This window comes from Camarhynchus parvulus, chromosome 9 (assembly GCF_901933205.1).
Source record: "Camarhynchus parvulus chromosome 9, STF_HiC, whole genome shotgun sequence".
NCBI classification, from domain to species: Eukaryota; Metazoa; Chordata; class Aves; order Passeriformes; family Thraupidae; genus Camarhynchus; species Camarhynchus parvulus.
In genome coordinates this window covers 13,261,038-13,328,163 of record NC_044579.1, presented here as the reverse complement: position 1 = coordinate 13,328,163, position 67,126 = coordinate 13,261,038, and the positions used below count along the sequence as shown (strand labels likewise).

Sequence of the window (67,126 nt, the reverse complement as noted above, 5' to 3'; positions counted from 1 at the left end):
CACAGAAGAGGCAAACTTTGAATAGCAGCACAGTTCTGATGAATGTTATCCACTCTGTGTTCAAGACAACTCACCTGTCTACTGTTCATAGAGAGACTGAAATAAATTGGGAACTTCCAACAGAACCTCAAGACAACTCTTTTCAAAATATTTTGAAATTTAATTATTTTTTACCACATCACTCAACAGAATCCAGGAGGATGGCTACTTTGAATTCAGAGATTGCAATTTGTACTTATTTAGTTTGGATGCTCAAGAAGATGAAGTCTCTAACTAAAATAATTCTGATGACTTGTCAAGATTGGCAAAACCTGACATTGGCAGTACATTTGGTTCTGGCTCTGGGAGGGTAGTTTCAGGGGTGATCTGGCTCTTCGCATCCAAACAATCCTAAGCCTGTGGTGTTCAAGGCAACATACAGATTGATTCCGCATTAGGGAACATAATGGAAAGAAATTCCTTTCTATTTAAAGAAAACTAAACAAACTTTATGTATTGGAAGGCAGCAATATCCTCCAGAGTGGGGAGAAAATTGTGATGGATAAACAGCAGAAGTCCCAGGTAGCCCTGCAGTACCCCAGCACTCTGAATGACTGCTCATAAAGTTTCAGGCAGAATTTAGAAAGTGGCCAAATGGCACATAAACTGAATATCAGGTGTTGACATACCTGGGTCTCTGTCTTCTTCTGCTTTTTCCTCTTCCCCAGTCTTTTTTCACTCCATCAAGAGGATATATGTAGTATAAAATGCTGTAGCCAAAATCACTTTTGTGGAGTTTAGAAGATTGAAAATTACAGTACTCAATCTAACAGTACCCTCAGACAAACTGTGCAGGCAGCCTCTGTTCCAGGGTACCTCAAGGAGGAGGGACACTTGGTAGGCACAGAGCACACATCCCCAGGAGGCTCCTACTAAATGGCCAGGAAAAAGCCAAATTGTTGTCATGGCAAAGAAAAGGGGTTGACACAAGTTCCTTTTCCTTGTATCCCTGTACCAATGTAAGGCTATGCTGGCCTTTGAGACATTTACACAGTAACAATGTTCTTTGATAAAGCCAGAATGAAATAAGGAAAAACCTCTAGCCCCTGTATCTAACTCTGGCAGGCAGCTATCTACCAAATTATCACCTCTGCAAAACCCTTACACAAAGGAAAGTCTTATTAATGTGGCTGTCCCATTGTGCTTACATTCTGCCTGCTACAATTTAGAATTTAGCTGAAAATGTGACTGCAGAACTCACTGTGGCTCAGCTATAATGCTCCCCACATGTAGTGAGAATACTGATTATTACTTGCATTCAGGTTCCAAGAGTGGCATTTGTACATGTGGTTCAGGAAATACTGAGGTCAGTAATGCTGCTTTTGTTACTCTGCTTGGAAAAGCTACATAAACATTTGTGTTAACCCACTAAATTCTTCCTAACCAGAGATATGTGATACAAATTATAAACAAAATAAATACCTTTATATCAGCTATTATCATATTATTTCCCTTTCATGTATCCTCATTTTCAAGATGCTTCTTGACAGAAGTCTTTCAAAGATAAAAAGGACTTAGTAAACATCTTTCCTCAGCAGGAACACTAAGTAATCTTAGCAGATTATTATGAATTAGGTTTTACTATGGGTATCAGTTTGGTAACTATGGTATTGTTTGGCTCCAGAGAGGGGTCAGACACATTGTGCACAGCATTGTAGTGACAGCCTGCAAAAGCCTACTGAGCACCACCTGGGCTAGCAGGGGGCTAGCAGTTTGAATGATGATGTTGAGACTGTTCCTAAATATTTACTGAGCCATCAGGACTCCAAAAATCACTGTATAAAGCTATTGTGAGGTATTATTATTGCCACAGGCTATTCATATTACCCAATTTAAAGGGTCACCCCCTCAAGAGGTAATAGTGATAACATCCCAGCTTTCCAGTCTAAAGAATAGAAATCACTTGCTTCCAAAACAAAATATAATCTTTAAATTGGATCCTGCTCAAATAGCTACCAAAGCCAGAGAGAGCTCTATGACAGAATTTCCAACACCTATTGAAGACAATGTAAAGGCAGAAAAAAAATCCCCTCTAAATCACAGATATTCAGGAAAACTTATACCCTGCTAAAGTCAGGCTTCTGCAAAATCTCAGTGGCAGACTCCTTCTGTTCCTGATACCTCATGTGTCTTCTTCCAAATGAGTATCAGAGAGAATGAAGTTTCTTCTTGTTTTAGTAAGACCAGGCCATTTAATCCTGCTCTTCATGTCTTCCTTCTGCTGTTCATGAGCAGCCCAGATTGCTGTTTATCAATATACATTTGTCCTGTTGAGTTATTACAAATAAGTCTCCAGTTCTCAAACATAACTCTAGCTTTTTATTCCCCCTATGCCCTAGGACTGTAATTGAGACAGCTGATGATGTATGTAGCTGAATATAAACTTCCATAAACAGAGGCTGTGAGCTGGAACTCAGCTGCACGTAGACCATCCACACACTCTTTCCACTCTGACTCTTTCTCCCTGCATCCACTTGGGGAAGTTGCTTTGGCTGTGACTCCCCTGTGGCTGATTCCACGTCACACCAATGACCAACTGGAGTGAGGAAAAAGCTACTGGCTAAATGTCCACAGTTCTCAGTCAGCACACCAGGAATCCCAGGTGAGATGCACTCCTTTTCTGAAAGGGATCTGCACTCTCCAGGCAGCCTTCAAAGCCTTGCAGCTCTGTTTGTGGAGCCTGTGCTCTTCACCTCCCCAAAGACAAGGGACTTGCTGCAGCAACCAAAACTTTACTGGCTGTGTTTGTTTTTCATATAGTGCAGACAGGGGATAATAGGCAGGAATTTTCTTTACAATCACCGTTTATATCATTTACTCTTGTTCTTTTCATCCCAGAGAAAGCCTAACCTTTTCCCATGGAATTTCTTTAAAGTGAGTCACAGAAGTCAACTGCTGCCCAGGCACTCACAGGAAAGGAGGATTTACATTTCATGTGTGTTTTTAGGAACACTCTTCTGTCACACCATTCATCTCCAAGACTAAATTAGGTCATTCTTTTGCTTTTCCCCTCTTTGTATTGTAGAGGAAAACAGACGTGATTTATCAGCCTGTCATTATGGAGGAGGCTTCATCCTGAATTTGTCCATTCACTTCTAACTCCAGGCAAACTTCAGCCTGTGATTCCCATCATTTTGGGGCTCCATAACCAGAGAGCATGACTGGGCAAAAACTTGGATGCTTTGGTGATTAAATATTTATAAAACACCTAATTTAGATGGTGGGTGGATGAGAGCAAGGAAGCAACACTTCTCTGTGACGCGGTCTCCCCACAACCCACTGGAAAATATTTGGCAGTAAGCAAAGATGCAGAAAGCAGGTACCAGCAAATGTGCTTTGTTTCTCCATGTGTGCTGTGCCTGAGGTGCCTGCTGATGGCAGGTCCCTGGGGGACAGCAGGTGACCTCAGCCCCCCTGCACAGCCCTAGTGCTGTAGGGGACCCTGTGCCTTTCCAGTGGTGATGAGGAAGAGAATGCTACTCTTAAGGATTTAAATGCTTTCCAGACTTCTACAGATTTTAAATTTATTGAATGAATTATTAATCTTGCACCAAAACACCTTTGGGAGCTGCATATGTAAACTTTCAAACCAAAGTAATTTTTTGCATTTGGGATCTGTTCTATCAATAGCATGGAACTGATGGGAGTTGGAGGAAACTCAGTTACTGCTCCACAGTCCCAGAAATCTCCAACAAACAGGGCACTGTCTAACTAAATCTAATATAATCATTAATTATATCATTATTTAGAGAATCCCATCACATACAAAAACTTTAAACACAAAATTGCTAGATTAAGAGGAGCATCCTCATTGTTCTACTTGGCTGCTTTTTTTCTTTATTTTTGGGAGAAAAAAAAGAAATATAGTTCTTATGTTTTAACATGAGAAGAGACACTTGATCAGGTGTTCTGACCAGAATGTCACACTCACTGCATTTCTCTGTCATGCACTCATATTACAGCCAAACATGAACATGTGTTAGATTAAAACATTTTGGTCCTCAGCAGAGTAAACTGTTGATGCCATGCTGACAGCCTGTTAGCAGCCATCAGCTATTGCTAGAATTGCTGTGGGAGTTTGCAGGAAGGCATTTGCAAAATGCTTTATCAATACAGATTTACCTCAGCAGCAGAAGGACACACAGCATCACTTGTTGCAGCCTGGGTGGAAAATGCCTTATTCTTCCTCCTAGCCAAAGAAAGAAAAAGAAAGAAAAAGCACCTGAGTCAAAAAGAATTGCAGGGAGACAGCTCGGGAGCTGTCTGGGGTGGATGCTAACAGTCTCAGGGAAGGAATGAAGCTTCAGAAATTGCAACAGTTTTCCAATTTTTACCTGTAATCAGGCAGCACACCTCCAAAGAAAGCTTTTCTTTCCAAAGAAAGCTCTCATCATGCTCTTTTATCCAGTCACTCCAGACTGCAGCTTGATTATTCAGCTGAGATTTCAAGCTCTGATATTTTTAGCACCATTTTCTTGCTTTTTGCCTTTGTCAGCAGGTATATTTGCATTTTTAAGTAGTCAAATTCTAATAATAAATGTAGATTAGTGAAAAATCCCCCAATCTGTACCTAGATACAAATACTGCTCTGGCTGGATCTGAGCTGGGATGCAGAGATTTATCAGTGGTGTTAGGTGCCCTCTGGACCACGTAGCTCCTTGCCTTTGACTTTTCCCATCTTGGCTCAAAGGATTTTGAAGTCAAATGTGTTTTGTAGATGTTTACACCTCATTACCTCTTTCTGAAAAGATAAAAACTTCACTTGTGCACACTTCTCTCTGCAAATTGGGTTTGAGTTCCTCTGATAGTGAGAACTTTTGCTAAATTTCACCACATAATTACTGAAGTGCAAATCCCCCAGAAAAATAATTTGCTGAAAGATTTCATATTTGCAGCTTAAGAGATGCTGATTAGTTGGTGTTTTACTCTGGCATCAAATTGTAGTATCTTCCTTAGAGCATGCATAACCACTGATTTTTTTAAAATTTATTTTCATTCCTTTTCATTAATTTTGCACAAATATTTTATTCAGCTATGCATATTGCTTAAAAAATTGAACACCATAAATGGAGCACAAGCACTGTACAAAAATTTAGTTGATTAATTCAACAGATTTTGCCTTCCTCTGTCTTGCTCTCTTCTCTACCACTACCACATTAACTAATTCTCTTTTTCTTTTATTTTCTTTTTTTTTCCTTTTTTTTTTTATGTTCTGCAACACATAGGTAAGTTCTTGTTCATTTCAATGGCTGCCTTTAATTCTTGGTGCAATCTAATATTAGCTTACCACCTCTAATAGCCCTTCCAAAGTTTGTTCAGTGGAAAGGACAGGGCACAGTGAGCCCTTGTCTGTGCTGAAAAACTTCGCTTGTATTTCTTTTCTGTCCCAATCTGGCACCAAGCAGAATACAGGCATAAACAGTGCCGGCAAGCTCAGCCTCAGTCTGCTGAAAGACCTGTATTTTCCACGAGCCACAAATTCTGCTCTCAGAAAAACTAGATTACAAAACAGTGTGCCTCAGTCCCTGCATACAGTCATATGCAGTGGGATAAAAAAAAAAAACGTTTTATACCAGTTAAAAAGCAAGATTGGCTGCAGGAGAAAAGGAAGGCAGGAGTTAGGTGTTGATGTGCAGGTCTTTGCCAGAAATACACACTCTTGCAGTATGAGGATTCATTTTGTTCAAATTCCTGAGAGCAAGTGTTGCTCTGCGTGGTTATGTGCGGCTGCAGAGAGCCACAGTAAGAGCAGGAGACTGAACTTGAGCTGAAATATTGCCTGAGCTTGGGAAAGATCATAAAGAACTGAAGGAACAACTTGCAGCATGTAGAGACTGCTGGAGGGAGCTCCTCAGTGATGTACATGACAGCTCAGTTGTACAGCAGGGTGTAACTAAACAGAAAGCAGACCCGCACAAAGAAACGCTCGTGCAAGGTCAGATACCCTGGGAGGTTGGGTTGTTCAAATTGTGCCAAAAAAATCCCCACATTCAGGAGAAACTGTACACTTCCACAAGAGCAGGATTACACTTCAGAGCAGGAACGTGCAGCCAGGACCTCAATTAGAAAACACTGCTGTACTGATGAGCTGGTCATACACAATACCAGCAAAACGCTGCTGTAAACCCCAAGGTCAAGGCAGCCCCAAAGTCTTGAGTGTCTTCAGGGCCAAAACATATGACTGGGTCATTTAAATTAGCAAGTTACCTTTTGTTTATACTTCTATTTTTATGAATAGCTTTAATTATAGCCTTCAGCACAAGCCTCAGTTAGCCTGGGAGTTTCCATGCAGCATTTGCTGCCCACAGCTCTCTCCTGGGGTTGTTGCCAGCTCAGTGAAGCACCACGGTGCCAGCCCTGCCTCCCAGCCCCACAGGCAGTGCCATGGCAGCGCTGCAGCGGCTGCACATTTACCTTTGAACTGCACCTTTGTCCATGCGGTGATGTGCAGTTGCATGGGAATTTTCCTGAGGCTGAACATCTCCATGGCACTCCCTCTGCAGCACGTGAACCAAGGAACTGGAGGCTCCTGATCAGTGGTACCTGCACTGCACTAGCCCCCTGCAACTTTTTCTTTTTTTTTTTTTGGCATGCATATGCCCTTGGGACTAAGGGTGGTTGTGCATCAGGGCCAGTGGGAGCTGTGAGGTCCTGGCACACAGCTCTGTGCTTGTGCTCAGCCTCCCACCAGTGTCTGCCTGCTCCTTGGAAAAGGCAAGCAACAAAGGAGAAATATTGACTGCCTCAGATGCTACCAGCTGCCCTGGTTCAATAACTAGGCCAGCTAAAGGTTAAACCAGCTGAGGCATAAGCAGCAAGTTTAAATTTAACAAAATAAATAATAAGAGAGAGAGAGAGAAAAACAAAACCAAAACCGGGGGGGCTGGCAGTCCACACCACAGCCATTCACACTGAACCATCTCATGTCTAGGGGGCTAAATGCAACTTAGACATAAATCAGTGACTTCAAACCAGCAATGAAATCAGCCTGTTTCCTTGATGCACCCTGCTGTGATATATTAATAACTTTTTGCTTTCTGTAGTAAATTCTGTCAGAAATCATACTCCAATTCCAAATTATATCATTTACCAAGCCTAATGCAACTTTAAGGACATTACACAGTATTTTGTCTAAGTATTTTAAATCAATCATGGTTTAACATGCATATTTTTTAATTTTCCTAGTGGTGTGTAATTGCATTTGAAGCTTAGGATTTTGCTGCTTTGGTGAGAAAGACACATCTAGCTTTCCACACTCATGTAGGGAATACATACTTTGGAGATAGTGTAATGTGAAATTCCTCCACTGAGAAAATCAGAATGACATCTAACAAAACTGCCTGTAGATCTCAGAGCCAGGTTAAAGCAGTGGAAAGATAATTTCTGTGCTAACACTGCCACCCATCGAAAAATAAGAGGAACAGTCATTGTACGTCCCTGTTTTCCTCTCTTCTTCCTCTTTGGTATGCTGCAGTGTTTTTATGGATATTTTCTCCTCATTGCTGTCTTTAATAATGTAATGTTATCAGGTAAAAATTGTAGGTAAACTAAACCTAAGTGGTAGGTCAGATACAGCTATAAACCAGAAGATAAATTCTCTCCAGAACAAAACCAGTAACGTACAGAAGTCTCCCTGTGAATGGCGACAGGGAGCTACTGAACCCCAGCACAAAAACATGGCATGTATAACCATACACATCATGAAAGTGCATGTAGAGCCCTGACCCAACAGAATTCCACCAGCTGGGCTCTTCCCTCCACCCTGGGAGAGCTGCACTTTGCTAGAGGGAGAATCTCCTTCTGACCTCTTGCTATTTTCTCTGCAGCTCTGATACCTTTTCTATCTCCTGCCTCACTGATGTAAGATCAAACCACATGATTGCTTTTTACTTAACATGGCTCTTTACCTTGTGGTGGAATTGTAGTTTCCCCTTGATGCAACCCACAGTTGTTTCCTTGCCCTGGTTGTGGGAGGTTTCCTTATCTTCAAGTATCTCTGGTTTCACAGCTTCTTCCCTGAATCCTGCTTTCACCATTTCCTCTTGCAAATTATTAACATCCATATCATACATTGGCCATTAGCAGTGAAACACTTGAACCATGCAATTTTACAGCAAATTCCCTCGCACAAAGATTTGATTTTCTTTATTATCTCTTGCATTTCCCAAGAGTTACCCCTGCACCTGCAGGAGAGGGAGTTAATTTAGCTCAGGAAACCAGCAGCTCTCTCCTTCCCTAACTCACCTTTTGCTGTGCAGTCCAGCTCCCACTCTCAGCTTCTGGTCAAAGTTATTCTTGTTAGTGAAGCCAGCACGAGGTACATGAGGGATGTAAAGGCTGTCCTTGGGGCAACAAAAAGACCTAAGGAGACCTTTTTATGAACTTTGCAAATATGAACTAAAATGATTTTAAAAGGCAAACTGTTATACTTTAATACTTTAAAACAATGCTCCTTCTCTTTTCCAATTAGCAAGGTTATTAGCAAAAACCCAATCTGGCTTATGACTAAAGTAGTAAATCACTTTTTTTAAACACTTATAACTTTGTTTTCTGGAAAGTGGAATTAATTATGCTTTTCTATTGAGCAACATCATATAAATTATGGTTTTGTGTACTATATGAACCCCAGGGTTTTATTAAGCAACTGCATTTCCTGTGCAACTAGAGATGAAAAACTTACCAGGATGGCACAGATGGAAAGGTCATTAACAGAGGTAGAAAAATCCATCTGCAAATCTCACTCTGTAAAGGGTTTTATGTAACAGCTCAATCTTACTGAGATGCTATTGGATAACAGGCAGCATGCTGGAAATCTTCTAATGCTTTACACAGCCTGGATTTATGGACAGAGGGTTAAATCATTGTATTGCTTATTGTCTGAAGGATGAAGAGTTGAGAGGTCTGGACTGGTGATTTATTAAATATGGATCTGTTATGATTCTTTCAAAATGAAAAGAAAAAAAAAAGACAGCTCAAAGAACGATTTATTCTTCATTTAACAGAGTTTCAGAAATGAGCAAGTCTCCACAAGTTCTTGAAAAATGTAAAGAAAACCATTTTTCAATTAAATAGCAACAGAAAAAAAATGAGATGCTAAAGGCAATAAGATACTGTTTGGGTAACTAGAGAGTTAGCCCTGGACAGCTTTAGTTAGGACTTCCCATGCAATATTTTTACCTTCATGAAAGAGTGTGAACTGTTTCACAAGACAAAGGTTTATGAGCTGTGTAACCAGTGTCAGTTATCCAGTTCCCCAGCTGATGGGAAGTTCCTCCAAGTCCAATGTTCTCTCTGTTGTTTTACGATCTGAGGTTGCAGAACTTCTTTCCAGTTCTTACCACAATTCTGGCAAATCTAAGATGCTTAGCTGCCACTTCTTACTCCTTAGCTGGATTCACTTATTCTCTCAGGTTATCTAAATACATGGTGAAGGAATAAACTACAGCAATCTGACCACTAAACTTGAGCAGAACAAAATCAAAAAAATCTAAATGGGCAACAGGAAAACTTACACAACTTCACTGTTGGATTTCACTGTATTTGAGAAACCTGTGTGTAAGCACAGATATCCTTGTTTTGATTAGGCTTCATACAATTGTTACTGTTTGCAACTGGAATTCTCCTTAAGATACAATAATTACTACATTGTTTTCCTACACATCTTGATGTGAAGTTGATCATTCTTAATGATTTGCATTCTCCCATTCTTCCCTTACTGCCCTACAGAGATGTACATTAATTTTTCTATGTAATTTTGTATGCAAGGTAATTGGAACAATGCTGCTTCCAGGACTTAGGGTGAATAACTAAGAAAAAAAATATGAATTAAAAATTTTTAATTACTTGGAGGAATGAAAACAATCTCCTGGTTATGTCATATCAGGCCAACCTCCTAACACCTCACTTAAATTTGCATACCCTCCCCAGCTTATTGTCAGCAGATGAATTTATAATACAAGATCCTTTCCACCAAAGGCAAAGGTCTACTTGCAAAATATTATTCCATCCATTCCTCAAACAGCCATGGACCTCACTCTAATGCAAATGTAAATTTAAATCCTATGCAGCACCCGCCATGGAAGCAAATAGGTATTTTCAAATACTCCCAAACAATGTTTATAAAAATATTTGAATAACTGCTGAAGTGCAGGGATCAAATATGCTTGAGCCTGGGACTTCAGAGCTACAGACAGAAATGAAGCTGTGTGCCACCCCTTGCAGGAAAAATAATAATGATGGATTAGCCACGTGAATCCCTAGAGGACAGGTCTGGTTTCTAATGCATGTACCTTCTACTCCCAACTCAAGTAACCAGAAACTTTTAGCAAATTTTAGCAAGATTGGATTTCTGGTACCTCATTAACAGATGGCCAATAAAACACAAAGTATTTTTTTTCATTTATAACAATTAAGTTATAGTATTAAGTTAATTCCCTAAGAATAGTGCTGATGAATCAAAAATGCACCTCCAGCAACTCCATATACAAGGAAATTTAGCAGCAGAAGCTAATTTAACAAGGAATAATATACAATTTAAAGACTTTCAGAACAGTCTGGACTGTTGTCCCAGATTTGCACAATTATTCCAACATCAAAGAGAATTCAGGTACCCAGCAGCAATGGCATTTCTCTTTTCTTTTGCTTTTTGACTGGCCAGAAGCAACCAATAAATTGAAAATACTGAACAGAAGGACTCTTCAGCAGGACTAGAATTCAACTGAAAATACTGGCAAGGACTTCTCCCCAGAGCTGGATGCCCGGAACCATTCTGTGCATGTGCTTGTGTGCAGGGGTAAGAAATTGCAACTCATCCATTGCTTGGACATTTAAATAAAATATTTAAATAATTTAAATAAAGCTAAAAATGCTAAGAAGTTGACCTGCCATTCCAGGTGTCTGCTTTTGAAGTGAAACTGCTCTGTTTATTCAGAACACCTGTTCTGTTTACTCTGTGCCCTCAAAACAACAGACAGACTCACAATCTGTGAAAACCGTGGACTAAATGAGGAGCAAAGAGACTGGAGAAACTGAGAAGGAACTAACAGCTTTTTCCTTGCCTCAGGCCACACTCCTGCACAAGGCAATTATTAAAGGATTATTAAACCAAAGCAGGCACAGAGAGTTTTATTTCCTGTCACCTCTACACTTCTGTTGATGAACATGCAAGGCTTAAGTTTCAGAACAGCCCAAATAAGAAAACTAGGTCATGCTCAGGAGGAGTCATATTTGAGACTATATCCATCACTAGAGGTGGTGGGTGGGCCTTGGCTGGGTGTCAGGTGCCCACCAAGCCAATCCATGCCTCCCCTTCCCAGAGGGACAGGGGACATAAAATATGACACAAAACAACTTGTAGGTTAAGATAAAGCAGTTTACTAAAACAAAAGCAAAAGTTTGTGTGTGCACAAACAAAGAGTAAAAAAAAGAGAAATTTTATTCTGTACTTCCCATTGGAAGGCAATGCCCAGCCACTTCCTGGGAAGCAGGGCTTCAGCATGGAAGTGATTGCTTGGGAGGGCAAACACTGTAAAAACTGAATGCCACACCTTCCTCCTCCTTTTCTTATCTTTGATACCCAAGCTGATGTCATAGAGTGTGGAATGTCCCTTTGGCCAATTTGTGCCAGCTGGCCTGGCTGTGTCCCCGGCCAGGATCTTGCCCACTCCCAGCCTACTCAAGGCAGGTGATGACAGTTTATGAAAAATCCCTTTGCCAGGATCTTTTCTCCTGAGAAGCTGGGGAGCTTCAGCTTCTCCATGTTTTGCTACTTCAGAATGTCATTTGGAGAATTGTTTACCCAGCATGTGAAATTGTTTTTACTTGATGACCAATCAAAGGTCCAGCTTGCTGGGATTCTGGTCAGCCACAGGTTTTTATTATTCATTCCTTTCTAGCTTTCCGATTTTTCCTTTCTTCTCTTTCTTTAGTATAGTTTTAATATATAATTTTCTTTTAATATATATCATAAAATAATAAATCAGCCTTCTGAAACATAGAGTCAAGATTCTCATCTCTTCCCTCGTCCTGGGCACCCTCAAACACCACCACAAGGTGGAATGGTGGAGAGACAGAGCTGCTGCTGGGCCAGCACTGCTCAGCTGCACCAAAACACTGCTGGGCTCTCAGCAGGGCAAAGCACAGCTCTGTGAGGGCTGCTGGGGAAATGAGCTCCAGCTCACACAGACCCAGGACACCAGAGTAATTACATTTTACACTCATTCCAGATAGTTCTGTTCAAATGCATTCCTTTGCTCTGAATGTATATATTTGATAGATGGAAACAACAGAATGTGAATACCAAGGCAAAACTACCAAAGAAGAATACCCAGGAAAATATCAGTGTCTCCTTATTAGGCTTAGGTTATTATTAATATTGAATATAGAAGTAGTCCTCTCTTTTAGGAATCAAAGTATTATTCTAGTAGTTATAAATAACTACTATAATTAGTTACTTTAAAATTACAGAATTCTTGGGGAAAAAAAGGCTGCTACATATTTCTCTAAATTATATTATTGATCTGTGCAGATAAAGGGCCCTTATTTGAATACTACAAATTATTTCACCATATTAAAATTATAATAGACAAGACCATAAAGCTTTTAGCTTACAGAAATGTAACTATAACATGTACATTTCTCATATTCTTACTGGAGGTCTGCAATTCATTGGATAGTTGGGAGATCCATGTTCTTCTTCCTTCCATAGAGAACATCTAGATTTCATTACCAAACTCCTGCTTGCTGATGCTTAATTACCACTATGCTCAAAAAACATGAAGTCCTAAGGGGACAAAAAAAGGGCAAACAAAACAAATAATTACAATTCTTAAATGTGGTTCTTAGTTTCAAGATCCCCTGGCTGCATTGGACCTGATGTACACCTTCCTCTAAGAAACTTGAAAGGGTGAGAAGAAGGGGGAAGCACATTTGCCATGCCCTCACCAGCTGAGTCTCTCAGAATGGGACATCCACAGAGACAGTGAAAGACCAACATGGGAACTTTTAATTTATCACTAGACACAGCTATGCTTCCTTTACTCGGGATTTCTGCCCTGACTTCGTTCAACTTGGCTTATTCCCTCTCATTTTCCCTCAGAATGGAGTCCATCACAATAATGGCTGTCTTTAGTTTACTGGTGGGGGCCCCATTTCTGTGCCTGAAAGCTCAGGTTGCTCCCACTCACTAATGCTGCACTTGGTAACACAGGAACACACACAGCTGAACAAAACCCTGCTCATGCTCAGGGCTGTCAGAGGCTGGAGAGACCTTTCCAAACTCAGGGTGCTTCACATGCCCCTTTCCCAGCCAGCACAGCAGCAGTGCATGTTCTGAATGGTACCTTGATGCAGAACTGTACTGTACACTGGAGCGTGTTCCACACTGTTTTCCAAGAGGACAGTGAGCTGCTCTGCACTATTGACTATTGCTGAGAAGTGCTCTGACAAGGTCAATGAGCTTAGCCTCCACAGTAGTCCCTCCATTTGGAAATTACTGCTTTGAGAGCATCAATCCTGCTCAATTCAGTGCTTCACGTGTTTCCAAAGAGAGCTGGGAGACAGTGGCTGCAGCATTCAGCTGTCCACCAGCCCAGTGGGCTGCTCAGACTTTGGATGGGCGTCTTGGCTATTGCAAATCTGCATTTTTCTGGTTTCACCATCCATACATTTGCTTTCCTCTGTTAATGAGTCTGTAAGAAGTCTTCCCTCTTCCTTTTTTCAGTCCCGCCAAATATGAAACTCTTCTTAAATACAATTAGCACTGCATGTAGTCTAGAATAAGCTTATTGTCTAAAATAATTCTGTGCTGCCTTTTGTGGTCAGCTTTACACACAGAAGTTCACAAGCTGTTGCCCACTTGAAGGAGCTCAAAATTAACTCCTTTACCATCACAATTTAAACATGGAGATGAAAAAAGTTAGTTTATGTTGATGTACTAGTGATCAACTTACGATCAGGAAGCAAGCACCAAGCATGACAGCTTTCATTTTCACATCAAGGTCCATTGGGAATGAGATTCCAAAGTTATCTGTATCTGTAAACATTTCCCGCACAATACCAGTCCACTGCTTAGAAATCCTCCCAACAGGACAAGTCTCATCCAGAGACATCACCTAGAGTTTAATATAAAATTTTAAAAAGCATCATCAAACCTGTCATTCATCATATTCCCAAATCCATTTTGGAATAGATCCATTTAAAAGCTTCAGACTGTTATTTTAATTAATACACTTATTGACTGCAAGGGTTTGTACCAAAAGGCAATCAGACTATCAGAAAGTTGGTCAAAAGTATCAGAGGCATGAACTTGATTCTGAATCTGACTGGGAAGTTCAATTCCTTGATGGTGCTGGGATACACACTCTGCTGGAAGTGGCGTCTTTTAGCCAAGACAGTGAATTAGTTTCTCCTGCCATGCATCAGGAACCGCTCAAGTGAAAATTAAACAAATTACATTCTTCTGCTCAAAAGCAGAGCTTAGCCCTCTGGCAACATTACGTTTTCTAAAGTTAGAGCCAGTCTTCTGGGTCATGTGAAAGATTAGTTTCCAAAATAAAATTATATAAATTTGCTATAGTAAGTATTTGCAACATTATTTTAAACATTAAATTGTAGCCTTGTATATCTTTTACTTAATGTCCACAAAAACAATGTTGCATTAACCAATATTATTTTAAAAGGAAATTTGTAACTCTTCACACATTCAACTCTGTTTTTCAAGCCTAAATTATCTTAACTTACTAGTTCTTTCCATGATTATTAGATGATTAAATAAGGGGTTGAAGGAAGTAATTTTAATAAATACCTGATACAGCTTACTATATTTTCCTTAGAGCCTGACATAACAGATTCAAAAAGATTTTGCGGCTAAATATATCAATTAAGTTATTTCTGTGCAGCCACAGAGAATTCTCAGTGATCACTGAGTGGCTTTAACATGTAATTTCTGGAAGTTTTTCTGGTTTATCTAGAGTAATTTAGGTATCCAGAGAAGTCATTTGATTATACCACCATTAGAAGATGATGTAGAAATTACTCAATATATACAATTCAATTGATAGGTAGTAAGTTGAGCAACAACGTAACACCAAACTACTATCTGAAACCAGACTCATGCAGACAATTCTTACATTGCATACCTCAAAATGGACATCCTCACAACACCGGCACACAACACATGGGCCATTAATTTTCAGAATATCCTTTCTTTTCTCATCTTGAATGGTAAACTTTGGCAGGCAGACATGCCAGTTCTGGACAACATAACCAACTGTTGTTCCTGGAGGCGCCTGGACTTCCAGCTTCACAGGGAAGAGAAAACCTCTAAGTGAGTGATCATGCTTTCACATGCTAGTGAGACAAAACCCACACCAGCACACAAATGAAAAACCACCTATTTTTCCACAACAATCTGGCCTTACAAAGCATTTTGCTGTGAGTGTTTTCAGAAGACCACTCAGATTGCAGACCTCTTATTCAGCTTTTGCCTTCAAGAAAAGAGTAAGAGACTCCTCAGGCTCTGGAGCACACAAACTATGCATCTACAATATAAAGACCAAAGTCCAGTGAAAGAAAGGCAGTGAATATCCCAAAAGCATTCAGTGAAGGCATTATAGGGTGCAGCTACTACAAATGCCTCAGCAGGAGCTCTGAGTAGGCTCAGATTTAGAGTTTCAGAAGTCGTATAATTCCAAAATTATGTTAATATTTAAAAAACCTCATGATCTCCTATGTTGAATGCCACCATAGCTTTCAGAGCTGTAAAATGAAAACTCTAGCTGTTATTCTATGAAAGCTGTTGCCTTACTGTTCCATTCCAAGTGCAGATTTCAGCACCAGCCTCAAGTTCCCCAACGTGCTGCTCAGTCAGATTTTTCATTACCCCAATCAGAGCTGCCCAGTGAGCCCAAGGGCTGCAGCTCACTTCCCTCTTCCCAGACCAAGAACCCCGTGCACAAATCCCACAGATCACTCTTCCCACACCTTACTGGCAAAAACCCTGACTCATTTCACCTCACCTCCTGATTCAAGACAAGGCCACCTTAGAGCTGCACAGGAGGTGCCTGTCTGAGGAGGAGGAGGAGGAGGGCAGAGAGAGGCAGAACTCACCTCCTGCAGGCAGCAGGGGCAGCAGCAGGCACTGCAGCGGAGGGGTCTGTGCAGCCTTATCACCTCGCGGCCCAGGTTATCAATAATCCTCATGGTGAAGGGCCTGGAGGGCCCACAGCAGTTCCTGGTCATGCAGTCAGTGTCCTCTGCTGCAAAGTACACCCTCTGCCCCAGGGCGTTCTTCAGCTCGTATTTGTTGTTTTCTTCAAAGCCAGTCACAACTGAAAAATGAGGAAAAACCTGCTAAATTCCTAGGAGTGTATGGTCAGACAATTCCTGCTCTTTGGGAAGGCAAAGCCTCTCTCCAAGTCTGTCAGAGGCAGCTCCTGGAGAAGGGAAATGATGGAAAGGACCCTCAAGCAGTGAAGAGTGATGAAGAAGTTTAAGGGAAGAAGCCACCATGAGCAAGGACATGGAAAAAAACTGAGATTCCTCAGTGTCCCCCCTGGCCACAGGCATCCAAATAAGCACCACCATTACCAATAACACAGCAGGGAAGGTTTTCAGGGGAGAATTAAATGGATAAGAGTTAAAGAGAGTTGTGAATTTGGAAGTGAAGCCAGAAAAGGACACAAATAAGTTCAGAATAAGAAAGCCACAAAAAACCCTCCCAGTCAAGATTTACAGCAGCACACATCAAAAGCAACAAGAGCCAGGACAGAAATTTTAATTAATTTCTATAACAAATGAGAGCACTCTTGTAAGTTTTAGAAAGAACCAGAAAGAAAAATGCAGCAGCAACGTTAGAGGGTATCTGGGATGTATGGTTCATTTTATTTCTTCTATTTGACAGACATTGATAATACAACTTGGATATTCTTAAAGCACTGAATAAGGGGAGCAGAAGGAAAGCCACTCAGTTTGCTAAAACAGCAGGATTGCCTGTAAAAGGGATCAAAGCCACATGCCGGTCCATGGAATTAGGTGGGATATGACAAGACAGAAAACAAAATCTTTAACTAAGGAAGAGAGTAGAAATCATCGTTAACAAGTAACATTGGAAATGTGTGACTTCACCTATAATTAGCTATATATCAACTATAGCATTTATAACCAAGATTATTCAATTGCATTGCTATGTATCTTTTGAGATATGGAACCTGCTGAAAATCTTCTTCCCTCCTATTTTTCCTTCCTCTCCTCCACTTCTTCAGGACTTCTGCAGGAATTGAGACAGGTAATACAAGAAAGACAAAGGTGGTAATCACCTTAAAAGTAGTGTCAAAGACAGCCTAAACTTCACTGTTCTTGGGATTATTAGATTTAAATACTTTGTACTTACTCTCAAGAACTTCAAGTTGCTGATGAATTAATATCTGGTCAATCTGGTCATGGTTGAAAAATTAAACAGAAGAAACAGTTAACAAGTTACAACAAAGAAAAACTGTAGTTTCAAGAGCCGCGGCTGTTTCATTTCAGAATAAAGACGTATGGATCAATACACTGCGCAGAGGCAGATTATCTCCCAGTTAAGCTATGGAATTGCTCACTCCCCTCCTTGGGCTCTCCTCTGGCAGGTTAGCAAAGAGTGCTCCAGGGCACTGGAGCTGCTGGGGGGAGCTGAACCCAAACTGGTTTGGTGACAAGCACACAGGGCTAACACACCTGTGCTCCTTTCAGGACTCAGAGCCTGAGAGAGCTCTCACATCATGTCCCAGAGACTCCACACAGACAAAAGCAGGAAATGGGGGTATTTTGGAGTAGAAGCCCAGCTACTGCTCAGCTCTAAGGAAAATTCAGGGGAAATCAGCCTCTCCTCACCAGTGCTTCTTTTTTTTTCCATTTTCTTTTTTAGTACTTTACAGAACTGGCAACAATACATCAGCATTAATCTTTCCAGTGCTGAGATGAACTGTATTTTACACTACAAAGACATATTCAGTAATGTGGAAAAATTCTTGTTTTGCTATTAGCATTCTCTATGCTATAAAGTCTGACTGGCAGCTCTACTAACGATATTAAGAGGTGTGAAGAAAGCATCAGATAGAAAATTAAGTGCTTCTAATGGGCTAGAGTTTCCAATATAATAGGCATTTATTCTAAGCACCTTTCCAAAAGACATTACATCTCCCAAAGCGTAACTTCAGAAATGGGAAGGATGTGTGACAGCCCTGTGTCTCTCATCCCTTAGCACCCTACTTGGCAGAAAGGTACTCCATGAACAAGTGCTGCATCTCTAACAGGTATTTCTGCATTCAGACTATACCAAAGGCCTCATTTAGCAGCCCACAAGCAGCAGCCCATGCAGCTGCAACACAGCCAGATGCTTTATTTAGCTATTTCATGGATGCAGGCTGCTTCCCAGAGCAGAGTGCCTCATCTCTGGGGAAGGAGGAAGGGTGCAGGTACCTGTGTGAGGTACTCCAGTCCAGGAGGGCAGTTGGGAATAGAAGGAGGGATAGGCATCCAGATTGTCCCATCCATGGTGGGCTGGCTCTGGACAGGTGGGGGGACGAATCCACCTGGGAAGCCCATGGGCTGTGCCTGGAATCCATAGCTCCCTGCACCTGTGACATTTGGCATGGTAAGAGAGATACGGTTATGAAAGTTAAATGTTGGAAAATAATTGCCCTGTCCATCTTCAAAAGAGTAATGTATTCACTCTTTGGAACTATGGAGATCCTTATACCTTATTTATCTATGTTATGAATACAAAAACTCTCATGAAGGGAGTTACACTGCCATGGGAGGTTCTGATGCCTCACACAAAACCAAATCAAATAAATTAAAAAAAAGCATCATTCTTGAATACAGAAGAAATTTCATTCACATAGAGACGGTCAATTCAAAAAACAGAAATAAATAAATGAAGGTTATTTCTAAGTAGAGAAGAAAGAATACTTTAATTTACATTAAAAGCATTGGCATTTATATGCTGTCAGTTGAGCAAATGACAATTTTAAGACAAAGTTTTCCTGGAACCATACCTTCTACTTTTGTGAAAGGAAATGTCCTTTTAGCAAAGTTTATCTACAGTTTTCAAACCAGATGACTTGTAGACTTTCAGCCCACACTGGTTCAGCACCAAATTTCACAATACATTACAACACATTGACCAGGGCACGTGAAAGCTCAGGCTGTGGCCATGGTGCCTCAGGTGATGTAAGGTGGCCAGATCACCCACCCCAGGGAAGAATCCTCCCTTGGGAATTCAAAATCACTTTTATGTCTGAGCACAGGCTTTGCAAACCAACTACCTGCTGCTATTGTGGGCAAGTGTATGCACATACAATTACTCAAAATAACAATGCCCCTGCAACCTCCATGGCACAAGCAGTGAGTGCTTGCTCCCTGCTAAAGCCAACTGTACTTACAGACCTCAGACTGCCTTGTCCCAGGATGCACAAGCTTTAACTTATGAACAGCACAGTAACTTTGGCCAAACATTTTGCTTTTTACCTCTGACTTATGCTCTGAGCCTGACTGTTAGATATTTATTGTGATTTGGTTCTTCAGAAAGAAATCATGGCCAGAATGAGAGAAGCTGTTCAGGAGTGCTGCATTTTGAAGCGGAGCAGAAAACGAGACAGAAGAGGAGAGAGCATGTGAGGGAAAGTGTAAGGTGTAACCACCTGCAAAGTACAGCAATAGAGTAAGAAACAGGAACTGAATACATGCAGAACTGCAAGAGAAAAACAATTCTTCACTTCTGTATTTCTAGAGGAAAATAAAGTGAAAAACTGAAGTAACATGGTAATTAAAAAGTCTGATTACCAGTAAGAACCTGCTGCACATGAACTGCAATGAGTAACATCCAGCAAACCTGCCTAGCAAACTCACCACTGTGACCACTGAGGAACACCTGACATCTTTAACTCCTACCACTGCTTAGCACATACTAAAATGTAGAACCACAAAGGAAAGAAATGATCTTTCAGCAAAACAGAAGTTAAAAGAAACTCTATAGAATTAATCGCAGAAAAGTAAATTGGAGGTAATCACCCTTTTCCGACCCCATATTCCCCATGCTTATTTCCCAATGGTCTCACAGATCTGTAACCAAGCCACCCACCTTGGTAAGGCCCAGGGACTGGCTGAGGGGAGCCATAGGGCATTCCAGGTGCTGTGGCAGGTGGAGCTCCTGGAGGAATGAAAATACACTCTGAGTAGGGATCATTTCCTCCTGCCCTGGGTGAAAGATCCCCAGCACTGACTCCTTTTCCAGAGTACACATAGAACAAAATCTAGGCAGCTGTTTTCTGTATACCAAAAATACACATCAAGATTGTATTTATGAGCAATGCATGCATCAACAAAACTGAATGGAGTTCTGGTCCTTAAAGCACAGAAGAAAGACAGGTACTGCACAGGATGCCATGAACATGTCACAGAATCACAGAATTGTTCAGCTGGGAAGGCACCTCCTGAGATCATCCAGTCCAAGCAGGTCAGTTCACTCTTCCTGGAGCAAAGATGCTTTTGTTCATTGATATTTAGAAAGAGGCTTGAATTCAAAGCATTGCCAGGAACTGACAGCCTGCCCTCCAGTACAGAACATGGCAGAGAGCCATTCCCCTCTGTGTAAAACCTTTTCTCCCAACTTCTTCAAGTTCAGATTACAGTAATGCCTCACCAGCAGATGAGGAGTGTTATGGATTTAAAAACATATACCATATTCAGTTTTTAATAATAAATAACTTGAATTTCAACATTACCAAATTATTCATTATTTTTGCTTAACTTCAGAAATCAAGATCTGAAAATGTAGGCTCTACATTTAGTAAAATATTCCATTTTAAAATGTAAATAATTTCAGGTTAAAACATTCATACATATTTCATATAATTAGAAAGTAAGCTAATAGCTAAGCTAATATTGCTTGAATGTGCCATCTTCGATGTTAGCAAAAGCTGACATTTTGTTTATATTTTACTCACCTTGCATTGTTGTAGATCTGCTTGTAGCTCTGCAAAAGAACATTTTTGTCTCATGATTTTTAAATATATACTTTCACATAAGAGCTATTCAGAGTTCTCTATTATTGATAAAAGATAATTGTCTCTCTAAGCTGTATGGGAAAGTGAAATTACAAATACAAGCAAAAAATCCCCTTAAATATCTCAGCTCCCTTCTAGGCTATGTCTCAACTACTACTTAAGTCTGAGTTTTCTATGTCTACCGTCATGCTTTGAGTATCCTGAAATCATCCTCAACTCAGAAAAGCATTGGGATGTGCAAGACTCCATTGTGCAGCCATTCAGAAATATCCTGTAATTCATATGAACAATTTACTGCAGTAATTTAAGGGCAGCTGGCTCAGAGTATTGATGCTGACCACAAAACCTGCTCAGGTAAACCCTGGAGCAGCCATGCTACCACCTACTCAGTTCTTCAAGCTATTCCATTTCTCTAGTGGTAATACTAAATAACACAGATCCAGTATTTGCCTTCACAGGATAACAAAGTGGGGCTACCAAGAGAAATAAAAAAAAAAAAAAAAAAACCAACAAAAACCAACCAAACAACACAATCCACAGAAAAAAAAAAAAAAAAAAAAAACCCCAAAAAACCAAAAAAACCCCCAAAACACTCTAACCCAAACCAAACCAAAATAAAATAAAACTACACACAAAAACCCCCCACTTACTCATACCAGCTTAAACCCTGAGAGTTATCTCTTTCTCTGGGGTAATGAGTGAAGCAAGGCAACAGCAGCAACTGCTATTACAGACAGATCCAAGAGAGTCAGGAGATCCAAGCATGGAACTGTAAAAAAGAATGGTACAGGTACTCATTTTTAATAGGATTGAAAGCTTTAAAATAAAAAAAAGAATCCAGTTGTTCTCTAGAAATAATCCAATTCAAGTTAAACCATGAATATAGTTTGTCTGTTATGATTCTTCTAACTACTTCGTTTCAATGAGGATGGTCGGTCAAAGCTGGGAAGTGAAACTGAAAGCAATTCCTTCCTGTTTTTCATTCCCTGAGTAAAAGCAGCTCTCACGGGGCAATGTCTGATGCTTCTGGAATGTCATGCAGATTCAGTTGCTCTTAAACCATTCCTTTTTAATATACTTTTTCTTCTACTTTACTAACTCTTCTTTACTAACAAAACCACCATCCTGTTGTGCATACTTTAATTGGGTTCTGGTCATAGGGTAGATTGGATTATAGTCACTGTATGAATGTAGGAAAATTGCAAATTATAGAAGAATAAAACTAGCAAAAGATCAGTTTAGGCAGTGAAATGTTCCAGCAACATGAACTTCAATGAAATACTGAGAATTACAACTAAACCCCTTGGTAAAGGGAGAGTAGAGAGAGAATCACATGATTTATTTAAAAAAGAAAGGCTTTGTCCAGAAGCCAGAATCTTTCATTGTCCCTACAACCACACACACCAGCCACTGTACAATTTAGGATTTAGAAAAGGTTGATACGTTCTGTAGTAGGAAGCAATAAAGATTTTACAAAGCTCAGCCCTCATTTCATCCCTAGATCCTTTTTTATGAATGCCTATGTTTCTTTCTGGTCACTTTCTCATTTTCATAACTACATAAACCAGCTGCATGTCCTTTAGCCTGAGGCATGCCACTAGATATGCTGCAAGTAATTCAAACGTGTCATAATTATGTTAACTATAGGCCTTCTGCTCTTTATCAGAAAACCAGAATACTAGCATGACAAGTAGATTCATTTCTTCTCCAGCTCACTAAAATGCTGTAAAGAGCACGTTAATGTAATGTAAGCTCCCAAGCACAAACATGCTTAGTTATACAACAAGCCAAGCCCTTTCCAAGATTTCCAAGAGGTTGTAATATTCAAAAAACAGGAAGATGAATAGCCAGGAGGCATGCAATAGTTTTCCTTTTGAGGCTTTTTTTTTTTATGTTGCATTCTATTAGACTGTTCAGCCCCTGGATTTGAACCCTGACCGCTGGAGAAACAGTATGCTTAAAAAATCATCTCATTGATCTAATCAAATGAGTTGGTTTTAATGTTAAGAAAATATTATTCAGAGAAAGAATTACTCTATTTTTTTGTTCTGATGGAGTAGGATACCCTCTCCCCTTACAGCGGCTTTTCTCCTGGGAGCTGCGAGCGCCAGCCCCGGCAGCACACCGCGGTCCCCGCCCGCGGCTCCGGCTCGCCGGGACCAGCGATGCGCCCCATCCCCGGGCACAGGACCGCGGCTGCCTCGCTCGAGGGGCTCTCCGGGACAGCCCGGGCCGCAGCAGCAGCACCTCCCTGAACGCAGTCCGTGCCAGCCAGACCCTCCTCTACACGGATCAGTTCTAACCCAAGCCGCGCTGCCCAGCCGGACACACGCGGGGCTCCCCCTCAGCGGGCCCTGCCCCAGCCCCGCGGGTCTCTGCCCAGCCCCGTGAGGAAAGCCTCGGGATACCTGACGGGAGCGCCGGCAGGGAACCCCGCTCGCTAAGGAGGCTCCGGTGTGCCCGTGTTCCGCTGTGTCCCGCCGTGTCCGTCCCGCGCCGTTCGGGAGCTCCCAGCGCTGCGGGGCGGGGAGCGAGGGCAGGGCGGGCAGCAGTTTCCTGCCCGGGGCCCAGCCCTGCCCAGAAACGCCGGTATTTCAACAGCTTCGCTATTCGTGACATTTACTTTTTCCATGTCTGTCGGCAACAATGCTGATTCGGTCCTTTTACAATTAATTAATTAATTAATTAATTAACTCAATTTCTGCCTTTTAATCAGCGGACATCAGGTCGCATACACGTGGTAACGCCAAGTTCCATGTCTGCTCTGAAAGAAGAACAAATGTTTCTGGAACAATTTTACCTTGCTTATAAGGCCGGAAGTCAGGAGGAAAAACATATTTATGTGGACTTCACAGTTACAGGAAGAAAAATGTACAATACTGAATTGTTTGGGAAACAAAGGACTTGGAGAAAGCTGGCTCACGCCCTGATGAACAGCTCTGATGAACAGATCTTCTGCATCCTCTTCTGTACATTCATGTACATCAGATTGGAGCTGCTGGTGTCTACGTATGCCAAAGGAAAGTTTCTTCAAAGAAAACTGTATTTAATGTAAACCACATAAATTAATCACAGTAATTGGTGCATGCATAAAACCCAAGACTGAGGATTCAATAAGTGCAGGTCACCTAGTACATACTCTATAGTCTTTGTCTTCTGCCTTCCAAAACAAGGTCTCCATTTCAATATTGGATTTTCCATAAACAATATTAAACCAAAAAAAAACCATCCCAAACTATCGTTCTAGCCCTGCACCGATTTCACCTAAACACCAGATTTGACAGGGATTTGGGGATTTTATTTTGCTTGTTTCCTCAGGTACTGAAGAATCTAATCTAAAGCTGACTAGCAGTTTCCCACACATCTGCACTGAGTTCACTAAGAGGATTAATAGCAGACACCAAGAAATAGGTTTTAAACATCTCTTAAGAAATAGGTATAGAATTATTTTGACATGGTTGGAAAATTATAAATACATGGAAGCTTTTGATACTACCCTTCTTTCTTACAGGAATATAGCATAGTTATATTTAGCTTGGTTCAGACTTACACACTGAAATTCAAATTGCATTGCCAAGCAAACATGACTTTTTGACACAGAGATGAACGTTATTTCTTAGATGAGAATATCATTGTCCTACCAGAGAGAACAAAGATAGCAGCATATCTCTTCCTTTCACATATCTATAAGTAGGGAAAAAACTTATTCACCTGCAGTGGCAGAAAAAAGATGCCATGATTCACAAAATAGAAAGTAATTTATCAGTCTTTTCCAGCTCAAATAATGTCTTTTCTTATCTAGATAGGATCATTGATGTAACTGACAGTCAGTGCTTTTCTGTTAGATCAGGGGGTTGAAATGGTCAGTACCTTTTAATTTTGCCCAGCGTGCAGATTTAATCAGCAGGGGAATGCCTAAAACATTAAGAAAGAAAGTTGGAATTGTTTCAGGAGAAATAAGAAAATGGCCATGCTCCTAGTAATTTAGTCTTTTAGGTTTAAGCATGTTTACCTGAAAAGAAACATGCTCTGTTTGTAGATTCTTGACCCTGATTTCTAGGATTTCTGTGTTGCTTATGGCTTGGATATTCAGAACATTACTTTCTACTGCTTTAAGTTCTGATGCTCCTGATGGTGGCTCCTCATCTGATCCTGTGGTGCCCAGCACCAGAAGTGGGACCAGTCCCTGCACCCGCTTCTCATGCAGAGGTCTCCAGTAACCTGGAGTTGGGGTGATGGAAGCAGCTCTCATCTTTCTTGCTAACATCCCCTCACCAGCTTTTCTCTCAGTGCTCAGGCAGGACACCTGTGTGAGGGGACACAGGAGGAAGTTCACTCAGGCTGTACATGAGAGCAAACAGCCTTTGTGCAGCTCAAACTCTGTTTCACTTCATTTAACCTCAGGCATGGCATTGTTTGCACTGCTAAAGGAAATAAAAGTGGTTACCAGGGGGTTTGCCTTCCACACCTCTGGACACAATCCCAACAGAAGGCTCCCTTCTCTAGTGTTTATAATCTGGAAAGCAAACCTGGAACAGCAACAGGCATGGGAGGTGAAGAGAAAGATAAGCTGAGAATAGTTGTCTCTATAGAAAAGACATAGGATGTGAGGTTTGAGGCACAAACTTGAGGGGGCTACCAGGAAATAAATTAAAAGAACAAAAGAAAAAAAAAATGAATAGAGGAGAAAGAAAGAGGGAACAAAGAAAAAGAAGATTCTTCTCAGTGGCAGGCCAGGAAAAGCTCCTGAGCTGCACTGGCTGGGGCTCCAGCCATGGGGTGCAATTTCTTTTTTCTGCTGTTTACCATCCTTCTCTTGTGTACATTTTGGGAAAACCTTTAACTGTAACAATGATAATTCCTTTATCTTTAGCTTAGGCCTGTACTCATGTGTGCAAGTGGTTATCTTAGCCTTAGAAACTGGGCCTCAGCAATGCTGCTGGAAGGTGATTTAAACATGCAGAAGAATTGGCAGAAACGTTTAGCATGTCTGTATGAATTTGGGGAGATTAAATGAGTCTGAATCATTTACACAGGTTTAAACTCTGTTCTCTAGCTGTGATGTGAGGGCTAGGCAGAGAGATCCGCCTCATGCCCGGTGCCGAAAATAAAAGTGATTCCACTTTCTGATACTGAAATTACAGCATTAGTTTTATTCCCAACTTTTGATGACAAAGTGATAATGACCTGATACAATTTTCACAATATTTAGAACTTGCTTGGTAAATTTAGATTTTAAAAGATTGCCTCCAACCTAAATATTCACATTTAAGGAATCTTCTCCAGAACCAGTAAGTTATTTTCCTTTTTTCCATTTATAGTACCTTTTACATCCAAAGTAGTAGTGTTTTGAAAGCAATAATGTAATGTTCCAATAGGCAAAATCTACATTTTAACACTGCATGATGAATCTAGCATGAGCACACCACCAGTGTGACAGACATGGTGTACATGCAGTAAAAGGCAGATTAAATCCAAGCATTTTTAAAAAGCACATAAATTGCTATTCTTGGTATTAGTGTCACTATTACTTTTAATATTTCTTTGATGTGGAACTGGGGAAATGGATTCCATCCTGCTAACATTTGATAGGCATCTGACATCCCCTGAATCTCAGTGCAGCTCTCCTTTTGTCTTCGTAGCTAGGCCTTCACTGATTTAATAAAATATGCATTCATGAAGCCAGAAGAAGCAGCTAACACATCATCTCTGTATTAAAGATTTGCAATTGAGAAATTGCAAACAGGCCTGTTCACTTACTTGATTTCATTTAACAATGTCAAGTCAGTCATCAAGCCTGCAGTCTAAGAAATGAGGGTTAGGTTTTCCTTTGAGAGGGAAACTGGGTGAAAATGGGTTTAGTGTTGTAATGTCTTAGTCAATTCAGCATCCAGATAACATCAGTGGGCAGTTATGAGTTCCAAACCACATAAAGTAGCATCCCTTATATTTTTATGTATCCTGGGGAGCAGCATGTCCCCCTGTGCTGTCACTAACAATCGTAATAATCACTCACAGAGGAAAAGCAATTCCCGCAGAGAGCTGTCAGCCTCACCATCAGTCCTTCCTCAAGATACTCCAACACAAGGGGAAAACAACAACTGAACAACAATGGAAGCAATACCACACACTTGGTTTTGCTACAAATGTTTTTGTGCCACAGCAATTTCTTTCTCAGCCTGAGAAGGGAGCTAAATAAAGTTTTACTGCTGCCAGTCATGCAAGGTTTTGAATGTCAGCGCTGCCGATGAACCAGCATAAGCTGCTTTGCAGTTGGAAAATGGGATATTGGGAGGAAAAGAGCAACTCAACATAAAGAAATAGGCCATTACAGTTTACAGCATTTAGGATTAACTGTGGTACCAACAATTCAAAATGCAGCTTGTGCAAATCCTGTTTTCTGCTAAAGGGATATTGCTACTGCAAACAGGTACTTACAGGGAACATTTTCCTAGGCATGATTTTGTTCCTGAAAAGTATAAATAATACCAGCCTAATTAATGAAATACACCAAAAAATCAAGTCAGGACAATCCCATCCTGGGCAGACATCCAGCTCTGTATGTCAAAGCTGGCACTCTGAACTCCCAGGCTGCTCAGTTATCTTTGTGGTTTCTGGGGGAGAAGGGAAGCCAAGTTCTTTCATTTAAGCACTGTTGCAGACAAAACTGAATCATACAGCAGCAGTGAGATGTTAGTGGTCCTTGAACTCTCCTTCCCTCCCTCCAGTGCCTTTTCTCACAAGCACATACCAAGTGTGGGTGGGATTCACTGGCCAAACTGCTCTAGGGCCAACATTCCTGCACCACTGTGGAACTGGAATGGTATAAAGCAGCTATGGCAGGACACCACAGGCCTTGAGCTGACACTCGCCTTTGAAAAATGAGCATAAAACAAGGAAGCCTGCAAGCAGCAGCCCTCAGGTGCACAGGCAACCTCTGGCTCGAGGGCAGGAGCCCCTCTGCTCCCTTTGCCCATCCTGCTCGCCAGTCACACCTCTCTGAGCACAGCAAAGAATGCAATGCAGCACCCAGCCCAAGCACTTTTATCAACAAGAGGACAAACAGAGCAATGCTGCTACACAGAACCAGGCTGAGGGGAGGATGTTTTTAAAACCAGTGAAGTCCAAGTTAATGTGTCTCATAACAGACTCATCTGATAAAAACGTACTGGGATCTTGAGGCTTCTCTTAATTAAGAAGATAATTAAAAAGTTGTAAATGTAGGACCACTAGATCTGTAAGAGTTTATGAGGTGTATTTACAGCTCAATTAAGAATGAAAATTGAGGAAGCCCAGCACTAGGCACTGCTTCTTACACAGACAGCTGGGGGATTTCAGGAGGTTTGGAAACTGGAGAGGAGAAAATGTAGGAAAAGGAAAATGGAAAATATTTACAACAGATATAAATCCTGTTCACTATTAAGACTTAGTCACCCATGTCAGGTACTGTAAACTCTTTCCTCACACTGATTCCCTGGGATGTGGAATAATCACACATGAAGAAATTGCTAATCAAGGCAGTGGAGCCAATGCTCAGGCCAGAGCCGTTTCCCAGAAATCCTGAGCACAGCTTTCAGGAGGTTCACATTTAGTCCTATTATTTCCTAAATCAAGTTTGCCAGATTTGTTACTCCCAGCCCAGAAGGTTTTTCTCCCTGGTTGCTGTATCATGCAGTATTATAAATTGTATTTGCCATCCAATCTCTGATTCAATTCTTTAGTGTAATTGAGCTGCTGGTTGTTACTGATCAGGTTGTTACAGATGCCCTCTCCTCTCTCCTCCTCTCCCTTTAACCATGTCTCTGCTGGCAGGGCAGCAGCAGCACATCCACACTGCCTGTGCTGATGGGAGGGAGCTCCTGGCCAGGCTGGCGCCTCCCTTCCAGCTGTGACAGCTGTGCTGTGTGCTGCCAGGGGACACACACCTGCAGCCAGCCCTGCCCAGCTGCTCCTGCGCTGCTGCAGGACCCACACTCCCCCTGATTCTGAGAGGTCCCACAGCCTGCACTTGCAGCTCTGCCAGCTGGATGGGATATGGGCAGGCTCTGTGAGTTTCTGGAACCAGGATGTTCCTGAAGCAGGTTTTCAAAACTGAAGTAGAAGTCTGTTTTCACACTGGTACTTACAATTCATGGTTCTCATTCAGTGATCTTTCCCAGAATTTCAGAGCATGTGATTTCTGCCCAATTAGATCCATATTAGCATTAATCAGAGTTCTCTATGGCTTTACAACAAATGTTTTACACCACTTCTAGTTATTCTCTCTGAACTAATAACATAAAATACTTGCTGCTAGAGCTGTCTGCAGTTGCACTGGATCATCTGACAGAAGGCCTTATGACCTGAACCAAACCCTAACATTTGTTTTATCAGGCTTTAACAAAACCTTGTGGTTTTAATGCTTCACTGAGGTGCTGGAACACTAAAACCTACTACATCAACCATGACTGCAGTTAAGATGATATATTTGCCTTATAAATTAGACACTGAACAAAGCTATTTAAAAAATTTACTTTCTGGGACATCATGGGAAAAGAGAGGAATCTTTTTTTTTTTTTTTACTACCTCTACAATGACGTATCTGCTTCAGGAATGGCTCCTACTTCAGTTTATTATAATGGTTTTAGATTAAAAAGTTCACCAAGAAAGCTAATACATATTTGTAGTAATAAATACATATAGTGGTCAGCACATCAATGCTGCACGAGGCATCTCTGCAGATTTTCTTAAACATTTTTTCTCTCTTAATCATCTCTTATCAGTTATATTGCTGAAGTACAAGATAAAAGAACATTATAGCTTGAACAGATCAGCAATGCAGTAAAGAATTATGACTACACCAAGCAGGATCACCAAGCTTACTTTTAACAAAGATCCATAATTCTTTTCCACTGAGAATGGATTTGCAAAGACTGTATTAGACTTCACTTCTGACTGAAAACATTAATTTACTCTTAGAAATATCTTATTATCCTTGTGTCCTCCTCCACCCCCGACTAATTTTTGTTCCCATACTCTTTCCTTAGCTCGTGTTACCCTAATTTTGCAGGGATTTGTTTCCATCAGACTTCTCCTCTTCCCAAGCTCCACAATCATTTACCCTTCCCATCGGACAGGGCCAAGGGTCTTACCCAGGGTGGTGACAGCTCAGCTAAAACCTCGAGTTCAATGGAACCATTCAAACACAGACCTGGCAGGAGAAAACTGCAAAAGTCCACAAGAGTCAAGATAAACCATTTTATGGAGCTGCTTCAAATGAGTGTGTTAGTTGGGCCATGCACGTATCTTTTTTATGCCCCAGCCATAAAACCACACCTCTTTATGACAACAGCAGGTTGTATGGAAGTCCAAAGCATAAACTTATTGGAGGAGGGAAGTTCATCTGTTGATAAAACACAAATATTGAACAGAACACCTGGTCCCACTGGCTCCAATCACTGCAGCTAAAAGCAACCAGTTTCACCTTACAGAAGTTTTTGTGGATCACATGCACGTGCTTTATTTAGGGGCCACGCCTGCTGGCACAGATGATCTTGGCATATCAATTGCTGCTTTTGTGCCCTTATTGAACAAAGTATTTGCCAATGACATACCTGCCTGTTTGCACAAGGGCTCCTCTCCACTGCCCTGCCTAGATTTAATGTCTTTTGTCCTTATTTTGTTGCTCTGAAACTTTCACATCATCTCCTCCCTCACTGTTTGCCATTATTGAGCAAAGCATGGATAAAATGCACATGTTAACCTTTTTCCTCAACCGCAAGGACAGAGCCACCACACACCTTGTGCTTGTAACAGTAAGCTTGTAAGAACTGACTTGGTATCACAATGGTGAATACTAAATGAGCATCCACAGCAGACAAAAGACATTTAATGACCCATCTTGCAGACAGCAGCAAAAGGGAAAAAAAATCTCTTTGATCTTCTATTAGGCTCAGTTAGGAAAGGGAAGTGATCAAACTGTGGGTCTGCCCTGACTTTGCAAGAACAATATCCACCATGTCACGGAGGGTGAAATACACTGTACAGCCTAATTCTTGGTGGTATTTCACTCTTCTGTGAGTTTTTATTTCATTTTGTGTCAGGCCCTTGAGAGTCTGAAAGCGATAAAACCAGAGATAAAACTCTTCCTAATAGGGAACAATTTAATTTATTTACCAAATTGTCCTGGCTAAATTTACCAAATTTACCACTTGTCCTGGCTTCTGCTAAACTTGTTTTTATCTCAACTGTTGCATTTTCAGAGCATTGAAGTGATGCTGCTCTCATATGGTAGGCTTACTTAAGTGAAAACATTTCAGAATCAAACATTTTAAACTGTCCAAATTCTAAGGAGTTTCTTGGTTTAAATACTAATATTTTTTAAAGTTCTTTGAATTTCAAACCATAACATTTGTAAATTAGTCTTATTTTAACGGGTTCCAATCACAGTGTTTGGCAACCCAGTCCTGGGCAATGCCAGAGGCTAAAGAACGCACCCCTTGTGGGTTTTACCCAGGTGTTCTGAGCCTTAATCTACAATTATTTGGAACTAGAGATAGGAAAGAAGTTTAAATAAACAAACTCTACAATGATTTGGTTTGCAATGGACTTAAAGCTCATCTTGTTCCAATCCCCTGCCATGGGCAAGGTCACCTTCCACTGTCCCAGGTTGCTCAGAGCCCCATCCAGCTTGGCCTTGGACACTTCCACAGATGGGGCAGCCACAGCTTCTCTGGGCTACCTGTGACAGGGCTTTACCACCTCACAATAAAGAATTTCTTCCTTGTATCTAATGTAAATCTCCTCTTTTTCCATTTAAAACCATCCCCCTTTGTCTTGTCACTACACACCATTGCCAAAAGTCTCTCTCCAACTTTCACGTGGCAACTCTAGGTACTGAGAGGTGCTGCACGGTCTCACTGGGCCTTTCTCTTCTGCAGGTTGAACAACCCCAACTCTCTCAGCTTATCACAGAAAGCCTTCTGGATTATTAATTATTAACAAATTATTTTTAAAAATCTTTTCTTACTCCTATCCTATACACTCAGCACACTATCCTACACATAATAGCCAAAATATCTCCCCTGGATTTGCAAAGTAAATAGGACTTTTTCTCTTTTAAATAAAACAGTATTTTGACACTTCGGGTTCTTCAGGGAGCCCAGAAGAAATATTAAAAAAAATGCTCAAAACTTTCTCTTGAATTCTAGAAAAGTGTGAAACATACAAGGTATTTCTAGTAGTGATCCTTGTTCTGATCCCAGGCGGCATTTCTTTCCTCAGTTCTTGTTGGTATAAATGGGCATTATTGTGACAGGTGCTTAAAAGACACATGGATAGAAAACTAATACAGTCATTATGCCCAAAATTTACCCAAGGTTCTGCAAGTAATCCATAGATGACTAAGAAAAGACTTTTGATGCAATACTGGACCTTGACACATGCACTGATATTTCCTTTAGGGCCTTGGGCAACGTGGTCTAGTGAAACCTGTCCCTGCTCATGGCAGGGAGGTGGAACTCAGCGACCTTTAAGGTTTCTTCCAATCCAAACCATTCTGTGATTCTATGATCTGGAGGGGGCAGAAAGAGAAAATGCCCATGGTCATTTCTAGATAGAAACAGGTGTTCCACACAGAGCAATGTCTGTAACAGAAGCTTGCAGGATGTTTCGTGGTTTGCTTGTTGCTATGTATGGGTTTTTCTAATACAAAACACCAGAAGTGTAAATAGAGCACTTACCTAATGTGACTGGAACAGAGAAAAACAAGTCCTTCAAATGAGTATCTTAAAGTGGAAAAGCACATCAAGTTAGGGAGTCCTGATGAAATGACTTGCAGGTAATTTTTCCTTCAATACTCACCTTGAGTGAATTAAACTAGGGTTTATGATTCTAACACAGAATGTACTATTCTAATTGCAAAGAAACCAATAAAACTGAGGGCCAGAAGGAGGAAATTTCTTTTTTTTTTTTTTCCCAAACAGCTTCATTTAGACAACTCTATTAGAAAATGTGAATTTTGGATCATTTCCAGGTTTGTCTAATCCAACAAATAACCAGATTGACACAAAAATATTTTTTTAATACAGACAGCAAAGTCTGTCAAGAGAAGTACTTTTGCTTCCACCAAATTATCAGACAACCAAAGAATCTCAGAACTTACAGCAACTCTGTGTCTTCACTCTCACAGGAAGTGTCTGATCTTCCCACGGGCAAACCAACTTCTCCCCATGTGCTGGTGCCACCGGGGTTTGTGGCACTACAGGGGATTTCCCCCCCTCTCCCCCAGCACACAGTGACAGACCATCATGATATGACTTTTGCCCATAGAAACCTTTTACTTTTCTGGGTACAGCACCACACAGCACTCTCCTTTACACATGGCACCTTCTGTTTCTGCAGATGGGGAGTGTCCTGGGGCTGGGGCTTCTCCCCTGCCCACCTGCAGAAGCTGGAGAGATGCTTCAGGAGCAAAAAACTAGGCTGGATACTGACCAGAGGAGCTGACTTTGTGAGAGACTGTATTCTGCCCATGCCCTGACCAGATCTTATAAAATAACTAATAGTTCAGCTGTAAACTGCAGGCAATAAAGATAATCCAGTATTGTGTGGCAAAGGTTTAATATCAGACAGAGAAAATAAAATCCTTCAGTTAAGAGTAGAATTTAATTAGAGGTTAAAGGTATGTTGATCTTCCATCAGCATCCTGGGTGAATAAAGGATGATGTATGAAAAGCTAAATAGTGTCATAATGAGCTGTTGCTGCCATCTACTGAACACAAGGAGTGTAAACTACAGAGATTTACGGTTTGGCTACTGATCAGAAATATTTGCTTGGCTGGATTAAGTAAAATTTCTGCTTCTTTAGAGCAATCACATTTCTTTCTAGATGATATCCAGGACATGAGTTTGCTTTAGAAAAACTTTGTGACCCTTTGGGAGATTCTGAATTCTTTGGGACCCACTCCTAGCCTGTTGGGGAACTGTGAGAAGCGAGCATGTGTAGCTCCCATAACATGAAACACATTGCTATTAACAAGAAAGAGTTATTAGTTAGGTTATTAAGATCTTAGAACGCATTAGCTCTTCTTTAGCAACATCATGCAGAATCCATGAACTCTGCTGAGGACGGATACCTGCCCTGTGTGGCAGCTGTGGTTTAGGGGAGTGATCTCCCAGCTGGAAAAGCACTGGGAAATCAATGCACTGAATTTCCACCAGGATGCTGAAGGGTGGCACAGAGGTCAAGCAGCCTGCTGAGGGAGTCCTAAGCACCAAGCGCTGTCCCAGCCCCAGTGCTTGTTTTATCCAGGGGATGAGCCTGTTCTTGTATGTCCCAGAAGCTGCCCCTGAGTGTAAACAGAGGCATTCAAACATATTCATATACATTAACAGCAAAAAGCCTATTAACACAAAAAAACAGCAACAAAGTTGCTAAGTGTGAGAAATCCAGCGTTATCATCTGGTTGGAATTAATTGAAAATTATACGCACATATTGCTTACCTACAAGGTATATACATGGACACTCACAGCCAAGCTCAGCCCTGTGGGTAAATAAAACCTTATTTTGTGTTGACTTCAATGAGGCTGGACACATTTGCTTAGAGACATCTTTGGCTTGTTAAGGGCCACAAGAGGACTGGAAATTGCAGGTGAAAAGTGGAAGAGGGGTAGGGATCCTGCTGAGCTTAAGGCACTGAATACAGTCGAGTGTTCAGATACGCACAACTCAGTAACAGTGCAAGAGAGCCAAGATTATGGGCTACAACAGCAGTGACTTCTGTCTAAGATGGCAAATGGATTTAAAGAAGAAAAAAAAATAATCTGCTTCTTTTTCTCAGTCTACAGTCAGGCATGTGGGAGCTGCATTTGACAGAACGACACCAGTGCGAGAACAGTGAGAACAGCAAAAAGCATCCTGTATTCCTCTGCAAATCCTGTATTCCTCTGCAAATCCTGTATTCCTCTGCAAATCCTATATTCCTCTGCAAATTCCGGGATTTCCACACGAGGGAGCTTCTGACCCATGAAGCTCGCAGGGCACTTACCCCCGGGAAAGGCGGCAGCAGTGGTTCCCTGAGAGCTCCCAATTCGCGCAGCCTGATTGCACTGCTACGAGTCACAGCGAGAGCCAGAAGTGAAACGGTTAACAGATAATGATGATTGTCAGAGCTTGTTAACCACAATTATTTTCAAGACATATGTAAATCTGTATAAATACCTAAGTGTGGTATATAATCTAAAACATACTGTTTAAATCTATAAGCATTCCTGAGTTAATTTCACTATGGGAACGTTAGTTGCAACTTCCTGACTTCACTGTGTTTGAATTCATATCCATGAACATTAATTTAAAATTAGTCTAAATATTTGTTGAGAAGTAATCACCTGATAAATTTAGCTCTTTTTCATTTTTATGAATTATTCATTATCTCCTCTCTTTCCGTTGATGTGTTGGTTGTTTTCAAGAATTGAATTACTGGTTGACACAAAAAAAAAAAAAACCAACAAAAAAAAACCCCAAAAAAACCCAAATAAAAAAAAAAACCACCAACAACAAAAATTCCAGCATTTCTAGTGATTTGTAAAATGTTCCCCTTAGAAACTCCTGACTGGTGACTATGGAAGCAATTGGGTTTGCCGCCAATATTTTATGCTACTGGTTTGCTTCTTGAAGGGAGATTTTCAGAGGTATAAGCAAGTTCATACACCAAATAATTTGCAACAACGGCAAAAAAATCTGTTTATGTCTTGCATCTATATCATTCCTACAAAGGAAGCTTGTATTAGCAAAAGTTGCTGGAACTGTTTGGGAACACTGATGAGGTGTGGTTGCAGAAATGAATAACCATGTGAAACTGCTGAACTGGGAAAAGCTCCTTCTGCCCAGTCATCATAGAAAATACCTGAGCTTGCCAAAGGAAAAGAATAATTCTATTCCAGGATGGCCTCAGGCAAGTCTGAATGAGAAATTATCAACCACCAGATATTACAAAGAGGAACAAACCTTTTCAGGAAAGCCTTGAGCAGATGGCAGCAAAGATCCTTAACCCTAGCTGGTACAAAGGGAAGTGACTGGAGAGCCTCTAGCACCCAGAGGACCATTGCTCAAACTTCATCTATGGCCTGCCTTCAGTGCAAATAGTGGAAGACCAGATTTTCAGAATAGAACCTACATTCCCAAGTCTAGGGCTGGAAGCCTAATTTCTGGCTGCTACTCATTAAAACAAATTTTGTCACAAAATTAATTTACTAGCAAACGTAACTTCCATTCTTCCAACTCACTGAAACAGATAACATCTTCAACTTCCCATCGGGAATGTCCTTATATTTGTTACTTTCAAATCAGTTTGCTACTATTAATTAAATAACAAATCAGAAAATTACTTCTAAAATTATAAAAAAGCAAAACCCCCAGAACACACCCTCATGTGGTTAGAAACTGGCACCAGCACTTGCAAAACATCAAAGGCTTCTCTAAACTTAGACTTTCATCAGTGATGCTGCAAGCCTTCATCTAATCTTTCATGATTTCCCATGCAGGAACATCAAAAGAGAAAGAAGAGAATAGCACTGTTCCAAAGCAACAGTGCTCTGTGTGAAAAGTATGTGTTTAGCTATAACACATTAAAAATATAAGTGGGAAATTATTATTTACATGAGACATATTTTAATAAATATCATCATTAGCTCCCTGTCTTTTCCTATAAGGAACAAGGATTTTTGCAGTTCAAAATCATGTCCAAAGCTCAAGCGATTTCTGGAAGAAAATGAAAAAGAATTAGAAATGTATAAGCCTTCAAAGCAAGAAGATCAATTTATGTTCGTTTTTACCTACTGAAACACATTCTGCATATTTCATTGTTTCTGTCATCTTGTTATAATCCATCCAAAGAGTTTTCAAAGAACATTAAGTCCTACAAATAAACAAATTATGCATTAGATATGGAAGGCACAAAAATGCAAAAATTACCATCAAAAGTCTTACTTGCAGGCTTTTGTTACATCAAGTATTTATATTAGTCAATCACTTTTCATCACTGCCACTGAGAAACAGTTTTGGAGGGGGGAATCTGAAAATCTCAACTGTCATTTCTATCCTACTAAAAGCAAAATTTCTGAATTGTTGGAATTTTAAAGCAAACACTTTTCAGTGAATAGTTTAGGTAGTATTATAATTTTGGTTTGTAGTCTGTGATGTAAGTATCACAGATGATTTTGAAACCATTTCATTTTAATACAATTATGTTGGCAAAAGAGCTACACAGCAAATATAAATTTTTAATTCTAGAAAACATGCATCTAACTTCATATTTACCCTAGCACTGAGTATTCTCCTTCTCATATAGTTCTTATGGTTATCTTCACAAGAGAATTTTTGTAGGAATTTTCATGCAACCTGAAGGTCTTGCATACAACACTCAACAGAACTGTTGAATTGGTTTGAAATTACCATTAAAAACAACATAATCTTTTTTTTTGGTTCATACACTTGTTCAAACACAATAAGGGGTTTGGGGGAGTTTGGTAGGTTTGAAACGTATGCTGAGATTTGATTCTTCCATACAAAATATTGAACTGCATGTGTAATACTATTTAAACAGTTTAACAAACAAAAATTTAAGAACATTAAAAAAAAAAGCAGACATAAAAATTAAAATGTTTTAGTTATTTTATCTTATAGGTACTAGATTTGGTTTTCCAACACACTCGCATTTTTGAAGTTCTCAGCTGACAGCAAGGGCCCCTCTGGCTCTGGTCTGCACATCTCCATAGGTCTGCCTGTCCACCTTGCACACTTACAATGAGGAAACAAGCACCAATCATGACTGCCTTGATCCTCACGTCGAGATCCACAGGGACCTGGATCCCAAAGTTGGCGGTGTTGGTGAAGACGTTGTTGACAAATCCAGACCAATACTTGGAAATTTTGCCGATCGTTGTCATCTCATCGAGAGCTTTTACCTGCACAAAGGAAAAACAGGAACAGACATAAATGTAAACAAATCAAGCGCACACTGATGACATCTCCACAGAATTAATGACTGTGTCCTGACATGCTGAGTATGCTATAGTTGTCAGGTTCTCCTTTTATTGTTATTGCTGCGATGTTCTATTAGTGTCAAATTTCCCTTTACGAGTGGCACGCAAGAAAGGGTCTCAAGTTTGGAAACATCAGCATCTTTAGAGCGGACAAAAAGTGGGAGAAAGCAATCTTGAAAGTTTATGCCAGTTTTGCCTTTCTTTCACAGAGTTGAGGGGGTTTTTCCTCTCTCTTGTTTTTTATATTTTCCAAGCATTACTGCTGTGGACCACTGTCCTCTCAGGGACAGGCATGTTCTCAATTATGCAGCCATTTGCACGTTTCTTACAGTATACTGAGATTTCAGACAATACCCACTGGAGTCTTCTAATTTAGCTAATGAGTTGATAAATTGATAAACCCGAAAATTCCTTTATGATTCTTAACTAAAGCAAAGCACTTTGTTCATTAGAACATTCTGTTCAGATCTTCTTCAAGTCTCTCCCATTCTCCCTCTCACCTGAGAAATTTATTCAAAGTAGTTAAACTTTTAAATTGTTAACACTTGTACAAAACATACCTCGAAGTCAACATCTTCAAAACAGCCACAGGTTGCACATGGGCCAATTATTTTTAGCACATCTTCTTTACTTTCATTCTGTATGGTGAACTTTGGCAGAAAAGGGTCCCAGTTCTGTACAACATACCCAGCTACTGTACCTGGTGGGGACTGAACTTCTAACTAGCAAACAAAGAAAACAAAAAAATGTTTTAGCTGATTTTATATTAATATATTTTTCCATGATAGTGTATTGCTTATATAATGACAAGATATTTATCTACTGAATACAGTAACATATCATTTTACCAAACATGGAACTGGATATTGCAGAACTGTCTAACAGTGTTGTTAAATACAGTGGACAATATGAAACTCGAAAGCTGCACCAGAAACCAACACCTTACATACAATAGAAGACTTTATAAAAGCTATAAACTGTGAAAAAAAAACTATTGTATTCAGGCAGTATCATACAAGCTTATTTAAAGTAGCTGTACTACCAAAGGACCTTTTCTTTAAAACTGACAAGGATAAGTGCGAAGAAGGTAAGTGGATGAGCTAACCTGTAAACTATTTTCATAGCACAAGAAAGATGTCTGAACAAAGGAGAGTCAAAAAATACAGAGGAGAGACCTGATGCTCTATAGGATCCACATTTTTCATTCCAAGCAGCTTACTTCCATGTTCTGCCATTTCCCAGAGATACATGGCCCTCAAGAGACAGATCTTCAGGGGTTCAGCCTCCTCAGAGATCTGCTTCCAAGTCCCAGACCCAGACCCCAGTGGCCTTCACAGAGTTTCCATCCTCCACCCTCCTGGAGTTCAGTGGGTGATCTCTGCCTGTGTCAGTGCAAGCAATATCTTGGGGTGTCACTGACTGGAGAGACATCACCAGACACCAAAGCTTTGAGTGGGGTGTCAGCAAAGCCAGGCACCATGGAAGGGAGGCGGCACACTGGGAACAGAACTCGTTCATCAAGAGTTGTGTCCACCCAAAGGGGGCTGTGAATCCCTGAACTGCTCCCTGCCACCCTGGAGGAGCTGCCCAGCGAGATGCTGGGACAGAAGGTGTCTGGGGATCCCCTCACCTCCTGCAGGAAGCAGGGGAAGCAGCAGCTGGTGCACCTGAGGGGCCGGATGACGCGGATCACCTCGCGGCCCGCGTTATCCGCAATGCTGATGGTGAAGGCCCGGAGGGGCGAGCACAGCCTGCGGTCAAAGCAGCCGTTCTCTTCCACTGCAAAGTAAACTCTCTGGCCCAAGGGGTTCTTTATCTCGTATTTGCTGGAGGTCTCTGTGCCAAGTATGGCTAATAAAGCAAAACAAGTAGAATGTTAAAATAATCTTTGTTATTACTTTAGTACAAGTTAGTGTGTATATATATGAGCATTTATTCTAGAAGTCTATGACAAAGATTTTTAAAAAAATGTTTTGAAGTAGTAACACAAAGAAAATATACAGGGAAAAAATAATGCCAGGTCTGTATTTTGAAGTAATTAATTCAGACTTTGATTTGCTGTACACTAAAGTATGTATCACAACAGAGAATTCAGATTCTGAGGTTTTGGTTTGGGCATTTTCTGGCTTTATCATCTGTGAAAAGTAACATCCTGAGACTACTCCACCCCAGTGACAAAGCTTTCACCCAGCAGGTTATTTGAGAATCAGGCCAAAACCACTTTGAATGGGAGAAATACATTCTACAGTATTTTACCGGTAGTAAAGTTTTACAGTATTTAATACTTGTTCATTACTTTGAAACTCTGAGAAACTAAATAATTAGAAAATCTTTTGCTTAATTTTATGTTTTCTGACCTTTGTTTCTCTCTTTGCTTTGTTTCCCATATTATGTTACTTATTGTTAGATAAATTTTTCCATGGATTGGAAAGATGGTCAAACTTTATTAACACTGAGAGGGAAGTGTCTGAGGGAGAGAATTTAGGACTGTTGTAGAGACTACTCACCTCTCAGCGGTTTGCTGCAGAACCGGCAAACAATAAAGTGAGCCTTCCCCACCCTATCACTGCATAACAACCTGACACAAGGGCAGCAGCAGGGTTCACAGTGCCTTCAGCGGGCTGGGGGAAAGACTTGGATGTCCCCTGGGGACACTCCTGTACCAGCACTGTTAAAGGGTGACAAGGATTGCACCATACCTTCCAGAAGATCCACTTGCTGATGAATAATTATCTGGTCCAGCTGCTTTAAAAAAAAATAAACAAGATGGTGGGTCTTGGATAGGTCTAGGGCTGCCAGTGGTCACATGTCTATTTTTATTGCTCATTTCCCTGTAATTAAGCTTTCTTTCCTTACAGAGGTGCACAGGTTGGGTGCCTGAAGGATATCTCAAATCCCACTTTGGACTCCTCTCTGAAATTATGGCTGAGGAATGCGACATTAGGTGCTGTGGCCATGTAATTCACTCGAACGTTTGAAGAAAAATAATCTTCTCCGGGGAAATAAAGCAGACAACAGCAACAGAAAGCAGAATCTACTCTTGCTCCTGTTGCTCTCTGTGTCAGAGGGGAAGTTCCTCACCCCAAACCCAAGGTTGGGCACCATGGCAGTGCAGGAGTGAATGAGCCTGGGCTCAAGCTCAAAATGTGCAGTGGCCACATGCCAAAGGACCTTGCTGGAGCAGCCCAGCAGGGCAGTCAGGGGATGCCAATGATGGCACATGCCAGCTTTAATGCTCTGATCTCAGGAACTCGAGCCCTGCACCCTGAATCTGGCAAATGGTCATGCCAGAGTACCAGAATGAGCAAAACAACAATGAAACACGGAGCTGGCTGAAAATGTCTTTTACAAATATCTTTGTAACCACGAGCTGGTTACAAATACAGGAGAAAAACTCCTTGCCATGATAGCTTTGCTGTGCTTATCATCCCTCCAACATTATTCTTTCTTGGAGAACAGTTGTTAGCAGCATAAAACCAGCAAGACTTAATTCCAGTCTACCTTTCAGTTTTATGTGACTTTTTATGCCTGTTTTATGTGACAGTTTTAGGCTTTACCTATCTCTTTTCAGTAATTTTTCTGTAAATTCCTGATGAACAAATGCTTGGCCCAGGGTTTTGCTGTTACTCACAGCTGCAGACACAAAGCACACAGCAGCCTTCTGAGACCAGCATGGCACAGCTCTCCAGAGCCTGGATATTTTAAATTTGATAAATCTTGCCTGGTACATATTCAAACTGTTGCAGACATCTGTCACTTCCAGTCAGCTCCTGCAGCTAGTTCAGGCTGGAAAGAGAAGCTGGTAAAAGGAGGAACTTCTTTATCCCTTTCATTAATCTCAGAAATGTGCATGCCAGTAATTGAAATAATAAAAAATATTTAGACGTAAAAATATTTTCCCAAGAATCTCTGCTGTTTGTTGTTTGGGTCTCATGAGAGAGCTCTTGGAGCTCATGGGAAGGGCTCTGCTGATGGAAAGAGAATAAAAAGTTAAAGATGCTAGAGCTATTTTACTATTTTAATATTTATTTTAACATGGATTTCTTTTTCCCATGTAGACTTTCACAGGGAAAAGAAAATTAATGACTTTGAATTGTTAAAAGCTTTGAGTGATTTTGGTCAATTGGTTTACTGTGCACAACGTATAAACAATGTTGAGACAACACAGCAGTACCACTTGCTATCCTTGTTTTGCCTTTCACTGGTTTCTGCAGGGCAGTTATTCTGATGCATTTTTATTGGATTGAGGGAATTCTGCACTTGCATTTGAAAGCACTCAAAGCCCTTTGGCTTAACAAGGGTCTGGTCCCCTTCAGCTCAGATATGTTAAAATTCCTTATACACAGTTAATTCTCAGTATTCAGTTCTGTGGGCATCAAATTTACATCTGATCAGTCTAACCAAGTCTAAACAAAGAAGCTTTCTACAAAAGTAGTTAAACCTGAGTGGTGGCACAACATGCAGTTGAAATACTCAGAAAATTCTTCTGCAAGGTTTCACCTGTCTATTCCTGCTATGGGAAAAAGTTCATTTGATTTTTGTTATGGTCACTGAACTACTCTTCAAGCTATGGCTGTAATCTGGAAGACAGTGATGAAGTTCAGGTAACTTTTTTCTGTAGGAAGTTATTAGAGTGATAGACTTAGAAAGCTGATCAGAATGATTCCTTCACCTGTACTCACTCTGGGTGTGGAATGTTGCTGGATGGCCTTTACCTACAGGACACACATTTTCCTTTCCTCTCATCCAATCCTTGGGTTGCTATTTAGAATGAGTCTGCAGGGATCTGTCTGAGACTGACTCAATTTGAATCCTTGTATTAGAGTCAAACATGTCATGGTCTTATTGAGAACTACATTCAACTTTCTCAAATCTAGCCAGTTATCTTGCTCAATCCTGCTGGAGTATGTCATTTCTATTTTATTCTGTATTTATTCACAACCACTCTCTATATAATCTGTCTTCTAGTAACGAAATTCTATAAATTAAGTATGTCTCTTTCCTACAGTCTGTTTACTCTCCTAGGCACTCAGTATGGTTCCCTCTCCAACACTGTTGTTTTTAGTCTACAGATAAAACAGATGGAGTCTTGTTTTAAAGGTTCTCTATTCCCCATGCACTTCCAGTAGCACCTCTCTGTGCCTGTTTCCAAGAGTTTGGACCCTCTTTTCCCCAATACACACAGCACCAGAATGAAACACAATCTTCTAGAAATCTTCCCAGTAGCATAAATAATTTCCAAGTTCTGCTAGAAACATCTTCATTCAAGCATTTAATTCTGTGAAAATCTCTTAGTCCATGAGGATAAATCCAAATGCATTACCCTTGCAGCTGTGAATCCCACATGCATTCTGCAGGCAGCCCTCTCCCTGCTGGTGAGACCTCCTTTATCCTATCATCCATCCTATTCTCCATCTATCCTCCATCTATCCTGAAGGAGCCCCTTTCATTAGCCACAGGGCCAGTATGGCTCCAGCATCACACACCAACAGGTTCTGCAGCACATGGGAACTCGAGCTGTGGGACATGCCAGCCAGCAGCACTGCACATACGCTTCCCACTTTTCAGACTGCAGAGAAAACTGAGAATCCTTAGCAAGGGCTGCAGCCCAGGCCAAGAACAGGCATGAATGAGGCCTTCAGTTCCAGCTGTAGCTCTGAGAGTGACCTGCTCTTCTGTTTTAACGTCAGATGCAAAGCTCCTATAAAATGGAGTGATGGTATTTGCTTGCCTACACTGTCTGGGTAAATCTGAGATGTAATTCGTGTTCATACAGGAGCCTGAATATGTAACCTGCCAAGCACTGACTAGCACAATCACTTTTAGACTAAAAAATGCAGCTTCCACGGTCTGTAAGCAAATGCTGGTGTAATTGACAACACACATCATTTTGTGCTCAGGCAATTTGAAATGAAACTCATCACTCCACATGAAAGACTGCTTCTGAAGAGTCTCTCCACTTCATTACTATCTAGGTAACTTAGCTCCAAACATAACATAAATCCAATCTCTGCTTCTATACAAAACTAGCAGAAATGTGTGCCTAAAATACATATCTTGAGTGAAGTAAACATTTCCCAGCATCACCAAAATGCAAACACAGCAGAGGTGTATCAGAATCATGATCTGACTATGCTGGGGGCCTGCTTCTGTCCCTGCCCATGCCAGGCAGGGCATGTGACACCTTACTCAGCGTGTAAGAGTGGAGCAGAGCTGCAGACCATCAATGCTCTGAGCTCCAGCAGCTGAGAGATTTCCCAGAGCAAAAGGGACAGCCACATGTTTAGCAGTAGGATGGAGAAGAGTTAAGCATTCATTTTTCTTCCCCACCTATGATCTACTTCTCTGCCTCCATTTTCAAGCATTTTCCTCTCTCTGGCATTAGCATTATCTTCCTCACACAGAGTTAATGCAAGTTTGTAGCCACTCAGACTTATGCTCACCTAATTTCTATAAAATGAATGGCAGCAATGAAGAAAAAGCTTCTTTCTCCTATGTTCCTTATCTCATAGTAAAATCAAACAACAAAAAAGCCTCTCCATCTCAACCTTCCCTGCCCCCGAGAGGAAAAACCCAAACAACCTCATCCTCCAGGGTATCAAAGCAACATAAAAGGAAAACATAACAATTCTAACAATCAGAAAGACTCAGGACCTGGTTCAGGTACTCCAGACCAGGCGGCAAATTATGAGTGTGTGATGTTTGCTTCCAGAGACTTGCTGGTTCAACGGGCGTATTCTGCTGAGGAGTGTCAGAAGAACCAGGGAGGTAATCCTTAAAGATTAGTTTGGCTTGTCCCTGGGACTCTGCAGAAAAAAAAAGAGAAAAAAACCCAGAAATATCAGGACCAAGGAGCAGCTAGGAGCTTCTTGGATCAAAGCTGGAACAATAACATCATTCTGCAGGTGATTGTATCAGTACTTCAGGTCAGGACCCAAAAGGAATCTCCTGATTGTCCCACACATCGAGCACAGGTTATAAAGCTGCCTTTGGACATGCAAAGGGGAATCACTGCAAAGAGGAATCACTGCAGATGAAGTTAAATCAGGAGATGTGGTCTTGGAGGGCACCCGGTCTGCTCTGACAGCTGGTGAGCACAGAGCCTGTGTGGCAAGGCTGGAGCTGGCCTGGACTCACACTCAGGGTGGCCAGAAGCCCTCAGCACAGGCTCGCAGCCCTGCTCCCTGTGAGCTGCCCTGTGTGCCCTGAGCTGCTGAGGGCTGGCTCCCAGCAAGATGCTTCCCAGCATCCTGAGGGCACCTATAATTTCTCTTAATTAGAGATAACCTTCCCAGGGATCTCAGATTCCCCAAGCTGGATATTACAACTCTGATATCAAAGTCTACACAGCCTCTTATAGTGTATTATTCATTATTATCTTAATGAATGGATCGGATATCATTATGCTGGGTTTTCTGGTTTGCTACCACAGGAAGTCCTTCAGGACACAGTGATGGTGACCTTGGGCAGTGAAGGTAACAAGAGCATTTACTGCCACAGGCACGTGTAAATCCACTCTGCTCCACAGGCACAGGCACCATCTCTACAGCACAGTGACCACCTTAACCACTGGACTGCCAAAAAACTCCTGCTAGTTTTTCCAGGTACATTGTTCCTCAGCCTTCAGCAACACTGGCTCTGCAGGAACCAGGAGCAGCAAACTGAAGCTCTCCCCACCTAAATGGCAAATCCTTGTACTGACCTGAGCCCCTGTGATTTGGCAGGAAAGCAGCCCCCAAACTGATCATTTTTATCTCATCTGTGACAATACTTAGACACAATGGGGTTTGAGGTCCAGAAGGAATTTTGGCTCTAAGTCTGAATCTCTTTTTTGCTATCGTGGATTTAAATGAGATCCTTTAGTATTATTTGAACTTACAGTGAAAGATTCATCGTTCAATCATATTTTGATCTTAATTTGTCTTTGCAGCCACTGCTTTCTTTCAAAGTCTGAGACCACAGGAAGAAGTAACCCCTTTGAATTTGTTGCTGGCTTTTAAAAATGTATAACCAGGTAATAAATATTTTATGTGCTCTTCTGCATCATTTTACCTCACAGGGTTCTGTTACTGCCGTAACTCTTGTTGTTACATGAAATGCCACGAAGTAGCCCAGTGTTAGTGTTATTCTTGAATAATAAAGAGGAAAAAAAGACAACAAATTGCAGTTCTACCTGTCAAATTTTAAGCTATACAAAAAACAAACAGTAAATACATTAAATATTAATGACAATTTGAGCTAGTCTGACACTTTGTCTATTTTCGTGTATGATTCCCATTTCATTACTAGCATGGAGAACCTTAAAAGTTACCATATGATACAGTGAGTAGTCTGTACAAACATAATCTGTAGAGTTGCATATTCCTGAAAGAGGTGAATTGTCAGTTTCTTCATACTAAACACCATATTCCACACCATTGCTATTTAACCATTTCTCCTAACTGATATACAGGAAAAATATGCAGAACCACATTTCTCTTACATGGCTAAAGCTAAACAAATTTTAAAACAAAAAAACTCTATATTGCAAGAGTAAAACAATACTGCAAAACCTGCTTGCTCCTGTGTACCTTTCAGTGCTCTAATGCAGAATGTCTTGAGTGTTTTGAGGGCAAGAAAGAGGGATAAACATTTGGCAAACATAGTGAGACATTGCTGAAACTCCCTGGGCCAACACGTGCCTCTGCACATGCCTACAGAATGACCTCCATGGAGTTGCACTCAAGAGAAAAAGAGATTTGTATCCTTCTGCTTAGATGAAGCATTTGAAAACCTGGAGAAAATGAATTGTGAAGGCTGCTTAGATCAAATGCTGCACGTTTGCCTATTGCTCTGAGTAATCAATGGCTGCTGCTGAAGTCAGTACGTGACAGACACACCCAGAGAGGAGTAATCTGATTAAATTCAGTTATTCTTCAGTTATTATTCTTCATATGGGGTGTTATCAGCTCTCTGGCCAGTTTTGAATGTGAAAAGCATTTGCTGATGTGGTATTTTCAAAGTGAAATAGGGAAGAAGTTTGCAAAAATAGTGGCGCCCTTGGCTCAGTACCCACTCTTGCCAGGCATTCTGTACCAACAGATTTAAACACCAAGATACCAAGGCTAAATTTTCTGTCTGAATGCAGAGGCTAACATTTCACAATATATTTTGTTCAAATAACATCATACTATAGATTTTAGTCTCCTTAGGAACCTCTTGGATGCTGGATGCTGAAAAATTAAAGGAAGACAAAACAACTGTGCTTTGACTGATGTGGTTTTATCCTGAAACCCTCATTTCATCAGACTGCTGATTGCTGGAAAGGCACAAGCCTGTAGTTTTCTGTAAACACGGTCTAAAAATACAGACTACAGATGCACTTACCTTGAGAGGCCATGAAGCTTCCTGAGTTACCTCTTCAAAGGAAGCCGGGTTAAAAGAAAAGGCTTTTCTTGCTGCAGCAAATAAAACAAGGCTCACAGCAGGCACAGGACTTCAGAGGGTGTCTGTGTCCCGGCTATCGCTGGCGGAGCGCGGCGGGAGCGGCACCGAGCGCTGCGTGGGGGGAGCGCCCCGACCCTGCGCCCGTCCGTGCTGGGGAGAGAGGGAAACGAGTGCAGCCAGCGCTCAGAGACAAAGCTGCACTGTGCCCACTGCCTAAACGAACATATTAGACCTGCTTTATAACGTCTGTGGTTATTCTGGGAATATAAAGATTCCCTATGGTTTTAGCTCAGTGTTTGTGTCTCCACTTCTTCAGGTTATCCAGTAAAGACAGAGGAGCCAATGAAGTTGTGGACAGCTCATCCCTAGAAGTGTTTAAAGCCAGGCTGAATGGAGCTCTGAGCCCCCTGGTCTAGGGAAAGTTGTGCCTGTCCAAGTCAGGGCGTTTGGAACTAGATCCCTTCCAACCCAGGTCACTCTATGATTCCATGATTTCCCTGCAGCTGACCCCACAGCATCTTCCATGCACAGAGCAGGAAAAGCCGTCTTGGATTTCTCACTGTATTCCATCCATGTAACATTAGCCAGAGGATGTCCTCCAAGGGATGCCATGCCTACACAGAGTCCCAGAAAATCATCCTGTACATTCCCATACCACCATGCCCCCCAATATATCCACACAGGGCTCTGCTGATCTCTGTGAGATGTTTAAACTGGATTTGGAGAACTGAAAGAGTCTGGCACTGTTTGTGCTAGACAAGCACTGTCCAAAATTGTGACATATATAATTACCCCCACTGCACTGGGAGGAAAAGATGAGGAGAAGAAGGGAGGGTAATGTTGACTTACCAGCTCATATTCCAGCCTTGAGTGCCCAAGCTGCTGTGGAAATCATCAGCAGATGTGAGCTGCAGGCAGCTGTGATGCACGGCTGCAAGAATGGCAGAGCCTATGCACAGAGCCCAGCAGAGCACAGGGAGGTGCTGGGGACCATTTCCTGTCCTCTTTGCCACTGCAAGTTGCACTGGTTTGAATCTGTCTGAAGTATGGTTGAGAAGATTAAATTCCACAGTTTACAGCTCAGGAAGATGCTGATGAGGATTCTCTGAAGGAAGAATACAGAAAACCCATCCCAAAAAAAGCCCAAATTATACAGAAGCTGATTTTTATAGACTAAAGTAGCAAATGCAAGAGCCTCAGATCTACTTATGGATTTGGCTACATGAAATTTCCCAGGAGTTTTTCATTTCCTGCTTGAGAACTCCCTGGGTGCAGTGGCAAGCACAGTCCAGCCCAGGAGCCAGATGTGACAGAGACAAAGATTTTGGTGACTGAAAAATGGGCACTGAACAAATCCTTCTGGATTAGGAGGAAGTTTGACATAACTGGAAATAAAAATTAAGAATGACCAGAAGTTTTTGCTTCCTTTCTCCCTGTCAATGATGGGCTTCATTGGAGCAGAGGCTCTAACCCAGAGAACAGACACAAAGCCTAAAAAACCAAGAAAAAGTACAGAGAAAGCTCTGGATAAATATAGTAAACCTATCTTTTAAAACAATAGCTGAGAATTCAAATGAGATGGCATTCAATTATCTCTAAAAAATTAATAAAGATTTATTTTACCTCCCAGAAAATTACAGGGCAAAAAAAGTCCCAGTAACTCTGTCACTGCATAAAACAATCATAATACATTAAGAAAAGTGCCTCAAACAGAAAAAACACATTTAAAAAAATATATGCTGAAAGAAGAAGTTTAAAAAGCATTTTTTGAGAAGTCCAAGTGATTCATTTGCTGACCCAGGCTCTGCCCAAGAGCTGCCCTGGCAGCACAGGCAGCCTCCCCTCCCTGCAGGAGCCAGGTTTCATTTTCCTGCTGCTCATGAAATAAACATTTTCCTGAAATAGTTCTGCCCCAAAGAACTAATTTTTATGACATTATTTGCAAAATTACAGTAAATAGGTAACAGAAAGAAATACAACTTGGCTTTAAGTACATTTTGTGGGTTTTTTTCTTTTTTTTTCACAAATTTTCACAAATTTTACAAAGTCCCCTTTTATCCCATTCCTGTTGTTTTATTCCAAAGGAATAATTTCATATATCAGTAGATTTCTGAAGGATTTGCAAACAATAGTCTTGCACCAGCATAAGCCCTTACAAGTAAAACCACATATTTAAAAATTTAATCTGAATTTTTGGTGTTTTCTTTCTTTTAAATAAATACTCATATATTGATCCAAATAGGTTGCTGCCATGATTAGAAGTATTCTCACTAAGACATCAGGTACATAAGACTTTACCATATTTATTCAGACACAAAGACAGCCATTCTCTGGCGCCCTTTAGATATGCACAGGTGGAACTCAAGAAATGAGGATAAACATTTAAAGAACTGTGTACTGCTACTTCTCACCATATTTTAGGGCCTTCAGGAAGCAGAGCAGCAGCACCCAAAGGAGAATTTCACCAAGACACTGAACTGGCTGCCTCTGCCTCTTGAAGAAGGCCCAGGAGAGCCAAATCACTGCCTGCATTGGCTCCACCAGTCAGAGTCTCAGCAGTGAAACAGAGTACACTGCCTTCCTCTGTGTGAATGCGCTGCGCATCTGAAACACATTCACAGCTACTAAAAAAAATAAAGAAGAAGAAATTGAGTCATACATTCCTGCTACCTCTAAAACATTCTTGTTCCATCCCATACTGTAAAGCTGATAAAAATTGATGGGCAAAATCCTTAGAAGGCACAAGTTAGCATGGATCCATCAAAATCAATGAGCCTATCTAGATCACGGCAAGCAGTGCTTGGCTGGAGGAGTTTACACATCTAAGACCTTCCTTTTTTCCTCAAAGAAAAATTGCATCTTTTCTGTAACTACCAGTTCCACGAAGGCCCAGAGATCCATCCCTGCTGAGCTGAGGTACAAGCACCACTGCAGTTAATGGTTATTACATAAATTACTGCAGCCTGCAGGAACCACATCCATGGACTGAGACATCCTTGTCCTCAGCACAGAAGCAGAACACAGATTTTCCTCCAGAAAGCATGTAGTAACAGCCAACCAGGGGGATCAAGAGAGCAAAATGTCGCATGGCTCAGCACAGGTGCCATTTCTCTGGAGCCTGATCACTCTTCCATTTTCTACAGGCACCACAGGAGGAGCATGGCAATGGTTTCACAAAAACACCTTCACAAGAGAAAACCAGGAGACAGTAACAAATTTCAGAGTATTAGGAAAAGCTGTTTGATTTCTTGTCCTGCTCCCTGCTGTTCAGAAAACTGCTCTGTGAACCTGGTGTGAGGTGTTTGTCCCTGTACTCAGCAGGAGAAGATGGCACTCCCCTTTCCCCTCTGTACCACTACAGACTCCTCCAGGCAAGAAGGAGAAGAAGAAATTTCCTCTCAATCTCCATAAGTTCAGGCAAGAGAGCTCAGCCCCTGCCCACCTGCCCTTCCTGAGCCCCAGGGATGCCCTGTGCTGTGCAGAACAGGCTGAGAGCAGCACACAGCACCAGCACAGGATGAGAGCAGCACACAGCACCAGGACAGGCTGAGAGCAGCACACAGCACCAGCACAGGCTGGGAGCAGCACACGGGCACCAGGACAGGCTGGGAGCAGCACACAGCACCAGGACAGGATGAGAGCAGCACACAGCACCAGGACAGGATGAGAGCAGCATACGGGCACCAGCACAGGCTGGGAGCAGCACACAGCACCAGGACAGGCTGAGAGCAGCACACAGCACCAGGACAGGATGAGAGCAGCACACAGCACCAGCACAGGCTGAGAGCAGCACACAGCACCAGGACAGGATGGGAGCAGCACACAGCACCAGGACAGGATGAGAGCAGCACACAGCACCAGCACAGGATGAGAGCAGCACACGGGCACCAGCACAGGCTGGGAGCAGCACACGGGCACCAGCACAGGATGGGAGCAGCACACGGGCACCAGCACAGGCTGGGAGCAGCACACGGGCACCAGCACAGGATGGGAGCAGCACACAGCACCAGGACAGGCTGAGAGCAGCACACAGCACCAGCACAGGCTGGGAGCAGCACACAGCACCAGGACAGGATGAGAGCAGCACACAGCACCAGCACAGGCTGGGAGCAGCACACGGGCACCAGGACAGGCTGAGAGCAGCACACAGCACCAGGACAGGCTGGGAGCAGTACACGGGCACCAGGACAGGCTGAGAGCAGCACACAGCACCAGCACAGGCTGGGAGCAGCACACGGGCACCAGGACATGCACCTGAGCAGCACATGGGCACCAGGACAGGCTGGGAGCAGCACACGGGCACCAGCACAGGCTGGGAGCAGTACACGGGCACCAGGACAGGCTGAGAGCAGCACACAGCACCAGGACAGGATGAGAGCAGCACACAGCACCAGGACCGGCTGGGAGCAGCACACAGCACCAGGACAGGCTGGGAGCAGCACACGGGCACCAGCACAGGCTGGGAGCAGCACACAGCACCAGGACAGGCTGGGAGCAGCACACAGCACCAGCACAGGCTGAGAGCAGCACACAGCACCAGGACAGGCTGAGAGCAGCACACAGCACCAGCACAGGCTGAGAGCAGCACACAGCACCAGGACAGGCTGGGAGCAGCACACGGGCACCAGCACAGGCTGAGAGCAGCACACGGGGCACGGCAGCACAGCACGACAGGCTGAGAGCAGCACACAGCACCAGCACAGGCTGAGAGCAGCACACGGACAGGCTGAGCAGCACAAGCCCAGGACAGCGCAGCACACAGCACCAGGACAGGCTGGGAGCAGCACACAGCACCAGCACAGGCTGAGAGCAGCACACAGCACCAGCACAGGCTGAGAGCAGCACACAGCACCAGGACAGGCTGGGAGCAGCACACGGGCACCAGCACAGGATGAGAGCAGCACACGGGCACCAGGACAGGCTGGGAGCAGCACACAGCACCAGGACAGGATGGGAGCAGCACACAGCACCAGCACAGGCTGGGAGCAGCACACAGCACCAGGACAGGATGAGAGCAGCACACAGCACCAGGACACGCACCTGAGCATCACGAGGCAGAGCCTGAGCTTCCCTGCTGCCTAAGAGGGGTCATCACCAATCACTGTTCACATTCTAGATTTCCCTTCCTCAAATATCCACTGTGACCAGCATTAAAATGCATTGTTATTGCCATTTTTTAAAATAGGAGATATTATAGCTCTCTTTCTTCCCTTTCTTGCCTTCCCTTTAGCACAGGGAGAAATGCTGAGAGCAATCATAACTATCAGACTGTGACCCTGTGCAATTACAAGCCCCAAGTTAGATTATTTCACCAAGTATTGCTTTCTGCACTGGAGAGAAGAAAAAAAACCCAAACAATTTCTAAAATCAGCCAGCACTTAGTAGGGTTCTCACCTTGAACTTTGGTTTGTGAGGCGTCTTGCTCGAGCGGGTGCCTCCAGGAGCTCCTCCCCTGCAAGGACGTCCGCGCAGCGCTGGAATTCCGCAGGCAGCGCCCGGGGCCGCTGCGGAGCCGCCGCCTGGGTAGCACTGCCAGGAGCTGCTACACGAGGGGCCTGTCGGGCACCAACTAACAGCAAAACTAACAGCAATCTGTAAAATAACAGCTCTCCAGCAACCTGATCTTTATTTTGCATTCAACTCCGCTGGGAGAAATGGGATCAAAATAGCAATCTCAGAGTGATTGTGGAAGGGAAGAAACCTTATGGGTGTTTGTGGTTAGAGATGGCACATGGTACTGAATACACATGAGAGATTTTAATGCTACCCCAGCAAGTATTGATGTGGATCAGAAACTAAATACAGCTGTCAGCAAAATGCAACAATCCACTGGAAATTCATAAAGCAGCTTCCATACCAAATCCTGACACAGGAAAAAAGAAGGCTTTGGCATGGGGTTTGTCTCTTTGGGGGGGGTTGTAGGGAAACAGGGGTGTTTGGTTTTTGTCAGGGTATTTTTTTTTTGGAAGAATATTTCTGTTGCACCGAGTTTTAAAGTTTTTTTAATAGTCACTGAAATCTTGTTCTTATGAAAATACAGCCCTTGAGGGGCTGTAGGCACTGCCAAAGCTCATGCAAGTCTTGGTTTCCTATCAGTTCTGAAACAGCTGCACGAAGTCCAAAAAACTGAATTCATCCCCAGACCCAAGTGCTTCAATTTTAATCACATTAAGCAGGTTTTAGAATTAAAAAAGTAGAGGAAGTGTGGCCATCAAGATTTATGTAAGCAGAAAGTTATTTAAGCAAAAAATAAGGCCAGGAAGGAGCAGCATAAAAGACCTGACTATGTCTTGCACCAAAACCTGTACCAAAACTGACCACTGGTCACAAAGAAATTTCCAAACTGGTCTCTCACTTCTGAGTGATTTTCTTCTAAATAGTGAACACATCTATCCTGAAGTTCTATTTTGCTCCAGATAAATATCCTTTAATATTAATTGGGTTGAGTGTGAGAAAGAATAACTTTCTCTGTGGGAGGAGCACATTGGAGGTCCACTGTTTACTTGATTTGACTGTACACCGGAAACAAACATATTTTAGGATACTTTTCTGCTTACTTTAGTATACTGCCATTAATTTGAGAAACTGAAATTAATTCCCCTGTTATTATTTTTACTTTTGCCTGAAACCAGCTGCCACATTCAACTGAAATTCACAAAACATCTCAAACTCTGTCAGCTGACTAAACACAAGCAGAACAGTAACAGAACTGCATCCTGCCTGTCCTTAATGCGGGATTGCCTCTGAACACTTTACAGGCTGAAAGCAAACAGCAGACATTCTTCCTGGGAAGTCAGAAGCTTTCACAGGACTAACCATGCTCAGCAGTCCCTAACAATTAGATTTAGTGCTTGTCTCTAATTAAATTTTACACTTTTAAGCCTATGATAAAATGGGATAAAGTGCTCTGTATACACGGGTATATTAGTAAGATTATTTCTGTCATCTAGTACATTGAATGACAGAAGTCTTGGATACAAATTGCAATTAACACTCTTGTCAATGATGGAGAACTTTTTTGCTGGCCTTGAAAATTCATCAAGCAAAATTAGAAGACTGGTGCTTTGCTGTAGAAGAAAAACTAGTTCTCTCACAATTACCCCTCCTTTTCCCTCTCTTCTCTGAAACAGCTAAATTGGAAGCAAGAGTAGTGAAATGCCAGAGTATCAGAAAACACTGAGAATATGTCAGGTGCTTTCCCTTCAGTAAAAAATGTAAAAAACTTTGAAATTGAGGTTGGTACCCACCAACAGTTGGTCAGCAGTGTGAGCTCCTGCCTAGGCAGGTCCAGCTGAGGTCTGGTCAGCCCCAGAGCTGCACCAAGAGCACAGCAGAGCAGCAGCCAACCTGCGCCAAGAGGAGACCCCCAGGACCCCCCGTGCTCAGGAGCTCTGGGCTTTGCCTCTCAGGTGGCTCTGCAGCCAAACCCCACTGGCAGCTTGTGGTGGGCTCCTGGAGCACAGTCTGGTGCCGCCAGCAGGGATCAGTCTGCACAGCCCAGGACTGAGCCAAAACTCCCAAGCACAGCAGGTGAGGGTGACCAGGACTCCCCTAAAACACTCTGTGAACTGAATCACCAGCATGCACACACCCAGCCCAGCACAGGATCTGCTGCCACATCCCACCGTGCCTCCAGCAAACACTTTCCATTCAAGGCGCAGTGCAGATTTTTAGCAGCCATTCCAATGGCTCATTTTGCTAGTTCCATCCCTGGAAAACATAAGCCAACATTGCCAGGTGACTCTAGCAGGCTGCTGGGGTGACTGCTCACAGCTCACACAGAGCAGCTCAACAGTTCTGTGCTCACTGAGAGCACAGGAGGGGATCAGTCCTGACACTCACGTGCAGGCCACATTCTAAGATTTTTGGAAATCCAAGCTATTCCAAGATTATTCATTGATCTTCTCCACATTTTCAGAAAACCACCATTCAATATTCTGATTCTAAATTCAAACTAAATAAAACATTTTTTTTACTTTTTGAGGGAAGGAAGACAAGAGAAATAGATAAGACATAAGATTTAATGGCATAATGGTAACTCTATTAGGACAGCAAAATTAATTTCAGTTTCCCTGAGGTATCTTATTTTAATTAACAAATCCATGATCCTGCTCTATTAATTAGCATACTGAAAGAATAATAAGTTTTAGATGAGCTTAGTTCTGATAAAGCTTTTCATCCCCTAAAAAATAACAAAAGGAACTAAGAACCTGAATCCAATTTGTTTTCTTCATTTAGTATCAATGTTTTGCAATTCTACCCAAGAGTACAGCATAACTATGAGTGTTTTCTTTTAATCTGAAAATGTTTTGGTTTTGCATTTACTGCATTTAAGACATTCTATCTACTGAAGGGGTGGTAGTGGCCCACTAAGTAATCCTTGCAGGATTCAGGTAATTTTATTTTTCATATTATTTCCTATTGATAACCAATAGGGGAAACACGTGGAATTTATTACAATCCTTATCTACTGTGGATTTTCCAGAAAAATCATACAATAACAGTTATCCATTAGCATCCCAACTGGGTCAAATAAAATCCTAGGAACTTACCTGGGACACCAAGCTACACAGTAAGAGTTTTGTGCCTCAGTTTGCCAGGACCATTCAGTGGGCACTAAGCAGCCACTTTACTACTGGTCCCATCACCCATTTTTATAGACATGTTCATGCATTAGTCTGCTTAAAGCAGATCTGGAAACCTGATTCTTTTTTCCCATGTTTTATATTGCTCTCTTCCTGTATCACAGGTCAATTACTGGCAAAATTAAAAAAAAAAACAACCCGAACCACAACAAGTTTTTCCATTTGCTCTTGATCCCAAAAGCAACAAATTTGTACTTTGGTTCCTGCAAATCACTTTGCAGATTGCCTGTTACCCAAATTAAAAGAGAAGAGGCAAATGTTAGCAAATCACCAGTGTGATTAGGTAAGCAAAGAAACCTAAGGAGAAAACTTGTGCATACATGAAAATGTAGAGATGCTCAGAACTTCAGAACTGCTTGTCCTGCAAAGACAGGCTGCTTCTTTGACCCAGCACCATCTGTAAAACAAATGAGAGCAAAGTGAACACCGGGAGGTTGTGCGTGCACAATTTTTCTAATGAGTATGTCTTGACAGCATTTTGCTTTCAAACTCCCAGGTTGAATCTTTTCAATGCTTTACAGAAGTACAGAAGCCAAAACAGTTACAGTGTAACAGAAAGACAATTACCAAGAATAGAGTTTGTAGAAATGGGTGAACAAATTGAAGGTATGTGCTGTAATGGAAAAGCCGCGTGACCTTCCCTGGCACGGGTGCCAGCCCATGGCTGCACAGTTCCCCTCTCCTCCAGCACTCACACAGAGGGAATGGCAGGAGCTGCTCTATTCCCGTAACAAGATGCTCTGGTAGAAGTTGGTCCTGCTGTCTCCCCATCTCAGCTCCCTCAGGACTGATCAGTTCTGCTGCACATCCCACGAGATGCCAAAGTGACACCCTGGTGCTACCCTGCCTCTGATGTGTGCAGGAAAATGACAGATACTGTCTCAGATATTGTCTCTAAGGACTTTGCCATGGACAGTTCATTGTCATAGACAACAACTTCTTGCAAGGCTGTCTAAATACTTCAGCTTTGTTTGCTTTATTTTTATTTTCATCTCCTTTTCATCACCATGTGGTCCACTGAGGAAGCCTAATTAGCATGTCCCTCTCATATCTTTGTTTTTTCTTCAGGCACCTAATAGCAATTATTGTCTGTGCTTATTTCCTACTGTTTATGTCCCAGGCATGTTAAAGAAGGATGATTGTCAGCAGAATTATTAACATGCCTTATCATCACTTTATTATGCATCTTTTTGAAAGGCTTTGTAATGTGTTTGGCAGTTTACTCAGAAAAATACAGAAGTTTAGAGAAACTTTCCCCTCCACACAAGAAAACAGGGCAGTGCTTTCAGAGATTCATTGCTCTAAAATTTTATCTTCTGAGAAGAATCTGAATCATGGAAGACTGAGACCACAGAAGCAGGGAATATCCTTATTTCATATTTTGTGTTTTTTAATTAGGGTTTCAATATCTCAGGATTGATATTTCTGCTGTAGTGGGGACTGGCAGAGATAGATTTTTTAAAGTAATTTTTCATTAATGGGAGTATTAAATTAATGCTTAATAATAGACTAAATAACATCTTAATTAGCCTGTGTTTGCCAGCTCTTATACTTCTTGAGTATCAGGTAATACAGAACCAGATACAGAACTCCCAGTCCCAGATTTGTTCAAAAGAATCCCCCTCCTGCTAAACACACACACACCATTTTTATGTAGTAATTATACTATTTTACTCTGATACTTACAGTTTGAATACAGCAGAAAGCCAGGGAGAGACTTGGCATGTCAAAACCAAAAATGTATTAATTATAGCAGCAAGAAATTAGAATAATGAAATACTGGAAGAAATTCTACTCTTGTTTATTGCAGCACAATAGTTTGTTCTGGTGACTAGTATATGAGTGTGCCATATATATATATATACACATATATATATATACACACAGAACTATACATTACATTTTATGATATATATATATACACACACAGAACTATACGTTACATTTTATGAACTCCAACATTTGGTTAATGGTTACTAAATCTGGCATTTACAGAGACATTAGGAGAGATGGTATTTATTTGCAATTTTATTTCCCTCAGAGTGAAACATGGAATCTATACAGCTGTACAATGAAGATGATTAGAATTGCCAGAAATGAAGGCCTCCTGGGAAAAAAAAATATCAGTAGCATAGTTTAACTACATGAACCATAATTGCATTATTAGCTCTGCTGTGCTCTGCCACAGGAAAGCTAATGACATGATTCTGAAGAAGCTTTATAGATTATGGAAAACTATATAACCTCTTGCTCTCCCATTGACAACACAACTCATTTGAGATCCCTTGTCATTAAGGGAAGGAAAACTGTCTCATTTTTCACAAACCCTGTGAATATGTCTTTTCATGGATTTTAAACTTTAACTGTATATATGCCCATGGATCAGTAGCTGAAATAACAAATAACCACTTGTACAACCTTAGTCATGGCAATTTTAGCTATGAAATGTATTTTCAGTCCCAGTCCAACACATAAATGACTGTTGCAGAAGGAGTGAGGAAGAGGCATTCCCTGCTCCAGGTATGGACTTGGCAGCACCTGGAAGGTAGCAAGAGGATCATTATCATAATAATTACTATATTATATTATTATGTATTATTATTATCATCATGTAATCATAAACTGACAGCAAAAAGAATTGTCTGTGGCTTTTCAGAGTTCTAATTGTACTTACTGTTTAACCAGTCTACATACAGTTTACTAGCAGGTGTCCATCTTAAAAGCAGAAGACCAAAATAATTTTCATTATGTTCTGACAATATACAACAGTTATTGCCAGTGAGTGACTCCCACTTTGTCCTTCCCAGCCCCCAGGTTGCAAAGACATAAATATATGATAACCATGACTTTTTCAGTAATTACTGAAATAGAAATGTGTAATCAAGGTTATTAAGTCTTGAAACACAAAAAGATCCAAGACACACTCTTCAAACACTGGGAGACATCTCCTCCATCACATGACACAAAACCAACTTGCTGGAATGTTTCACTTGAACACAGTTGCTCCACGAATCCTTGGAGAACTGCAACAACCCTCAGGGATTTTCCTCAGGGATTTTTTTCTCACTTTATGTGTGCACTGATAGGCACCTGTGGCTCTCCCCCGAGTTCTCCACCATACAAGGATCAGCCATTCCTTTTTTCTCTGGGAAGGCTTAAAAGTGAATTTGTGAGCTCTGTGGGAACTGAAAGAGAACCAGCCGTGGGGATTTTCCCAATCCACAGCTCAAAGGTGGGCATAATTCATTTAGTCCAGTTTAGGTGTTGGATCACTGCACCCTCCAGGGCAGGGCAGCCCAGCTGGGCACTGAGAGCTGGATGAATATAACAGCCCTCACCCCACAGGGCTTGGACGGGCAGGTTCGCTCCTCTGCTGGCTCTGGGGCGCTGCTCCTCCCTCACTGGCACCAGAGAGGGAGCGAGGGCACAAGAGGCAAGGCTTGCCTTTCCACGGGACATGGGCTAGCAGGGTGAAAAACGAGCACGAATTTACCAGCAAAGTGTCCCGTCATATTTACACATCATCTCCTGCAGAACTCACTGCTGGGGTGATCCCCACGCCGCAAACCTGCTGTGCCCAAGAGAGTAAAGGAAACCCTGCAGCAGGGGAATTCCCGAGGGGACATTCCGTCCGCATCCACAGCGCACGGCAGAGGGGAGCGCCGTGTGCCCTGGCCCTTGTCCGGTGCTGTCCCCGGTTCCCAGCACAGCCCCCGGTCCCCGGCACTGCCCCCGGCGCTGTCCCCGGCGCTGTCCCGCTCCATGTGCGGGAGGATGTTGCCATCCAGCGGCCGCTCCCTCCGTTACAGAGCGCTCCCTCGGCGCCGCCGCTCCCCGGGGCCATTCCCCACCCAGAGCAGAACTCAGCTGCTTCTGCATCACTTCTGATCCCAAGCGCTTTCCGTCTCCGAAAAGGAGGAGGAGATTTAAAGCACCTAAATTAACATTATCTGACCGATTTATTGATAAAATCCAACCAGGTGTTTTTTCCTCTCTAGCTGAGGAGCATAGCATGTAATTCTGATTCTGCTAAGAAAAGGTACGTAGGAAAGCATTGCCCTTAAAGCTGTTGTACATACTGCCTTACAAACCATAGGGGGCATTATGTTACCATGGTTTGTTCTTCTCATTTATCAATTTTAAATTATGTTCTACTATTGTCATATTCATCCAGCTCTCAAAATCCCTGTCCTTACACAAATGTAAGAAATAAATGCAGAAAAATATGTTCTGAGTAGTCTGCTGTTTCAAAAGTCCTTTTCAGGACATTCAAAGCATGGGATATGTGTGGTTTTATCTGCAACTTCATTTAGATCAGTTTACATGCTCTGAAACGTGCAGGTTAATCTGTAAAGTGTCATAAATTTGTTACTGAGTGAATGCACAAAGAAAGCAATGGACTAACCTTCAGGAAGAGATGAAAAAGGTCATTTAACACTCCTGGGCTCTGCACAGCAAGGAAGTATTCCCTCATTGTTTACTTGAGAGGAAATGCAACTGCAGGCTGCACAAACTAACAGGTCTCTAAACAGTGCCTGCCACCAACCTTTCCCAGTCTGTGCCCAGCTCAGCTCCCACAGCCAGTGCCAGGTGTCCACGGAGGGAGGGTGAAGTGTTCATGGCTTCAGGTGCTCCCAAAGCACAATTCATAACCTTTGCATGCTTGCTGCAGTAAGAAGGTTTGAGGGTCCTGTAAACAGCAGAAATAAAGGTAATTTCAAAACTGGTTCATAATTTTTGCTTACAGGAATTATCTTTCAGGCAGCAAGAAGGAAGCCTTTGAAGCATAGAAGTCACTTGATTTAGCCCAAATTTAAGTTAAAAAAAGCAGGCATTAATTAGCAGGCTTTGTGTTGAATCTAAACTTATTTTAAACTTTAGTCTGACAGGAAAAGGTTAATTAAAGAACAGATCCTCATCTTGTTCCCTTTATTAAGAAATATAGAAAAAAAGGGCAGATTTTGTAGATTGTTTTAACAAACAGTATTTAGATCACTTCAGAATAAATACCAACGTCTCAGGGTGAGATTTGATACCCTCTATGGTATCAAGAGATCTTCCCAGTTCCTTGCTCAAATAAAGGCTTGCCAAAACAAAATCCAGAAGTAATGGACAAAACCTAAAGTATTAGATTGTAAAATGGCATCGAGGCTTGGATTTTGCAAGGGAAAAAATGAAATATCAGCCACTATTATTAAGAATCTTTAGGAAATTTCAAGTTTTTAGTATTCATAAATTCACTGCTTATTATAGACTGTGATCCTGAGAAGAAGGATAATATGATGAGAAAGGCAAGAACATTTTGTGGTAAAATGTATTTTTCTGAACCACTAACAATTTGATGCTAAGGTGGTTCTCCAGAACTGCACTCTGTGTTTAATTCTGAAAGAGCTGTCATTGCATCATGGCATCCAGTTTCTCTCCCATTCCTTTCAGCACAGAGATCCCTCAGATGCAGAAAGGAGGCACTGATGCTTCTTGGTCTCACATCTCAGCCACCCAATGCTGCCAAAAGACTTCTGCTGCAGAGAACAAAGCCAGCCGCACCTGTCTAACAGAAACAGTGCCTGAAATCTCTAAGAGAAGGAAGGTGTGGGTGTGCACTGACAGCAGTCACCATGGGCTGGACAGCTCACAGCACAGAACAGTGATGCAGCACTGACCAGGCAGCAGAAGACAACCTCTCATGCAGGAAGGTGCCAGCTCCAGGAGCATGGGGAAAGTGCTGCTTGTGCTGCTCAAAGTGATTGAACAGGGGGAGAGCTCAGTGCTCCTGACACCTACAGAAAAAAAACAGCCAGTGGGGCCATGTGATTTTATATATTAGTAGAATACTTGCCTAATTACAGAGAGCCTGTGGCAGCTGCAGGTGGAGATTTATCTGTAGGTTTCCCATTCCTCTGAATGGAAAGCAGCAGGGGCTGGGCTCTTGGCATCCCATATAATGGCAGACACTTCAAGCAGCCACCATACCCTAGGCCCCCATTTTAATTTTGGGGAAAGGATATGGACTCACCTAGTGCCAGTTTTAGGGCTGTATTCTTTATTTTCAGAGATGTCACAGGACAAAGAGGAGATGAGCAAGGAACTCAGAAGTTCTTAGGACTGTTGGCTATACAGACCTGGTTTCTGGAATTTTCCCTTAAGATGTATTCCCTATTGAGTGTTTTTTACATGAGATGGTAAAAGAGAGCTGTGCCATTTAAAATTCAGGACTCTAAAATACCAGCAAGCGCAAAGACAACTGTTGGTAGTTTGAAATAATAATACATGTCTACAAAAGCCTTCTTTGTTATTTTATTTATGCCTCAATTATATCACTTCTAAAAACACAGTTTGGAAAGAAGGGCAGAGCTCAGTGCATATCCTTTCACCTCCCTTCATGCATATGAGTACACAAAATTCACCTCAGGGTCAGAAATCAAATGGTTATTATGGCTTCAGAAGGAACATCACACATGCCGTGCTCTGTGGTATCTCACAATACAGTCTCTTCATCTCCTCAGTTACCATCCACTCTTTATTAATAAGCAGTGAGCTCAAACAGAACAAAGCTTTAATCCTATACTTCTTTTGAGCAGGATGGTGTGCTATCCTCACTCGTTACAGCCTTCTCTTAGTGGTATGCACATACCATACACTTACAGTGATATTTACTTTCTTTTCATTTCTATTTAAGAGTATATTTTTCCACATCTTCCCCAGTGCATTTTAATCACTTGTTGAGCAATGCTATCACAGTCTGACTGCCTTGGTCTTACCATGCTTGGTGAGCTGCCAGAGCTTCCAGCAATAACAAAAGCCAGTTGCAGCCGTTCCTATTATTCTGGCTGCCACTAGGAAAAGCTGGCAGACTCACGTTGTCACTTTTGCAGCTGGGTGGCATTTATGAGGTGTGTTTCATGTTTTCACAGCATTAGTTTGCATCGCAGAAAAGCACAAAACTTTAATTTTAATTGGAATGATCATAGGTATCATTCTTGCCACTGTATATTACGTTAAGTTAATGAACTCAGGGAGATCCACTTGAACACATCATTGCCATCAGCCCAATTCATTACAAACCTTATGCCTCATTTACATGGGTGCCTGGGTTATTTTACTGGGGATGGGGAATATGCATCCACTGTTAGCAGCTCAACTTTTTTTCTCCCACTCACAAATTATTACTTCTGACAGTCTGAGGTGACAGGGGAACCAAAGAAGCATAAAAAGAATATACAGTACCCTAAATCAGTGCTGTACAGTCAGGATTGGATGCTGAATATGAAGGAGGCATACAATAAGGTTTTGCAAAAATATTTTGTTGCTTTTTTTTTTTTTTTTTGTAGTGTGGGGTGGGAAGGCTTGCTTGGTTTTGGTTTTCTAATCCTTTTACTTGTATATTTGTCATAGGAGAGTGAGGCAGCTTTTCCTACCATTCAACAGGACTCTGCAATTGTGCTTTCCAGCAGACTCCATGCACAGGAGGGAGGGCTCCTACCTTGCAGCTTTTGGTTCTTGTTTCCCTGCCCCCATTCTCCTTTAAAGCTCATCTTGATTTAAAAAGAAAACAATCACAGCTGGTTTAGAGTTAAAATTAGCTTGAAGGAAAATGGAGCATCTCAAAAAGAAAAAAGGAAAAACCACAGAAAAGTCATGCTCCCTACAGCTTTGTCTGAGCAATCCCTTCTGGGAGTTGACTTAGGAACTCTCCCATCTCATTTTACTCTTGTGCCTTATATAGGAAGCTACTTGTGAATGAGAACACACCTGTGTATTTTTATTTACTGTAGCTGAGACTGTTACTGCTTTAGAGCTTGGTGTAAGGCCTTTCCAGGGACAGGAGCAATGCTCCTTCTCTACCTGCTGCTTTTCCTTGGAGTTGTCAATCAGTCCACTAGAAACTGTTTGCTCTTGCATAACTCATTTCTTCACTTCATGCATTTTTCTTTTTTTATATGAAGCCAGAAAACAGCAAAGATTGTGTAGCTTTCATATTTTTTGCACATGCTTGTTAAAAGTGAGCATTTAAAAAATACAACTGTGGAGGAACTCAAAGCTCCAAGGGCAAATTTTTTGAAAGAGCAGTTCCAGGGAAGCATGCACAAAGTACAAAAAACTCGAATTTCAAGGTCTCTTTCATCAGAAAGCCTGACTCAAGCCCATGGTATGACAGAATTAGCAGGTAGCCCATGCAGTACTCCTTAGTAAGCCTGTCTGGGAATGATGAGTAGAACATACAGACCTGATGACAGCATGCATCCAGTAAATAGCTCATGTTAACTAAAGCTGGCAACTGCAAATCAGCCAAAGAATATTTTGTTCCCAAAACCAAGAATTTTCCTTCTAGTTTAGTCAACTCAGCCATTGTCTTCTGATTTGCACACAGCCACATGATATCACTTTCTCCTCATTAGCCATTAATACATTAAAAATGGACAGTTGTAATTAAGATCATCAAAATTCCCATTACAATATGGATCACATCTCTCTGTTCTGAGGATGAACAAACTGCAAAACCCAGAAGCATTAAGAGACCTCAAGCTCTTATCTCAACTCCCAAGCTTTATGAAAGCTGCAAAATTTGTCATGGGAGAAAATCATAATCTCTGGTGGAAAGCAGTGCAGCCTGTAACACAGCAGTGTTGAGAGCACAGATCTGTGCCCATGCAGGAGGTGAGTGCTGTACAGAACCCTGAGATATGAGAATGAACACCAGAGACACTGTGCCAATACCCAAATCTCAGCTGCTGTCAAGTACTCAGTCATCCTGAAGGGGACTCAGGCAATCTCTAAGGATAGAGATTTTAGCAGATTTTGACTTCTGCTGATCTTACCAGAGAGGCAACACCAGCGTTTATTTCTCAAAAATTTCTTATCTGCCCATTCTTGCCCCCTTTGCAATTTTTCTACAATGAGAAGATGAGAGAGAATATTACTTGGCTGTAAGAGAGTGGGTGGATAAGAGTAAAAAAAATATTAAAATGGATGATGTGAATAATTAAAACCACTTTTCTATCTCCTGAAGGAACAGAAAGCAGCAAGATGAAAGTGAAGTCGCTTGTTTTATGAGTCGCCTGGCCAATCAATACCATCCGTCAGCAGCAACTGTATAAACACATCCCCTGAGCAGAGCCTTTGTAGAGCCACCTGCACCCTGATCCACACTGAACCTCAGTGACATTTCAAACATTCTCACGAGAAGTTTTCTGCAGCCAGTGAGCACAACATACTGTGGGCTGAGCAAATTACTGGAACATATGCACTGGTAGTTTAGGATTTTCAAGCAGGGATTTGAGTTGTTGGGAGTTTTTCTAACCAGTGCTGCTTTTGAACATTTGAAACCCCATATTCACTTCCATCCACGTCCCAAACAGATTTGGCAAAACTTCTGCACACTTTGCAGCTTGACTCACAAGTGCCAAAATTCCCCAACCACTGTAAATCAGTTTAGCAGCAGTGAACTCAATGGAGAGAGGTGAATTCAATCTAGCTGAGGATTTAGCTATTGAATTTTACAGTCAAAAAAAAAAAAAAAGGCATCTTGAGCAGTTATTTATTATTGGGCTATCAGGTTTATTTGGTTTTTGCAATGTTTGACAGAATCATAGGAGTGAATTGTCACTGCAGTAAGCAGGGGGTTATACATACAATTCTTATTAACAGTAGTATTTTTCTGGGGATTTTGCAATGCCAATGCCACCTAATCATTCCTAGATTTCATGCTTCTGCATGCACAAAGCAGAAGAAATAGGACTTAAGGAAAGTGAAGTGAAATTACTATGCCAAAAAAAAATCCCATTGTGATTTCATTACTGAACTTGACAATCCCCAAGCAATGTGAACCATGATGCTTAACAACATTTTACACTGAATTCAAGGCAGTCATTACCTTAACCAGTCTGCTCTCAGTCTCCACGTTTGCTCTATGGGATGTTTCCTAAATACAGAGTTTCATATAAAAGGTCTATTTTGAAATTCTATTTAAAAGTCCATCTTTACATTAAACTTCTGCCGAAAGAAAACTTATTTATTAAAGATACTATTTACTCTTCTGTTTAGGCCTGAAATCAGTAGGTGGTTTTTTATTTCTTCAATGATCAAAAAACAATAACCCACAACTGCTTTAGTGCATGTGAATAAAGGGAAAAAGCACATTGCTTTAGTCTCCTCCTCATATTTTTTCCAGGGTGCTATTTAATTTTGTTGCTTCATTCTCAAATGGTGCAGTGGTTGCCGAGAATCAGGGTAATTCAGTGTACAAAGGAAGAACAGAAATGAGAGCTGTGGCAGGAGTGATGTATTTCCTGCCAGCATCTTTACTCTCCTCTCTGCCCAGTCATACACATGGACAGCGGTGCTGCGGATTCACCAACATTTAACTACTTCTTCTTACACAATATTGGAAAATTCCTCACCAAAACTTTTCAGTCAATTGATTCTAAATAGCATTGTCATTGATAGATCCTCAAAATAGGTGTCATTGATAAATCTTCAAAGTAGGTGACATTACAATACCAACAGTGACACTGGGACATAGAGGGGACAGAAACCCAAGGAGAGAACACAGGCACATCTACCAAGCTTTCATGTGAAACTTCCAGTATTTATTTATCTCAGTCATGAGACAGTATTCATTAGTCTGTTCTCTCTCTGCCCTCAAGACTGGGAGAAGGCAAAAAACAAGCACAACCAAACTGTGAAAACATTCAGAATCAATTCCGGCAAAGGAAAAGGGAAAATTTCTTCACCTGCCCTGAAAATAAAATAAGCAACAAAGTATGTATCAAAGTTCTTTAAATGAGATCTGTTACTATGATAGAAACTGCTGTAGTTTCACAAAGCAGACAAAATATTTGATAACACATCTTCTGCTTCCTAAAAAAATGTAGTTTCACTGGAATTGAAATATTCCAAACAAAAGCTTGCACAAAGCAATGTGCAGCACATCCCATATATTTCCATCA

The 67,126-nt window shown here is 41.6% G+C and overlaps 2 protein-coding genes across 2 annotated transcripts; both read right to left on the bottom strand.

The window, feature by feature from the left end:
• Positions 1–10,623: 10,623 nt before the first annotated feature.
• LOC115906800 (phospholipid scramblase 1-like) lies at positions 10,624–23,782 on the bottom strand. The gene is given in 11 exon segments (XM_030954290.1): positions 10,624–12,789; positions 12,791–12,820; positions 13,989–14,150; positions 15,177–15,338; positions 16,147–16,367; positions 17,429–17,471; positions 18,496–18,653; positions 20,159–20,227; positions 21,024–21,052; positions 21,740–21,852; positions 23,492–23,782. Coding segments are annotated over 9 exon segments (879 nt in total). The 5' UTR covers positions 21,031–21,052; positions 21,740–21,852; positions 23,492–23,782; the 3' UTR covers positions 10,624–12,762.
• A 12,922-nt stretch (positions 23,783–36,704) lies between these two features.
• Positions 36,705–52,983, bottom strand: LOC115906886 (phospholipid scramblase family member 5-like). The gene is made up of 11 exons (XM_030954419.1): positions 52,927–52,983; positions 49,944–50,156; positions 48,382–48,637; positions 47,473–47,682; positions 44,761–44,912; positions 40,806–40,848; positions 39,737–39,957; positions 38,667–38,828; positions 37,867–38,028; positions 36,902–36,980; positions 36,705–36,823 (listed from the first exon to the last, which is right to left on the bottom strand). Exons 4-10 carry the CDS (start codon positions 47,483–47,485, stop codon positions 36,942–36,944), a joined length of 792 nt encoding a protein of 263 aa, XP_030810279.1. The 5' UTR covers positions 47,486–47,682; positions 48,382–48,637; positions 49,944–50,156; positions 52,927–52,983; the 3' UTR covers positions 36,705–36,823; positions 36,902–36,941.
• Between the last annotated feature and the right edge of the window lie 14,143 nt (positions 52,984–67,126).

What these genes read in the sequence shown, in the direction of transcription:
- LOC115906886 (XM_030954419.1), bottom strand. An exon ending in TCCCCTGCTTCCTGCAGGAG is followed by an intron (nt 38,829 to 39,736) that starts GTGAGGGGATCC and finishes TTTGTTTGCTAG; the next exon opens with TTAGAAGTTCAGTCCCCACC. An exon ending in TTGGTGCTTGTTTCCTCATT is followed by an intron (nt 36,981 to 37,866) that starts GTAAGTGTGCAA and finishes GTTTATTTGTAG; the next exon opens with GACTTAATGTTCTTTGAAAA.